Source organism: Ylistrum balloti, unplaced genomic scaffold (genome assembly GCF_031769215.1).
Source record: "Ylistrum balloti isolate Yb309-2 unplaced genomic scaffold, AGI_CSIRO_Ybal_v1 Utg370360, whole genome shotgun sequence".
NCBI classification, from domain to species: Eukaryota; Metazoa; Mollusca; class Bivalvia; order Pectinida; family Pectinidae; genus Ylistrum; species Ylistrum balloti.
In genome coordinates, this window is record NW_026782255.1 from 268,687 (window position 1) to 340,775 (window position 72,089).

At 34.0% G+C, this 72,089-nt stretch overlaps 1 protein-coding gene across 1 annotated transcript; it reads left to right on the forward strand.

The window, feature by feature from the left end:
- The first annotated feature begins 31,588 nt into the window (after nucleotides 1–31,588).
- Nucleotides 31,589–46,031, forward strand: LOC132553855 (histone-lysine N-methyltransferase MECOM-like). The gene is made up of 4 exons (XM_060218138.1): nucleotides 31,589–31,923; nucleotides 39,532–39,685; nucleotides 42,063–42,171; nucleotides 42,434–46,031. Exons 1-4 carry the CDS (start codon nucleotides 31,833–31,835, stop codon nucleotides 44,501–44,503), a joined length of 2,424 nt encoding a protein of 807 aa, XP_060074121.1. The 5' UTR covers nucleotides 31,589–31,832; the 3' UTR covers nucleotides 44,504–46,031.
- Nucleotides 46,032–72,089: the final 26,058 nt, after the last annotated feature.

Below are 72,089 nucleotides of genomic sequence, written 5' to 3' on the forward strand. Positions count from 1 at the left end.
TGGCCTGACAATACGGGTGTTGTTTTTTTTGTGGTAATACAGTGGTTTACCTATCAGTTACCTATCACAACATTGGGTGGGCCAACAGTTTTATCAACTGTCATCACCTGACTAAAGTGCACAAATTGACAACAACCAGACCTTTTTATGAAGAATGACAGAGGGAGAAATAAAGATTGTACAACTTTTATTTGAGGCTTGTTTAAGGGAATATTAAAATCTAAATATGATTTAAAAAACAAAAAAATCAAAAATTTCTAAAAAACTTTGATGTTTAAATTTTCAGTATACTTAAGTATTAGTATAAGTATTAGAATGTTTAAAAAATAATTCTTGGGTTTTCTTTTGATTAGCAGTTCCCCAGATAGAGCCCCAGAAACTAATGATTGACAGGAGGTAAAAGATTGCTTATCTATTTCTACATCATATGAAAAGAAAGATCAATTCTTTAATTCATTTAAAATCATTGAAAATATCTGAAATTAAGTTGAATGACATGATATTGTTTTTGAATAATAGCTATTGCATTTAACAAAAGATTAAATTTCTTTTGTGTACTTTAAATAAAGATGATCTGTGTCGTAAACAAAATACAACCTTTGTCCTGTGACAGTTGACTGTCAGAGACAATTTGGTCCCTCAGTGTTTATATCAGCTTTAAGTGTGTGTCACTTCACCATGTGTATTCACACACTGTCCCATTAATACATGACATTAAAGAAAAAAAACTTTATTGATGGTAAATTTGCAGAAAAACCACCGAATGCATTTATTTTTAAGCCATCAATAAATATAATTAGTGAGTTTAATTTTGAATTACAAATTTAAAAAAAAGTTAACCAAACCCTTTATTGGCGGGCTGTTGTTGCCCGATTATTGTGAGAAGATGCGCAGAGGAGACGTAAGGTCCCCGTGGAATATCACTGACACCTATTATAAAGGCATTATCATACCTTTTTTACCTGTCCTCTCGTCAATTGTCATATTATCACAGGTAGGAAGGCTCGTGTCAACTATAGAAGGGCTCAGTAATTTTTAGGACACCCGCGCTGTTTGTGATCTGTATCAGGCTGTACTATAGAAGTAGTTTTAATCAGCATTGATTGGGTGAATCCTTTTAATTCATAATGGATGTCTTAATTGTTATTGTGGAAATAATCGGTATTTATAATACAAGATGAGTATATGATTAAATGATTGAGGTAACAACAATCAACAAACAATTTAATGCGACTCTATTTTTATCTATTCAGTGTTTAAAGATGTGTTTTTTAGACAAATACAGCAAAAAAACTGCGTGATAATATCAATTATATTGCGTTCCTTAAGAAGGCATCAGAAATTACAGGAAAAATAGATTGATTGAGGGCGATATTTGGGATAGTCATTCAGAAAATATTGAAAAAACCCAATTATACAGATAAAATGAAGGCCACACTTGAATTAAAGTTTTTTTTGACAGCGATATGTTACAGATTACTCCAGGGGAGAGTGTTGGTCACTGTTGGTCAGACTGTCCATTGACTGTTAGATAGGATATAGTTCTAGGGGAAAGAGAAATCATTATAAGTGTTGGTCAGTGATAATTAGTATTGACCAACTGTTAGATATGATAGTTCTGTGGGAGGATGTTGGTCAGTGATAATTAGTATTGACCAACTGTTAGAGATGATAGTTCCGTGGGAGGATGTTGGTCAGTATTAGTCAGTGTTGGTCAGTGATAATTAGTATTGACCAACTGTTAGAGATGATAGTTCTGTGGGAGGATGTTGGTCAGTATTGGTCAGTACTGACCAACTATTAGAGATGATAGTTCCGTGGGAGGATGTTGGTCAGTATTAGTCAGTGTTGGTCAGTGATAATTAGTATTGACCAACTGTTAGAGATGATAGTTCTGTGGGAGGATGTTGGTCAGTATTGGTCAGTACTGACCAACTGTTAGAGATGATAGTTCTGTGGCAGGATGTTGGTCAGTGATACTCAGTATTGACCAACTGTTAGAGATGATAGTTCTGTGGGAGGATGTTGGTCAGTATTGGTCAGTACTGACCAACTGTTAGAGATGATAGTTCTGTGGCAGGATGTACTGGTCAGATATTAGTGGCAGTGTTGGTCAGTGATACTCAGTATTGACCAACTGTTAGAGATGATAGTTCTGTGGTTCTGTGGCAGGATGTTGGTCAGTATTGGTCAGTACTGACCAACTATTAGAGATGATAGTTCTGTGGCAGGATGTTGGTCAGTGATACTCAGTATTGACCAACTGTTAGAGATGATAGTTCTGTGGGAGGATGTTGGTCAGTATTGGTCAGTACTGACCAACTGTTAGAGATGATAGTTCTGTGGCAGGATGTTGGTCAGTATTGGTCAGTACTGACCAACTGTTAGAGATGATAGTTCTGTGGCAGGATGTTGGTCAGTGATACTCAGTATTGACCAACTGTTAGAGATGATAGTTCTGTGGGAGGATGTTGGTCAGTATTGGTCAGTACTGACCAACTGTTAGAGATGATAGTTCTGTGGCAGGATGTTGGTCAGTATTGGTCAGTACTGACCAACTATTAGAGATGATAGTTCTGTGGCAGGATGTTGGTCAGTGATAATTAGTATTGACCAACTGTTAGAGATGATAAATCTGTGGGAGAATTTTGGTCAATGATGGTCTGTACTGAACACTCCCTGTTAAAGAGAATCGTTCAAAGGGAGAGAGAATAATGTTCAGAAGACATTGTTGGTCAGTGATGGTCAGTACTGAACACTCCCTGTTAAAGAGGATCGTTCCAGGGGAAACAGAAAAAGTTTCAGAAGAGATTGCTGGTCAGTGATGGTCAGTACTGACAAATTCTAAGAGATAGCACTGTCCATACAGCTGATAGCTCCATAAAAATGTTGTTGGCTATTTATAGAAAATGATGATGATTAGAGTTCATGACTTTAAAAGTACTTGTCACAGCTGGTAGGAGATCTGTCTCCTGATTAGCACTTTACAATGATATCATAACACTTAAGCTGATAAGCGGATGATTTTTCTTTCTTGTCATTTTGATGCAAATTCAAATAATTGTGACTCGCCACATTGTCGGAGCTTTACCTGTATGTAAGATGTTTTAGGGTTACAGAAATATTGACGACCATCATGTCGTAATATCTAAAACATGTGTGCATCCTTCCTAAGCTAACATGTATACCACTCCTATTGTGTAGTGTGGACAATCAGTTGGTGAATATATCAATTCCTAACTACAAGAACCTTTCATTACAATCAGTGTCCAGACATGGTTTTATAATATCATATATCTTATATATATTTAATTAATTGATAAAAGAGATGAAAAACAAATCGTTTAAATCAGACAAAAAATATCTTCTAATTTTATGATCTTATTTGTACTTTTTAGGCTAAACGTGTCTAAACAACCAATTCCTGTGGTAACTGGGCATGCTTCTGAGCTTAGGTTTCCTTTCTGAACACACATGCTTCGTACAATTTATAAAAATATATAAACAACAGCATCTGGTGGACAATATTATTTAGTCTAGGTTTCTGATAGAAGTGAGCAATTAAATTTTCACTACAAAAATTTGAAAACTACTTTGGTGTCATAAAATACGTACGTGCAATGATCATGTGAGAAAATGAACAAGGGCAATGACATTAACAGTACCTTGACTTTTATGTCGTCATGCACAATATTATCATTAATTATCAGCTTTATAATCTCTTTTTAAGTTTCAACGCTGTAATCTTGTGAATTGTACATTTCATACAAAGTTCGTTGATTTTATGGAAAATATTGAAAAAATCCAATTTGTCTGTTGATAGTCGTCTTCTATAAGATATTTGATTCTTTTTTGCATTTAATGTTACAAATATTTATACATACAATCAACATATTCAACCTTTCAGTAATTTCAGTATATGTACTTAGATTAAAGAAATTATATAGTTTTGAAAATAAAAAGAAAAAATTTCAGGTTTATTATCAAAGAGATTTTACAGTTATATGAGACACATTTGACAGATCAGATCACTGTAATCCGATTTCTTATATAAGTATTTATAAATGCAATTTTGAAGAATTTTGGAATATATTGCATTTTCATTTTTTTATTTTAGATAACCTTCAGTTGTTTATTATTACGATTCATGTATGTTTTTTTGTTTCTGCTTTTATTTCATTTTAAATCTTAAATAGATTTAACAATTAAATACCCCAAAAAATGTTTTGTCATTGTTCTGATATATTACTCCTCGGTTATCTTCCATTCCAGATCAATTTGATTATTTTTTTTGGCTTTTCCTTTATTTTCTTTTTTTTTTTTTTGTGTGGTTTTGTTCCTCCCCCCCCCCTACCCCCACCCTACACAACTAATTCCTAATAAGGCTGAAAAAGAGAAACATGAAACCCTTAAACTTGTGAAATTCTGTAATAAACAAGTGAGTACAATAAATATATATCAAATTGTTAGAACATAACATCATTGTGATTGAAGAGTTGAACTGGTACAAGTTCCTCTATATTATTGTTACATATTCAACATGTGCAAGTCATCGCCATTGAACTTTTAAGTTGACGTCATTTTTGTTTTTGTCCCTGCTAAGCCATATTTCCCATATTATGGTAATTGAGTGTATATAACGCAATACAAACACTTGAAACCGTTTTAATTCCTGGTGCTATTCTCATCTAGGGACTTTACAGATGTGACCCAGATCCCCCTTAGCCTCCCCTTCCCTCCTAGGATGTGTCACTGCCGATGAGAATCACCGGGCATCTGCTAACATAGATGGGTTGCTTACTTTGAAAAACATGTCCTTCTTTCCTCCTCCCAGCTTTCTTATCATCTCCAATCAAAACCAGGATGACCTTTAAGAGAGATGACCTTCAGGGGAGGGGGCATTACAAGACATGCAGAGTTGTCAAGAACACCGGTCCTCAGCATCTTTGGGAAAAGTTATGAAAATATGCTAATACCAAGGAAGGAAAAAGTGTTTTCTAATGGGGCTCCCTAAGGGAGAGATTGGAACAACTGGAGATTTATATTCTGGTATCATATTCTGCTCTTTGGAATTTGACCCATTTTTCAAATGGTTTCATGAAATTAAAGCAAAGTGTTTGGTAAAGGAATCATATCATTTTTCAATTCCTTTCAACACATTCAAATCTATTCAAGAATCACATGTACTCTTCATTTTTTGTGTGAGTTCAGATTTTTCACTTTTTAAAAGATGTTTGAAGTTGTTAATGATTTTAAAAATATTTTGTAGTATGAAGGTTTGTTATGCATTTCTGAAACAGCATCTTTTCAAATCAGAACATTACACATCTTTGTTGTTTTAACAATCATATATGTTGGTACACCATCAGTATAAAATGATAGAATGAAAAACAAAACAAATGTATTTACATTTTCCTTATATTTTTTATATATATGATGGAAATTTTTTTACAACAACATTGATTAATGGAGGGAAAAATATTTCTAAAAGGATTAGAGTAGGCAGACAACCCTGTAGCATGCCCCCGTCTAAAGCCACCAAGACAGTGGATAATATATAAAGAAGGCTAATAACGCTTACTTCTGAAAGATGAGCCAATTTCGCAAATGAAATTCACATTTTTTGTGAATGGGATCCCTTCCACTTGAGGCTGGGACCCCCAACTGTGACAGAATGTCGCAACGACTGTGGGAAAATTGTGCAGATAGGATGAAGCGGTGGAGACACGTCACATGATCTGTCTGCTGCGCTGCTGATCTCATCTCCAACCACCCCTCAGCCACCGAATCCGCTTTCTGTTTGTCTTCAAAGTTCCAAATGTTCATCGTTAGGTTCGCGGCTTTTTCTGGAGTATGTCAGATAGCATTTGTGTTGTTGTCCGACAGATTTAGCGCCTTTTTTGCTGAGGAACACATGTTTTCTTTTGGTTGCTACCAGAGTTTGTAAAAAACTCTTGGTTAGCTTTCTTACAAAAATGCAAATTAAACATTAATCCTTAAAGCAATACTCTACAGAATTATGAAATATTTTGTATATACATTCTAAAATAAAGAGGAAAAATTCAAGTATGGATTCCTTTGTCTGAAAAATTATGTAGATGAAAATGTTCATTTTTATTGTGTGTTAGACTGAAGATGCTAGAAGGACAGATCCATGGGAAAATAGCTCCTTACTACTATCACTGTTAAGATTCCTTTTTTTTTTTTTTGTGTGTGTGATTTTCAGAAAGTGAAATATTTTCTTATAGATATGATCCAAGATTTAGCCAAAGAGATTGTTGGAAAAAATATGTACATGACATCATAAAAAGTAATTAATCAGATTTGAGGATAGAATCTACACTGTTTCAGATACGGTCAAACAATTAGTACTTAGGAAGGTAAAATTACAGTTGTTAAACATATCAAGAGTTTTATCGTGTCTTTTAACTTCCTTTGATTAAAAGAAGAGTTTAAAAATGTAAAATGTTTACTTGGAGATTGTATCAATGAATTAACAACCAAAAATTCATGAAGGATGACAAGAAAAACAAAAATTGTCAAAGATCAGATCTGCCTGATATTACTAGACAATTTGTTATTTCAATTTTAGGTTCAAATTGCTTTCCATTATTCCATCACCAATCCTGCATATATTCTGTCATTTAAAACTTTTAAACTAATCCTAAATATTGGATCAGATTCTAGAATTTTGATTTGAATATCAATAATGACAATTTCATAAATGTTCCAAACTGATGATGTACAGATCATGCTTTGGACTCATTCAATTAATTAAAATTTAACTCTCCTTAAGGTTCAACTCACTCATAATTTCCACAGATTCCATGAAGTTTTGCCAAACTGAATTAATATCAATTAAAAAGTGACAATACTACACTAATGCTGGAAACAACAACTTTTAATTCAAAATGGCTTACTATAGTTTGAAGCAGGAGGACTGGTGGGAGGGGCTGAAAAGTGGTTATACTTATGAGGAAAGGACTTGCTAACAGTGGTGGGATAAGGAAAGGTCAAGGTTATGAGGGATACAGTGGGGTGGAGGGGGTGGGAAATTGAGGGTGGGGGTAGTGATGGCTTCACTTGGTGGTAGTGGTGGAATCTTTAAAAGCTGAGGAGTATGAGGAGGCTGGACATGTGATGGGTACCCGTATATAATGAAGGATCTAGATTATAAGGGTTATGGTGGGGTTGAGGAGTTTGTGGATGTTGATAATGATCTTCAATGGGGTAGACTGGGTTCATTGTCAATGTTTTTATCCACTGTCACTTGTGTTTTCTGATTAAAATCAATCTAATTTGTTAATTGCAATGATATTGTGTTTGAAAATACTATACAGTCTGTTATTCAACACAAACAGAAAGATTTTAATGCTAGCTAAAAAAGGAAAATACTTTCTATAAACAGACTGAGTGGTGATTCCCCAAAGCAGACTCAATGCATGGAGAGACATTGAGGATGGCTTGTGGTTGGAGACAGCCTTACACAGATAAGCCCAGATAGCACTATTTAGTGTCTTGATTGATTCTTAATTGGGCGAGCACAGACTCCTGGTGCTATCTCGTTTATCCCAGGATAACACCTCCCTTAGACTGATAAGAAATAATTGATTTGATTTTTCCATGCATTTTAATCTGTTCATGAATTTTAGAAAATGTCTGCATGTATATTAAATAGCATCAACACCAGATTTTTTCAAAGGATGTTTCAAATTGAATTATCTTCAAGGTTTTTCTATCAAAACATCAACAAATTAAAGCATTATTGATTTATCTTGAAGGATGAGAAATGCGATAGATATGATTTCTTGATCTTTTTTTTAAGATATAATAAATGTCATAAAAAAACAAATGTCCACAGTATGGTTCCATGAATTTTTTTATGTGTCATTTGAAGAGTTTGTCATGTTATCCTTTAATCGTTCTCAGGATTGTGGGAACATATTAAAAATCTCTGCAAAATTAATAAAAATATAATTTAATATGACCTCTAGAAAACGTTACATCATTAATGTTTGTTGACAGACTTATTCTATAAAGACCAGACATCGAATGATTCACAAAATTTAATTATTACCAGATAGACTTCAAAGGGGATGTTTAGAGAACTTGAAATTCTCAAAGACATAAAAGTCGTAAGGCCCATACACCCTTATGTCCTCTGCACATTACGACATGGTTCTCAGGAATGATGTTGAAAACTCGAAACCATGGGAAGATATCTTCACCTAATGTGAAAGTTATTACAAATCCACCAAAAAATCATTCAGTGTGATAACGCAGTCGACAAACAACGTTTCCCCACTTGTTGGTAATCATCTCCAGCAATATCTTATTACTGGTTTCAAAATGGCACACACAGTTTGGCAAGGTTTTAGCGCTGTAGCAGATGCAATAGGGTCTAAGTAAAGGTGGTTTAGATATTACCATATTTTTTTTTTAATTTTCAATTTTTTAAGAATTTTTTTTTTTTTTTTTGAGAATTAAAGTTTTGGTATTAATTCAAGTAAATCCCAGCCAAAACAATTGTGTAGCTCTTTGATTGTAAGATGAGCTTAAAATAAAAAGTAGCACTTTTAAGACCTCTTTTGTAAGTTTTGAGATTTCAATTTTTTATTTTAAGTATCAATTTTCTGTTAAGTGAGGAATTAATTAAAAAAGTAAATTAAAAAATATGTGTGAAATAAATTTTTAATCTTTTCTTTCAAGAAGTGAAATTTTTTTTATAAATTACAAATTTTCCTTTTTTGTATATGATAAAAAAAATTGCAGCTGCGTTCCTTAGTGTTATTCCAACACTTTCTAAAACAGTTGGACACATACAGATAGAATGTTAAATGAGTTTTCATTTTATAAGAAATTTTATGAAAGAAGATTTTAGAGGCTTGTACTTTTACAAGTCATTGTTAGCAAAAATTGAAACTTCAAAACAAGTTCCATAAAAAATGAAATGAAAACAAATGGAAGATACTTTTGACCACATAACTCTGAAAAGTTTTGACAGGTTCTGAAGTAAAATTGTAGAGGACAAAATCAAAAAGTGGCAGCCATTTTGTTGTCCCATTTTCAATACATTGTTGTAAAATCATTGTCCATATTATGACATGACAATGAATATCTGAATGGTGCAGCCAATGAAAAACACTTCAGGGTATATTACACCAGTGACACAAACACAAAAATATTACATGGGAATATTTACTGGATAACAGATGGATTTATATAATATGGTATGTTTCTAAATACATAAGACACAAAAAAAAGTTGTTTCCTATTTTGCTATTTCGTTGGGTCATGAATATTACATCAAATAAATGTTTATTTCAAAAGAACTGCAAATGTTAATTTTGTTTTCTTGACTGATTGGAAATTAATTCTTTATAGTTATAGTTTCTTTAGTTCATAATAATTAGGAAATTTATCTATTTATATTGATAAACATTTTCATCTAATAATTGCTTAATAGATGGTTTTGAACAAATATTTATTTTCCAATGTGAAACTGAAAATATTGAAGAGTTTGTTTGATTAATGACAGGTGGCGCCACCAGATCAAAACCAACAATGTAAGCTTATGTGATGTTATGTGTTTATAACTAAACACCATCAAAGAGGATATAACTTGTAATATAGATCAATTTAACCATCATACCACCTCAATAGAAACTGGAGTGCCCAATTAATTAGCATTAATTATTTGCTCATTGGTGGCAAATTAGGCATCCCCAATAGGTTATTAGTGGAGAGAGATGTGATAGGACTTGTGTGGTCTTATCTCTGTGGCCACAGTCCATGGTGGCTTTACTTTGCTGTCAGATACTCAAGTCAGAAATCCACAGAGACTGATATATAAAGATATCTCCTGTATACCACCACATTGCTTGTATTACATTAGCTCTGTCTAATCAAATAATCTATTATATTCAACAAGTGTTTGACAGTTAAAATCCTGATTTAGCTTTATCTGAGCAGAATTTAAGCTTCATAATTAGTCTGATTTCTTGCTGATAGTTAAGTCACTTAAAAACACACTAAAATACTTGAAAACTTATCAATATATATCTTCTCCCTGATATTATCTATGGAATATTCAAACTTCAAAATATTGATTTTTCAATTAATTCTATTTATGCTTAATCCTTTCTTTTTCATTCGTCCTGGCCTTTTTCTTTGATTTATTGCCTAATTACATAAGTTCATTCGTTCGTGACATAATTTCTCTTCTAGAATGATGATAACATATATCTTTGATTATCATCATTTGCATTTGGTATGTTTCTGACCTTTTGGTAGCTAAAGTAAATGCACAAAATATGAATCATTGCTAATTAACATAAAGCCATTGTTTCTACTGTGTATATGAATGAATCAGCTAACTTGTAGTTACTCACAGTCCAAACTTTCATTCATCATTTCTCTGTTAGATTTTATCTATGGAAGTAACTGAAAAGGAATTTATGTCACTTGAAATTCAGAACAAAAATTAAAAAGAAAGATTGAAAAATTTAAAACTTGATTAAACAATATCAGACAAATTGTCCTGATTCTCTAGGAGCTTGAGAGTCTTTTTAATTGTGCCTGTCATTCCAAACTGAAACATGGCTTTCTTATAATTAAACAAAATTTGTGCTTTTTCAAGACTATATTTAATACCTTTACCTTTACACTGACAACAGGGCATTATGTAAAGGCTCTGAAGTCATATGTAGTATTCACTGCTCATTGTCTAATAAATTACAATTTGGAAAAGTCTACCAGTTCACACTGGTAGTGCATGTAGTTATGTAAAGTAAGATCGTTATCAAAGTTAGTAGGGGGTGGGCTTATCATTGGATATAGGAAAATATCTGAATAAAGTAAGTAAAATCTCCAGCATCTTTTCCTAACTTGTATTCTTCTTAATAATCTTTGTATGATTGTTTTATTTTCAACAAGTTTATTGTATAAACATATTAGATAATGGCCTCCATTTCTGGTTGTGAATATTATGCATTTTACTTTGCACCACTTACATACAACTAATATGCACCTTACACACACACACACACACACACACACACATACAACAGAAGACAATTATACACAAATGCTATTTCCTTACCCTTACATATTTGTTGGATAACTGTTCCATTCATATTCGGTGTTTGTTGTTGTTTATCAATTCTGCCTGATCCTATATCTTTAGATATCTATATAAATGTATGTACTATATACGTGCTGGAAGAAATGGTTGTTTTGATGGTTTTGAATGCTATGAATGTATTTAACAGAAAATTTGTTTGGGTTATATCATAGAAATTGTTATCGTAAATCCACAAAGTAAAATATGTACATTATCTGTAAGAATATGTAAGTGTGTGTGTCCGGTTGACTTTCTACATCACTAGGTTATTGTCATTAAATGAAGTGAAAAAAAAAAAATCTAAAAAATAAAAAAGATATTAAAGACAAAGAAAAGTCTGGCTGTATATTTACCATAAAAGAGTATGTGTTTTTGTTTGTTTTGTTTTTGGGCTTTTACTAGTGAACTTGCTAACAGTGACCTTATGTTATTAGGAAGGTGACAAAAACTTGGATGAATGCGAAAATATTTTCTCCGTGAGACTGAATGAACAAGTCAGTTACTCATTCATTCATATTTGTGATGTAGTTATCAATAATTGTATCAGTTTGTTGTTTATCATTTGTTTTCAGAGTAGTCAACAAGTTGTAACGGGTTCCCACAGTGTTACTATACACCCACAACAATATTTTTATTGTTCCCCCTTAGGTCCATGTAAGTTCACAGCGTACAACTACAGTCCACTACAGGCAGAAGGGTACACCATTGTTTTCATATAATTGAATACTGATCGCCACTCGGAAAGGACCTGGTGCTCAGGCATGCATCGGTGTGAGAGTTAAGGAAGAAAGGTGTAAAAGTTGAATATCGTGTCAAGAGAAATTGTTACCGATCCATCACCGTGATTGCTCATGGCTTCCATGCCATCTGCATGATGGTATGAGCTCTGGTCATGCAGAGGCGATTTTCAATGGCCCTCCACTCACAGCGATAACATCAAGATTTAGCGGAATTTGTTCAATGTGTGACCCATAGGGGGCATCATGTAGAGTGCTTCAGTACCTTTTCATCATTAACGGGATTTTGTTTTCAAAATATTGTAATTATAGGTTATATGTTTTATAAATAGGTCTAAATGATTAGTAAACAAACACCTGTAAATATTGACATCAACTAATTCAAACATATCTCTCTTATTGGATGTAACATTGCTCAATGTATAAAAAAGCTGATATTTTAAAAGATAATGAAAAAATTATTATATCTATAACAAAAAACCTACATTGAAATTTATTTGAATTTTTATTATGCTCAGGATTCCTAAATTTGAATTTTAAGAAATAAAATTAATATTTTTAATTGATGAAAAAATATCATTGAGTACGGTATATATATCACTATTATTGTTTTGGATAATTTCTAATTAGATAATCAGGCCCTTTTATACATTAGGTACAAACTGATACATATTCTAGATATGTCACAAACTGTGACTCAGTACCATGCAAACCAAAATTGTTTTATTTCACATTTAATTTGTTTATATCATGAAAGTATACTTTTTCGAAATTTGCAAATAGATTCGCTAGATGTATCAATTAAGCTGTTACAAGATCTCTCAATAGTAATGTATGTGTTCTTCACATGAAAATATAGGGAACAATTGATTCACTTATCAATGAAAATTTCACTGAAGTAATAGGTGTTCATTAAGTCCAAAATTCATGCGGAGAAATTTCTTTAAAATTACACATTCATTATTCTTGGAACTGAAACACAAAAGTACACTTTTATGTAACATACTGATCAAAATCTTTCAAATGAAACTTTTAATTTCTAATGCAGATAAAATTCTTTTAAATCAATTAAGAATTAATTTGTTTTTCAATTTGAGTGATTAAAATGTTGTATATTTGGAAATTTTGATAAAAATAATAACAAATATTTTACATGGAAAAATGATATTTCAATGCTGAATACTAATTTCGCTAATATTGAATTTCAATAGCGTATATATATGCCTGAAAAAAATTATTATCAATATTCTTTACAGAAAAATATATTATAGATTCATGCCTGTAATGAAGCAGTGGGATTTTCAAAATTTTGTTGTTTTTTTTACCTGAAAATAAGATGTCATTTGATTTCTGCTAAAAAACTGAAAAGAAGCTTACATCAAATCTTTCTTAACAACTTATGAAATGATTTAAAAAGTTAAAATAGAGTTTTTAAAATTTTATAACATATGTATTGAGATATAAGCACAATACAACTGTGTAACAGCCGTGCAATTTGAAAAGTTTAAATAGATTTAAAATTTTTAATGGCGATACAGATATATTTTACAAAGAAGTAGGTAATGACTAAGCCGTTAAGTGGCGGAAAGTGTTTAGAAGCCATCACTGGTTTTCAGTTTTATGGTTATGATACACAAATACAAAGATAGATCATCAGCTATTAGTAATATTTAAATGTACTACTGGATCACTGATGACGATGATGATACGACATTTTAAATATGGCGTTTGAATAAATACCATTAATAGTAGTTCAAGCTTTCAATAAAAAATGAAGGATAATGGACAATTTACAATGAGGGCAAAGTTATGAGCAGTAGGAATGACCAAACTGCCAACAACGTTGGTCGCTGACAGTTTGGGGGTGTTTTCCGCGTTCTTTCAGTGAGTTAAATTGCGTGATGCATGAGTAAGTTTCATAAACAATGGCTGATTCTATCGCTGTATGCGCGATTACCAGAAAACATTGACCAAATAGTGAACATCTATTTCATGCTTATATGAATATACGTGGGCCTCAGTGTGAATTCTTTAACGAAAATGACAAGCCAAATTTCGTCACATCATGTCAAAACAACACAGTGGTCTTCCGTGAGTGTATATGTCTTCTGCCACCACAGGTCATGCCCATATATGGCCTTCTGCACACAGTTTAAATAGAGGCATTACCTAGGCCTTCCTTTGAACTATCTTTATTTCCGAGTTCATCCAGGTACATTTTCCTTTGTAGTAGTGTTTAAAGTTTGGTTTTCCATTCTGTCACACTTTATGGCTTGTTCATTATAAGATAATTGGATGTGTTGGGATGAGCTTAAACTGGTCACTACCGAACCAGATGTTGTGGTTTCCGGATATATCTATTATGAATAATGATACAGTTATTTGAAGAAAATGAAAATAGGATCATGGAATCATTCATTTGTGGATATTGCAGGTTTTTGAGAAAAATACATAAAAAAAAAACTTCTTTATTTTTTTCAAATTTGAAGGAATTTGTTTTTAGTCATAAGTCCATTTTTTTTAATTATGCAGTCAAGTCATTTTACTCAGCTACTGCATATAATTTCTCGACAGTGAAGTCATCAGTCTACATACTATATATACACTGTAATTAGAAATATATGCCTTATGTGCTCTTTCAATATAACATAGATAATTATTTACTGTAATGTGTCCACCAGGATTTGAAACTGGGACCCCTGGCTTACTAGTCATACACTGGTCAAACTAAAGAGAACTTCTCTCTAGCTGTGTGGTATATTATTTAACAGGGTTCCGTCAATATTTTCAAAAGACTCTGTGGCCCATTTCTAAACAGCAAGCAACTCTATAAATATCACTGAATTTTCACCAGTTTAATTTCCATATATTTATGTAATTGATATACAGCTATTAATTTCATGTTGACAAGTGATAATTTTACCTGATATATAGCTGACCTACATGATACACAAAAATATCCATGCGTTTTTAAAGATCATGTTAAGAGATTCATCAAAGTTGATTGGAGGCACAGCTCACCATCAACAAACACCATGCAAAGTATTCAGGTGTTCGGTGCTGGTTCAAATATTGGCAAATGTTTTAAACCTACATGTCGAAAGTTTTATGTAGTTTTTATTTCAATTCACTTTGAAATTTAAATATTTAAGTGAAATGAAATCATTTTAGATAACACTGAAAATCAAAGTTAAGGACACACTTGATAATTTGAGTCTCCCTCATTTAAAAGTAATAAACTAGAGATGTTTACAGTATCGGATGATTTTGTGGTGAGAGCAGAGAAGATAGCAGGCTGATGGGAGAGTGTCTGTATGTAAGTTATTTAAAGCGTATATACTCGCCTAGTAGAGTGTCACCTAATTACTGTGAGTCAACAGGTGCAGTGCTTTTGTGACAGTTGTTGTAATTGTTAAAGACTTCAGATTTAATTATATACAGGTCTCCTTCAGGGGTCAATTTCTTTGATGCGACTGTTGCTTTTTTTGTTATTTTTTTCTCACATCCTTTCTTCTATCACTCATTTTCTTCTTCCTTTGTTCTCATCCCTCACTTCTCTTTTTCATTCTTTCTCTCATTCTCTCTTTCCTCCTCTACTGTAGAGAGTTCTGGTCACAGATAAATAATCAATTTTTCATATTAGATATCTCTGGTGTTACTCTTTTTAATTGATTTTTCCTGAGGAGATGGCACGAGGTTTTAATTCAAATCATTTTAATAATACAAAAGTTGGTTATTCTTACATGTTAAGCAAAAAAAAAGAAGAAAAAAAAGTTAAACAATCTGTATGGAATGCTTAAAGAATGAGGTCTTTAAAACACTTTAAGTTGGAGTGCCTGTTTTATTCACACTTTTGAGTGATAGACATTGTCGCGGAATAGAAACCCATGTACAAAATAAAAATACAACCCGCTGGCATTCAATGGGCCGTGAATAGGTGTCACAGCATTTGTGTAAATACATCTTTCTTTACCGTTCTGAAGAGCGAATGAAGAGGGGAAGATCTGTCTTCAAGAACCATCCTTGTTGTCACAATATGAAGGCTGTTTTGCAAACAAACAAAGAATACATACTATTGGAAAGTATATTATCTAATCAAATAAATTTAGCTAAGGGTCGCTCGGCCCATTGTTAACGACCCAGGTGTAATTTTATTAGCTATGTGATTACACCTCGGGACCTACGATGAGGGAATTGTCATCAGTTTTAGAAAAAAGAGGGGGGCGGAGCATTTGCTATAGATAGAGAAGAGTGCAGGTCGGTGCAATGACATGAGACTTTTGTCTTCCACTCTGCCAATACTTACTGTTACTTCTATTTCATATGGAATATTTACTGTCAGATACATCGCATGGTAATCTTATTCTTTCAGGAAATTTCAATTACGATGAAGTTGGAAAAGAAGATATTAAAAGTACTATTATTGTGATTGAAGACAATTTCAATGAATAGAGTGCCTATTGAAAACTAATACTAAGTGTATTCATAAATTTTTTTTCATTATTTACGTTTCTTTATCTGTGTCTTCCATACAAAATTTTATTAAAGGTATTCATACCTATTTGTAAGAATTGTGTTTCTTTATGTCTTGTCAAGAAAAAAAAGTAATAATCTTCTTTCCCATAAAATTTTCATTATTTTCAAAATCAAAATGATTTTAATTACGAAATCTGTATTTAGAAGTAGGAGGAGATTTTTCTTTCATCATATTTTCTTTTAATTGATATTTGGTTTTGACTCAGTGCCAGAATATTTTAACACAACTCGTTATTTAGTTTTATGGGGGACAGCTTGGTATGTCAGTGCCTGTCTTAATGACAATGTTGAATGTTGAACCATCTTGTCATCCAGTGACACATACATTTCTGTTTAATGTCCTGCCTTCTATCAAAATGATTATGGTAATAAACAAATCCTGAATTATTGGCATTATGATTGGTTTTTCTAAAAATCTACGCAGTTTTGTATAATCAGCTTTATATCTGCTCTGAGCTTTTCATGATGTTAAACTGATAGAATGGTACTCTCTCTACTCTACTTCAGTCTCATGTTAATCTAGAAACTTCGGAATTCTTCATATAGTCCAGAGTTTGTTCAGCAAAAATGGGCCAAAAGCTCCGAAAAATGGAAACTCTCTTGGCGTAATCATTACAGTTCTGGAAAAAATGTCAAATTTATTTGATTATGATTGTAATGATATACAATAATTACAATTTTTACAATATGTTAAGTTCTAGAGTCAGTAGGTAGACCAGGGGACATGATAGCTCAGTTAGAGTGTTGACTAACGTTATCCCAAGTGAAGATCTGAGGTGGTTAGTGGGTTTGATACTCCCTACAAATGTACCTATGATATTTGCTTCTCAGGAAGCTGGGAAATGGGCTGGTGTGTACTGTCATGATTGTGTCCTTGGGCAAGACATTTTAACCAAGTTGCTCTGAATGGCATGTGGTGGGTCTCCTGTATATTGTTCAGTGAGGTAGCCACCATGTAGCTACTTCAGCTGTTCATGGGCGATACACCCTACAAACAAACAAACAAACAAGCACAGTAGTCTAGGTTTACAGCAAAGGAAGGGTTGAACTGCAATAGTGTGGATTGAATGAACCACTACAGCTCTGAAATGTTTTTCCTGGTAAATTCAGGACCCTGAAGTTTTAAACAAGGACAAAAGTTGTTGCACTTGAGTCTTCAAGGGTCTGGATTAGAAGAAAAGGGTTGAATTTCCTAAGTTCAGAAGGGGATAGTCTGGTACCCATAAAGGTGTAGAACATGGACATGAGTTGAATCCTTTTGTGAGTCATGAAGAGGATGACAATATAACATTCAATTAAATATCGGTGACATTTTATATCCAGGTTGTGCGTTTACTTCATGTTTTCAAGAACATCTTGACTCCAGGGTCTAGATCTCCTCATCGGTCAAGCATTTAGGCCACTCTGATTTTATCTGATCACTGGTCATTATGGGGCTCTGTCACTTCTTTTGTTGAGGTCAAGCTCATCTATCTGTGGCCAAGTATGTTTGAGAATCCGTGACCAGTCAGGCTCTATACATTAGGACAATGTTAAGTATTTAGTTTGTCTCTTTACCAGTGATCACTGTAGTTATTTTATTCATCAGAAATAATATACTTAACTAGGAAATTTCAGATTTATGTGAAATTCTATCTCATCACAGGAATTTTTTTCCTATATCAATAAATTCTTGTTGTTATTGCAAAAATTGGGCAGAAGTATAATGAAGTTCCTCAATTATTGGCATATTGAAGTCTATTTTTGTATTGTTGTTAGGTTGTAGTTGACCTTTAACCTCATAATTCAACATGGTTTGTTAATATTGCTTATAATCTGTATATGAAATCTGTCATGGTTTGATAAAAATTCATTTATTGGTTCTGAACATAATGTTTTGTTAGAATTGTTTAAAGATAACTTGAGGAAATAATCAAATGATACATCAGGCATCCATTGGTCATCTAAAATGTCCAGAGATTCAAACCTCACGGTTAAATTTTTATTTACGTGTTTAAACTAATTTGTTTTCATTGATTTGGTATCAATTTCGTTGAACATTCCAACCGCTATAACTAATATCCTTAAATCACAATGAGGCGCTTTTCATATCCTAAATCACAACAGACCGCGGCAGAGCAGTGGTATCAGGAATGGACAAGACTGATACTGGACAATGGTCAAGGAATATAATTCTTTCAGTGAGACAAACACAAACAAAATGTTTTTTGATGAGCAATGTCAGGTATATGTCCAAGTATTGTTGCTGAATTGAACAGCATTGTCCATTCTGTGGTCAGCTCCGTGATTGACTATGTCCCCACTTGACATAGAAGACCCACTGAGTCACTCAGACAGTAGTAGTTCACAGTTGGGATAAGGTGAGGATATGGTCATCTGGTCAGCACAATAGAATGTTTTTAATACCTGTTTGTCCTCTCTCGAACCACTGGTCAAATCACTGACAGTTGAACAAATACACGACATGTTATTGAGCCAAAATATCAACATTATGAAATTGACGCTGCTCTTCAAAAATCTGTTTCTATTAAAGTAATTGACACGTTCCCAACCGAAAAATCAACACTGCGAAAACAAACCTTGTGTTTAAAAACTTAGCTGTAGTAATACACTTGAAGCACTGTGGGTTGCAAGGCTCTTAATCCTACATTCAAGCCAATTGATATGTATATATATGTTAAAAGGTTACACGAAAATGTTGATTTCATGACTTTGTTCTCAAAACTTAAAGGGATTCAAACCGAACTGACTCATCTTCAAATGCCATGTTTAATCAGCTGTCTTAACAACAAAGATGTATAAATTGTCATACATATTGTGTTTAATGGAATGTCAAATATTTGGGGGTTTATGTGAAAGTAAGTGAAAATGACAACTCTTAGCCATCTTGGTGATCAAAGAACCAGGTAGGGATAGCCTAAATTTATAACTGGAACAAAAATCAATGGTTTATAGCTTTACTCAGCCTGTGATGGATTTTAATGACCTGAGTGAATAATGGCGGGCTTATCAAACCATGATATCTCAATTGACGGAAAAAATATATAAATCTGTCTTCAACAATCAAAGACAATTGAGGACAAAGTTGACTTGTTGGTGAGGAGGTTTAAAAGTGCAAAAACAATACAGTCGCAGAGATGAGAAATTCCAGGTTTTTTTCTAGATGAAAGAAAAGAAAAACATTTTACTTTTTTCTTGTTTATCTGGTATTCACTAAATATGTAGTTACATGAGTAATTCTTTCCGCACTAATTCTTAGCAATTTAATGATATGATAAAATGTTTCATGTTTACAGCTTATTGATAAAGGTTTGTTATGTAGATGTTGAGAGTGCATATCCCCTTTTAGCCTTGGCTAGCAGGAAGTTCCCTTTAGTCGAGATATAAACTGTCTGGCTAAAGACCAAAGGAATGCTGGTTCGAAACCCTGGCAGTGGCAAGGTGTTGTACATTACTTGTTCCTATTACTGAATGGATGTTGTTGACAACTCCAAGGGTAGGAGGAGATTGAGATGCTTCCTTGGAGACATCTAATCTGAATTGTTGTCTGTGGCATAGAAGACTTTATGAAGGAGGAAGTAGTGTAGAAGTTGAGAGTACAGCTTACCTTACAAGCCTCAACTAGCGGGAATTCCCTTCAGCTGAGTGGTAGAATGTCTAGCTAGAGACCAAAAGGGTCGTTAGTCTGAACCTTTGGTGGTTGTAGGGTGTTTTTCATTACTCCTTCCTGCTACAGTCATGTTAAATGTTAGATAATGGCTATGAGGCAAAGCCAACCCAACTCTTATATCAACTCACACTTGTCTCATCCGCAAAGTTTATTCCTTTTTTGATGTTTATCTGTTACAATTTTGTGATCTCATATTTGATTTCTGGTGAGGGAAAAAAAGGAAAATTAGAAAAATCTGAGAACAGCAGATGACAAAATAACTGAAAACTCACAGTTCAGAGGCAAATATTGTGGAAATAAATTTTCATAATGTTATTTGTACTCACCAATTAGAAAATTTGAATTCATATCAGGGTCAATGTTAGCTATTGTTTGTGTAACGAGGTCAAGGTTACCTACTCTCTGTGTTACAGGGGCAAGGTTATCTATTGGAAGTATTACAAGGTCAAAGTTACTTACTGTCAGTGTCATGAGGTCAAGGTTACTTGCTTTCTGTGTTACATGGTCAAGTTTACTTATTCTCAGTAATACAAGGTCAAAGTTCAATTTATTGTCAGTGTAACAAGGCCAAGGGTTCTTTCTGTGTTAAAAGATCAAGATATTTACTGTGTTACAGGGTCAATGTTACTTTCTCTCTGTATTGCAGGGACAAGGTTACATGTGTTTTTGTTTTAATCTCATGAATTATTTAGCATCAAGTTATAGAGGTCAAACTTTCTTACCATTGCTTCAAGGTAAAGTTGATTTTAAAGCAACAATATAATATCCTGGGGTAATTCAAGGTCAAGGTTAAATTTCATAGATTGCGTGTAATATTTGACCTTAAAGGAAACAAAAGAATGAACGACAGAATCTTGGTGCCGTCTGATAGATTATAAACTATTCTTCACTTGTCTAATTTTATGACATTCATGCGTGAATAAATCATACGCTTAATCTGGTTTCTGTGTTGATATGTGTTGAAGCTTTAACTAGTGCTTTGTTTGCCATGAACATCTGAGAGATTGGGTTGAAAATAATAAGTAATTAATACAACTGATCACAGCTGTTGACATTCGGTATGTTGATGATGTCACAGGCCATTCTCCGCTAATATCATCACGCATTGGACGATTAACGCAATGACGCACAATAAAAAAAGAAGATGTTATTTGGTGTACAGTATGTTAATATGAATTAGTTGATTGGGACCATAACCATCATAGATTGTAGTTATTAAAATTCCTATACACATGATCACAAATTAAGTAGTCTCTACTCTCATTATACAGGATTTAGATTGTATTTGTACAAGAATATCTTAACTATTTTAGTTCATTGAACAATTATATAAAAAATATTTGCTACATTTTATACCTGAAACAAAGGAAATCAATCAATGGATCAATTAATCAATTGTGTTTAGTACAAAAGGTCCCTCCAGTTAACAAGTCACGATACAGGACATTCCAAGGATATCATACTTAGAAGAAGTAAAAGATTATCATCAATCACAACAAGCTCAGGATGATGAAGTTAATATCTTTATTACTTACATCTACTCGTTTTACCCGACCAAGTGGTCATCTTCAGGACAATTTGTGTTGTGAATCTTACCCCTAAAATACTAAAAATATGATGTGTTTTTCTATTGTGATGTTATACAATACATACCATGTGATTTTATGTATCTAGAAGAGTGTATCAAGGCATCTGTTAATGAAGAATATTGTTTAAGTGATGATAAATATACATATAAATCTGAGAGTTTGTTCGCTCTTCCTATGCCGTTTGTGTTTTATAGATGGTATGGAATACACATACTCAAACAAACTGACATTCTTACTGTAAATGATGATATAAGTGAAGATTAGTAAGTTCCTCGTCCTCCTCAATGTACACACAAGTAGAATTCAATCATATTTATATTATGAGGAGGACAAGATTCTGTCCTAATATGGTATTCACTGCTTCTGTTTGGCCTTTTTCGGGTGTTTTTTTCCCTACAGAATTTCTATCAAATAATGACAGAATCTATATTTATATTAGTATAGAATTAATGATCATTTCAGCTTCCTGTAGTTATAGAATTAATTATGCAAATGAGATAAACACCAATTAAGTGTTTCTATCCAAAAGCTGCATGCATTAATTAACTAAATAAGTGATGATTCATCCAACTTTATTATATACTGTAAAAGTCAACATCTCGTGTCAAAGCCGGCAAACTATCACATACTTCATATACATTTATGAGAAATTAAAAAGACATTTCCTTTTTAATTGAGTCTCTGAAGTGACCTTAAAATGTCATAAGTTTTTGATACATTTTTTTAGAAAAAAGGATATTTTCATAAATAGATTTGTTCCTTAATAACGCAGAGTCTGCAAAAAAGCTATGAGAATCTGTCCACTTGTTGCCCGGATAGTGTTTGAGTCAATGATAAATTAATGCCGTAATGATGATAATCTATTGTCCGAGATCTTTATCTATAATAACACCAATGGTCACACTGACCTTACGACCTCTTGAGTTGTATCAATCCAAAAGCATTGTTAGATTTATAACACACATCCTGTTTGATATTGTAACATTTAAATAATTTTCACGAAGAGCTATCATAGAATATCATGCTCCTTCCAATTGAAGTCTTAATATCAAGGACTATTGAGCTCTTCCCCACTGAAGTCTTAATATCAAGGACTATTGAGCTCTTACCCATTGAAGTCTTAATATCAAAGACTTTTGAACTCTTACCCATTGAAGTCTTAATATCAAGGACTATTGAGTTTCTTACCTATTGAAGTCTTAATATCAAGGACTATTGAGCTCTTACCCATTGAAGTCTTAATATCAAAGACTTTTGAACTCTTACCCATTGAAGTCTTAATATCAAGGACTATTGAGCTCTTACCCATTGAAGTCTTAATATCAAGGACTATTGAGTTTCTTACCCATTCGAAGTCTTAATATAAAGGACTATTGAGTTTCTTACCCATTGAAGCCTTAATCTCAAGGACTATTGAGCTCTTCCCCATTGAAGTCTTAATATCAAGGACTATTGAGCTCTTACCCATTGAAGTCTTAATATCAAGGACTATTGAGTTTCTTACCCATTGAAGTCTTAATATCAAGGACTATTGAGCTCTTCCCCATTGAAGTCTTAATATCAAGGACTATTGAGCTCTTACCCATTGAAGTCTTAATATCAAGGACTATTGAGTTTCTTACCCATTGAAGTCTTAATATCAAGGACTATTGAGCTCTTCCCCATTGAAGTCTTAATATCAAGGACTATTGAGTTTCTTACCCATTGAAGTCTTAATATCAAAGACTTTTGAACTCTTACCCATTGAAGTCTTAATACCAAGGACTATTGAGCTCTTACCCATTGAAGTCTTAATATCAAGGACTATTGAGTTTCTTACCCATTGAAGTCTTAATATCAAGGACTATTGAGTTTCTTACCCATTGAAGTATTAATATCAATGCTTGTTGAGCTCCTTGCCCATTGAAGTCTTAATATCAAGGACTATTGAGTTTCTTACCTATTGAAGTCTTAATATCAAGGACTATTGAGCTCTTACCCATTGAAGTCTTAATATCAAAGACTTTTGAACTCTTACCCATTGAAGTCTTAATATCAAGGACTATTGAGCTCTTACCCATTGAAGTCTTAATATCAAGGACTATTGAGTTTCTTACCCATTGAAGTCTTAATATCAAGGACTATTGAGTTTCTTACCCATTGAAGTCTTAATCTCAAGGACTATTGAGCTCTTCCCCATTGAAGTCTTAATATCAAGGACTATTGAGCTCTTACCCATTGAAGTCTTAATATCAAGGACTATTGAGTTTCTTACCCATTGAAGTCTTAATATCAAAGACTTTTGAACTCTTACCCATTGAAGTCTTAATACCAAGGACTATTGAGCTCTTACCCATTGAAGTCTTAATATCAAGGACTATTGAGCTCTTACCCATTGAAGTCTTAATATCAAGGACTATTGAGTTTCTTACCCATTGAAGTCTTAATATCAAGGACTATTGAGCTCTTCCCCATTGAAGTCTTAATATCAAGGACTATTGAGTTTCTTACCCATTGAAGTATTAATATCAATGCTTGTTGAGCTCCTTGCCCATTGAAGTCTTGATATCATGGATCATATTGCCCTTTCGAGTTAAGTTTCCAATGTATGTAGGGTCCTTTTTATCAACCTAACCCATTGGAATCTAACTCCTCTGTCATAGTCTTCTTTCTATTGAGTTTCAAGATAGGAAGCCATTGTATTTTGATGTCAAACCTGCTTATATCAACCATCATATGCAACCTGAGCTGCTGATAGGGCTTCAGTATCTGACCTTCTTACAATAGAGATTTATAGAGCACTGAAATACATACATTTGAAGACAACTTGCCATAAACAAGCAGACCTACATTTACTCCAGGCTTTTTCATTTTTTTGTGGGTTTTTTTTTTGTTTTTAAGTTTTTCAATTTTTAGGAATGTGCAAATTGTTTCTTTCTGGTGATCAAATAATTGAAACATTTATACATTAAAACAATTTCAGATTAAAGGACTTACATCAGTGTTATATTATACCGCCAAAAATTTAACACGTTTGTCATACCTTGGGTCGTGTGGTATAAAGTCTATGATTTTTGTAAGGAAACAGCTTTATTTTTTCTACAGAATGGGTTGAATTCAACTGGACATAGAGCATATGTCTGTATCAGATCTGACAGTAATCATTTCACTCAAAAATCAGAAAGAAATCACTTGTCAATATTACTATTGCTAAGATGATGAGGACAGGTGAATCTCATTTCGGTTCACGGTTCACCGCACAGGGCATATATAACAGTTTGGCAGGTATCTAGACTGAATGGGAAATAAGCTTAAAAACAGCTGTCATTTCTCTGTAGTAAAGAATAAAAGATGAAAAAAGGCTGGAAAGAAAATCACCCGCGACTTCTAGTTAAAAGCACAGCTCTTAATTCCCACAATCGATAATATGCAGTTGGCTGACTCGCAATCAGATCAGAAGAATGATAGTAAACACTGCTGCAGTCGGCAGATTTTCATTGGTCAACCCTCTGAACGATTGATTCTAAACGATGGGAAGTATCTATGACAATTGTTGCTTTTTCGGGTAATGATGTTAAGTGGGCGTGGCATCAATGACAAGAGAAAGTCTTGTATTGTGTTCGGGTATAATGACAGCCCTTACTGTCATGAATGTGCCTAGTGTTGGTTGTCAGGGTGTTAATGGTGGCAGGGGTATTGTTTATGTCGGTTCCATTTGTGTTAAACACTTAAAATCACTCTTGAAATTAATTTACTTCTTGAATTGATAAAAACTGTACGAACATCAATAACTTCATTATTTTCAATTTTTATGTGAATTTTAAGGTTGTTTTGATATTTCATTTAAATAATTTCACAATTGAAAAATTGTACTTTAAGTTTCCTTTAGAGTGTAATTAATTCACTCCTTCTTTAATTTCATATGTTAGCTAGACCATCACACAAAATGTATAAAATTGGGCTGTTCTCAAAATACCAGAAATAACATCTTTCTTGTTTTGTGACAGTGCTTTTGTGGCATCCAGTCCTGCAATCAGTTCTCAGGAAAGTTCAGTTTTCACTCAAAGAATAAAAGCTTATGATAGATCTTGATTTTGGAAGTAAAAAATTACACATTTTGATGGGGACATGTTTTAAGATAATGAAGTATTCACCAAAAGTTTTAATATTTCAGATTGAAGATGAGGAACACAATGTAAAAGGATGGATTGATGCTAGTGAACCTGGCACAGGAAACTGGATGAAGTACATACGAAGCACTGATGATGATGAATCTCGTAACCTTATGGCCATACAGATCAACAAGCAGGTAGGACTCTCATTGTACCCAGAGTAGGACGTTGTACTACACTATAAACAGAGTTATTGCCCTTTGGATTGGGAAAGAGGAAACATTTTAGGTGCCATTTTGGTTGTGAAGTTAGTTAATAACAAATTTTGCCTTTGGAGCATTTTTGGTAATAAAGAAAAAAAGACAACATCAGCAAACTTCACGGTGATATATATGAATGGTTATTTTTGTAAGTCAAATTTTTGTGATTTCCATTTAGAACAAGAAAATTAAATTCTAATGAATGAAAATGTTACGTTCTAAATATAAGTGGATAGGTAAATTTTGCAATTCCTGTTTCTGATGTTAGGTTTCAAATAAACAATTGTTGCTTTATCAACCTTGCACACATATGATTGAACGATAATTGATAATGATTTATGTGTATGAACACAAATATTCTATAAAACCACATACCACATAATCCAAACAATTTTATCATTGTAAACATATATACCATTGGATAATTAGATCTAAACAGCCGAGTCTGCTACTGATGATGGTACAGATATGACAACAGTTTTCAGAAGCACTTAATATCGCAGATGAAATTTACACCTGTCTTATCTTTTTCACAAATTTTATTTTCGAGATCAAGTTAATGTCATTCAAAATGTGTAATATCATCCCCACTAAAATAATCAGTTTTACAGTACCTTCTTTTAACCTAGGCCATATCAAATGTTGCAATGAAAAATATTTATTCACTTATTCTGTGGTGGAAGGATATGTTAACAAGACTTCTGCGAGCCATCTGTTCAGGGTCCAAGAAGCATTCTTGTAGATCATAATGCTTTACTTTCACAGTCTAGATAGAGAATTAAAAATTATTACCAAAAAATATGGCAGTTACAGTCAAAATTAAAGAGTGTTGGTGTCAGATTTTTGAAAAATGACAAACAAAAAGATATCATCCAAACAAAGAATGCTTCATGGCAATTTGAAAGCAATATGATGGCATTTTCAAGACAAAAAATTGAAGCGTGTGAAAATCTTCTCAAAAGACGGACAACTTGAGTAATCAACAGGCCCTGCTGTTGTAATCGTAAAAACAAACTAAACATGTGGTATAAATTACTAAACAGAAAGTTGGGGATGCTGGAAAAATGTCATCCCTCACTTCATGGGGTAAATTTGAAACATGACAACTGAGGTCTAAGTGACCAGGGCACCTATAGGGATAAGTAAGGATGCTTGGCGATATCACTCGGAATGTCCATGCAGTTAGCTTTATGTAAGACGTTATAGTCAGAAACTAGAAATTTAGACTAGAAACAGGTACTTAGAAATATCCTTATTAATTTGATTTAAAGACGAAAGCATCTGTTTTCTTTATAAACTGTCACTATTTAAGATTTTTTTTTTTCAAAATTATCAGGTTTTAGTAGGTTTTCATTTTTGTTTTGAAATTCTGTGAAAGCTTACCAAGTGGAGATGCTGACTGTGACATGGAGATCCTTATCAGAGTAACAGAAAACTGGGGCTAGGAGGATGATTGTATAAAAGGAAGTTTCAGCATTTCTGTGTTGAATCCACTTGAGATGGACAGCTTTATAAGATTTCAAGAATTTTTTGTGCTTTTCAGAGTTTTGTATTTTCCACTTGGATCCAGTCTTAAGTATCTTACCGTGACATCTGGTATAGACTCACCAAGGTGTTACGTACTAAACATTTCCAAGCTCATTTAAGCCTTATTCAAATTACTTTTATTTTTTTTTTGGTCTTTAAAAACTGTCAGATACTCTAGTAAAACAGCTTAGTTGATGGATTCTCAAATGTTTTAAGTACATCTTTTTGTGTTTTGAAGAACTATGTACTTAATATGCATTTGTGATAGGTTGTATAAGAACGTTTCATCCACATACCAAATCTATAGATTCATTTTTGTCAGAATTTCATTATTTTACAAATTATGGGGCCTGCACGCTTACACACTCCATATGTTATATTTACAAAAAATAAAATTTTAACGCCAAATTTAACATGACTTAGTATTACTTTAACGAAGGACTTTCTCCAAGTAAACAACTTTGTGTTTTGGAGTTTGAACACTCCACTAGGAACTTACTTTATTTGGAATTAAACCTGCATCCAACCTGTCAACTTTTAAAAAATATACATGTGTTTACAATACACATGACTTTCTAAATACCAATCAATCAATTGTTACCAATGTATTCAAAGATTTTCTCAATATAAGAGATGATTTCTGATGATACAGTAGAAAGATCTTCAAGAAAGTTGATATATATTAAAACGAACGAACGATTGAAAAACAAAAATAAATTGGCTTATAGGATTTTCAATACAGACATAACACAGGTAAAATAAAATCTTGAAGTACAATGGATTGTATTGCTTGTCATTTTGCATCTGTCTTCCCCGGATTTCCAGCAAATATTGATAATTCTGAGATTAGACGGCAAATATTTATACAAAAAGCAATCAAGAATTTGAATATGGCCAACAGCAATCTTTTGTCTTAGATCAGTCCATGTTTTCATATTAACAAAGCATATACACTTCATTTCGAGTATTAACTGGTATTTCGGCACTCCTCTCGTCCTTTCATGTCCTACAGTAGCTCTCAAACATGAATTTTATAGGTGACATCAGTAAATTGAAGAGTCAGAGACAGATGGGTCTCTTTGCATTGTTTTATTGGAAGAGGTCATCTCAGAGAATCAAAGCCCAAGACACTTCTCTCACACGTGCACAACGGCCTTCTTCAAGGGTCTTCAAATATTATCCCCTCGGAGATAAACGGCCAGATTTTGTCATGATTTTAATCATTGAACAAATCATGCTTTAGATTAAATTTGATACAAAGAAAAAAGATAGAGTCATTTTTGTTTTAGAGAGTTTGGATGAAGGATAAGATGAAAATAAATTAATTTCCAAGACAGTTAGGGTAAATATTTCATTTGTCATTTCTCTGGACCTATACTGAAATCAAGATTGATTTACAGGCCATTTCCAATAGGGTTCTCTCTTTAAAGTATGTTATATTCCAAAGATATTTGCCTTTATAGACAGGTGTTTTCTCTGTGGAGATGTTACATGCAGCAAACTATTGTCCACTACAGAAAGGTGTTCTCTATAAAGAAGTGTTATATACATTATAAAAAGGTTTTTTCTCTTTAGAGTAGAGGAGTGTTATATACAGTATACAATGTCCATTATAGACAGGTGTTCTCTCTGTATAGGTGTGTTATATACTGTAGATATTTCCCATTATAGACAGGTGTCCTTTCTGTAGAGGTGTTTTATATACAGTATACAATGTCCATTATAGACAGGTGTTCTCTCTGTATAGGTGTGTTATATACTGTAGATATTGCCCATTATAGACAGGTGTTCTCTCTGTATAGGTGTGTTATATACTGTAGATATTGCCCATTATAGACAGGTGTCCTTTCTGTATAGGTGTGTTATATACTGTAGATATTGCCCATTATAGACAGGTGTCCTTTCTGTAGAGGTGTTTTATATACAGTATACAATATACTGTAGATGAGTGTTATATACCATAGATATTGTCTATTATAGACAGGTGTTCTCTCTGTAGATAAGTGTTATATATACTGTAGATTTTGTCCATTATAGACAGGTGTTCTCTCTGTAGATGAGTGTTATATACTGTAGATGTTGTCCATTATAGACAGGTGTTATCTCTGTAGATGAGTGTTATATACTGTAGATTTTGTCCATTATAGACAGGTGTTATCTCTGTAGATGAGTGTTATATACTGTAGATGTTGTCCATTATAGACAGGTGTTATCTCTGTAGAGTTGAGATATATACAGTAGGTATTGTCCTTGACAGACAGGTGTGCTCTGATAAGTGTTTTTCTCTGTAATTGTGTGGTTTAGACTATAGCCATTGTCCATTATGAACAGGTGCTCTGTGAGGAAAAGTGAAACTTTGCGCTGATATTATTATTATTCCTTTTTCTATAGCATCTCAAAATTTAGCAGAAGAATAATGTGTCAATTGATTTTTATCTACTTGAGTACAGTAGTATCTTCCGAGGCAAAATAAATTTTCAGTTTCAAAATTAAAAAGCAAAAATATCTGATTAAGGTTTATGAGATTATTGAACATTGACAAGCAGGTCCTGACTGGCAGAGCGTTGTTTCACTTGTTATAGTGTAAATACTGATGAATGTGCAGTGTTGATCCACTGATTAGTAGAGGTCAGGGGTGAGATGTCAGAGTCTGGATAGGGATCTGACCCCAGCCCCTAATCATGAGGTGGGTGGAGAACAAAAGGGAGTCTTTGACATGACATAATCATGGATTGTGTTCCTCCAATAGAGACCTACCCACTGTAAACAGATGACAGGTTCATGAAAAGTGGCTAGTCACAAGCTTGATAAATAGCTACCTCTCAAACAACTCTACAAAGTCATCAATGTAGATATATTTTATCAAATCTTGATAAATTGGTTTTTATTTTATTTTGCATAAATACTTATGATTGCTCATTATAGGTGGTTTTATTGGATAGATATTATCACAATTTAATTATAATTACAATCAAAATTTTATCTTACAATTTCTGAAGATAGGGTTTTATTGACACTCACTTTAAAACTTTATTAATAAATTAAGAAGGTAAAGTTTACCTGACAATTTAACAAGACTTTATTGACTATTAAGATAAACATTATCATTCCTATAGTATCTTAGATAAATATAATAATTGTAATAAAAACTTTAAGATATAAAACAAACTCTCCACAAAACAGCAGCTATGATATATTTACTTTTTTTGTTCTATGAAGTTTTGATTTCATTTGTTTAAAATAATTTTTAATTTTCAACATTTCTATTTAAGAGGGATAATCTTTTTGTAGTTTATTTGCAAATATGTCTTCGAATTTCTAATCGAATTAATAAGAAGCTCAAGCAGATCTGAAATTTGCATCAAACAGGTGTCATCTCCTGAAAAAAATGTAGACTTAATACTGACATATTTTTAAATGTCTGGATTTTCCTGAGAATCATCTGTGTGATGTGATTTTAAAATCAGTGTCATCCCTGTAACTGTTTTCTGTGGAGATTAATTGGAACTGACATCTCACTAAAGTGTTATTCAGACTGTCAAGCTTGGGTATTCAATCTAACTTTCTCATGAAAACAGTTAGGATATGTGGAGTGGATTATTACTGTTAACTGTTCAGGTTTTTGTCAGTATGACACACTTGTGTAGTCATTAGTAGCAAACAAGTACAATTAGTTGTTTAATTTGTACATGCCAGGGATACAGTCTTAAAAATAAACAAACAGAGGAAACATTGGTGTAATATCCTATTGTAAATAGAAAAAAAGCCGGTAGCCTTGTGTAAACAAAGCAACAGTATTTCTTTGTGTCTATGACATTTTTGTGAAAGCTGTTGGATTACGGTTACATTACTGGTGTGGGCGGGGCTTAGGCAAGTGGTTTGGGTAGCTGCGCATTGATTGGCTAGTGTAATCAATATGAAGGTGGAGTTTAAACGTCAGTGCGTGGGTGATTGACAAGTCGGTTAGAAAAGGAAAATAGATCATAACGAAGTGAAACTGGCAAGGTTCATCATTGATTGGCGAGTTTTAGTTTGGCAGGCATTTTTTAGTTGATAACTATCTTAGCGTTTTTAAAACTGTGTTCATTATTTCTGGATGAACAATTAAACAAGACGATTTTGGAGGTGTAATCTTTCGGGTGGAACTGACTGACAGACAGACGAGGACATATACCTACTGGACACAGGGACAGTGTGATATACAAGGAGTCGGTATTAGAGGGATGATTATCTAGCAAGTACTTCACTTTAAACACAGGTATTTTACCGAACTGTGAGAGGTGTTCACGCCACAGAGGAAATGTTACTCTACACCAATGATGCTTTGTATCCAGAGAAGGAGATCGACAACCATACTTCCTTGGCTGCCTTCCACGCCAAACTTGACCAAGGTAGGAACTTTTTAATCAGTTTCATTATTTCAAAAATATTTTAATAAATGATTCTTCTGTTAATTTTTAGGAATCAACACTATTTGAAAGTCAAAGTTATTTTTAATACAAATAAAAAAGACAAAATCATTTGAGTTTTGTGACAAGATTTCTTAACTTCAAGATAGTTTTTATTATAACTGCAGAAAGTGAAAGACATTTGAAACAAGCAGGCTTCTAGTCAAATGGATTTTCTTAATTTTCAAAAATCTTTTATTGATAATCTTTAAATCAATATTACAATAGATCGTTTTTTAATTAAGAAAGTCATATTATTCTGCATTTTACACAATTTTAATTAACCATTATAATTAACAATGCTTAAATTGTATAAGTTTCATTAAAAAAATCATTCATATTTTTTTGTATGAAATATGAATAGTGATATTTCAATGATTTGGTGACTTTTGATGACACAGATGATAAAAAGGTTAGTTATCAGGATGCCCACACTACAGATGTGCATGATACAGCTGTCAGTTATTCAAGTCATTTTATTATTCAATATTGTGTGTGGGCTTATAGTATCTATTTCTATATCCTATAAATATACAAAGGGATACCTATCATATCCAGGTAATCATATCATTTGCTGACAAAGTTTAGAATTTCAGAAGTGTGAGAAAAAATGTGATAATTGGATTTATATAAGTGCCATGATAAGATTGTTGAGAAGATGTAATATAAAATTGGATTAGGCACCAGGCATAGCCTATATATTATATCAATGCATCAAAATTATTGAAGTATAAATCTAAGATTATTTGGAATCAGTTTGGAACATTTAATTTTCAAAAAGTAGGACATTTTCAAAAAGTAGGACATTGACAAAATGCACTTTCATGATTGCCTGGCATATTTAAGGTGTTGAGCTGTTATAGAATAGATTTAACAGTTTGTCCATACTTGTTTCATTACAAGCAGTAAACTGTGACAGTTGCTTGAGATAGGTGCAAACTGTTAGATCTACAGGTATCTTCATTAGTAAGGTATGACATTTAACCTTAGTCGGGTATCTCAATCAGGTGCTTCTATGTCTTAATTAACTAGAAGACTAGCAGTAATTAACACCTGTTTGCTAGTCTTAATTAAGACATTAATTCATCTCTTAAGTATCAGAACAGTGTTTACATAATGTTTTGTTCTTAATTAACATACACTTGTGAAAAATACAGGTCTAATGGAAATATTCTGGGGATTAAGGTTATGATAGCTTGAATGGTTCTTTTGCTTTCTTCCCAAAATTTGTTAATTGTGTCTGATCATTAAGGATAGATTGAAAAATATTATCATTAGAACAACCCCAGAAAAATGGCACTTGTTTGATTCCAATTAAAGAAATTTTGTCATTTAATCAAATTTAACAAATTCCTAGAAGATTTTACAAAAAATGAAGCAGTTTCTTGTAAAATATTCTGTTTCTTTTGGATAGAAAATGAATTGTTTGATATTTTGTACAATGTAAATTATAAGTGTTGTAATGATAATTTGTATGCTTAACTTATTGTACATAATTTCAAAAGTTACTTATCATCTAAGGTGTCACAGTATCTTTAATCTACTTTCAGTGTCTTACAATATGGTGATAATTTTTATCAAGTTTCAAAAAATGCATTGTGTATGTTTCTTAATTACAAATAGTGAAATTTTGATTGATATATCTATAAATAAATAAATTACCATTTTTAAATTCAACAATTGTGTTTAATGAAATATGTGTTGGCTGATTTGTAACTGGAGCCTTAAATTAAGGTAGGCATAGTGTGGCTATCTCATCATGTTAGTATATAGATAGGGGTGATTTATGGCACAAGAGAGATGGAGCACACTTACTCCATGTCATAACTCTCCAGAAACCTACTACCACTGGACAGTTAAAATTCCTCATTTGTTTTCACAAATTGTTTAAAGGCTTTGAAAATTTTGACAAGTGATGTCAACTGCCTTGAATTGAACTAGGAGTCCTATGCCCCTTATCTGTGTATATGTCAAATTGGGTGACGGGCGATTGCTAAAAGTCACGCTATTCTTCCACACACAAGTTTCTGGTTAAGCTTACAATCGGGTACAATGCAAACGTTCGAACTCACCTGAAGGTACCCGGCTAACCTCAATGTGAATGAGTCAAAATAGGACAAGATAATGATATGAAGTTTGCTTCTTCTTTAATATTCAAGATGCACTGGTTCACCTGCGGAAATAGAGGGTGGAGGCTCGTATAACCAGAAAGATATAAAGAGAAATCGCGGATAATCACAGATACTTCACTAATGACTTTCGATCAAATACAATCCTGCTAGGACATTTGGGTTAGGTTCACCTGTGTGATATCAAGCAAATCCCACCCTGAGACCTTTGATACCAGGAAGGTTTTAAAAATACAATATGTTTTTCCATTCGGTAAAAAATTCTCTTGGTTTAAAGGCAAACCCAGCCCCTCTCTCCTGCCCCATACAAATCATTGCTTGAGTTATAAAATTGATTTTAATTGTTAAACTGTAATTGGATATCAATTCAATTGAAGAATTGTATCTTATTAAGACCTTATGAGTGAGGGACTTTTTTTTCAATTGACCTGACTTTGTTTGTAAAATCTTACTATTGGCTAAAATATTCATGTATAATATCTAAAAGCTTTTATTGAAAGTAGACACTTTTTTCACATTAGATATATTGTCAAGTTTTTTTTCAAGATTTATCTTGATTTACATAAAAGAAATCAAAAATTGTTTTTGAATAAGAAATTAAGAAAAAAGGCATCAATTTAAAGTCAGATGTTGTGTAATAATAAACATGAGAGTAATATTTTACAACTGTAATGCCATGGGCAGCTTTAAAAGTCAATTCCATCTTTTTAACAAATGAAAACATTTATTTATTTTTAATTTTCAATGACAACCTAACAAAGAATTTGTTAATTCATTTTCCCCATCATAAGCATAAAAAAGCACATTAAAGACTTTTTGTTCTGCTCATCTCCTCACTGACCAGTGGTCAATTTGGCCGAAGAATAAATTGTGTGGCAGCTGCAGCTTGAAGCGCAGTGTCATACCCTTGTCAACTATTTCCTTGCAAAAAGACTTTTGCAAAGAATTAGTTCTAAGCTACCATTAATTTTGTATGCAGAAAAATGACCAGTAGTGGACATTGCTGGACAAAGGGACTCAGGACCTGACTAGGATTCTTAACTAGACAAAAGCTGTTTTTAGAAAATTTATGAATTATTATAATATAAAATGTCAGTTGGAAATAGCAGCTCACATCATTTGATTATTCTTTCACACCGAACAATAGCCTTAAAAAATTTGTTTGAACCAGTGGTCAGTGGCTGAAGTTTTTAATCTTGACCTGGCGAAAGACCTATCTTAGGGTCATGGGAAGGGTCGGTTTATGTCAGTCTAAAGGAACTGGACACTTGGCATTGTAGTGACCACTGAGTGACCACCAGCTATTGAGAGATCCAGTATAATTAAATAGAAGATGGTGAAGGACCAGGCTCTTCAATGGTATAGGTCTTCATTTTTTCATGTGAAATATTTCATTTGAATTTTTAATGTGTATAATCAATTGATGTCCATGGGAAATGGCTTGACCACTGATGACACCGAAGTGACCACAACTGACCGGTCATCTCTTGTCATGGAAGTGACCATCACACTGAAGGAAAATAAGATATAAAGGAACAGATTAAAAAAATGAATGATAAAACTGATTTAGAACCACCTGCTTTTGAACAAAAGCTGATGGCTATTGTGCAGGTACTGAGCTAAACAGCATCACACATCTGCACCAAAATTCCCAAGATGAATCATAAAAACAATTTTAACAAAATGGTTAAAAAAAAAAATCTCACATCATTTTTCATTTAAACAATTTTTCAAGGAAAAAAATTGTATTCTGAAAAAGAATCAAGAAATTCAAGTATGCATCATTTCAAGTTGTAAGGAAATTATATTTCTTTTTTTCTGAAAAGAAAAATTTTACTTTTTGAAAGTTAACAAAAGCTTATAATAATGATTAAGTGGGATATATATTTAAATAATGTTGGTTTATAAGAGATTCTGAGAAAAAGGTGAAAGATTTGTGCCCAACAGGATAAAACAGTAGCCATATCATTTTGACACACACTCAATTACTCGTTCGCAAAACAATTAAAACATTAGCCTCTGCAGTTATCTCCTGCTAAGCATCCGGAACACTGCAACAGTTAATAACAAGATCTGGACTTTTGACTTGGTCCTCCTTGACTGAGTTCATTGTCATCTACAACCAACAGTAATACTTTGTCATCTTACGAATTCTAATTATTTAAAGTTTGAAGTACTGACCTATCAGGATGTCTAGATTTATCTGTCGCATCATTGTGTGGAGCGACACTTAAGGTTGCTCTTACCACAGTTTGGCCAACCGTGTGATACAAGGACACAAATACTGTTAATTTGTCAGTTTTTGTGAAAAAATATGTCCTTCATCTCGCATATTGTAGGCTACTAGAGCCTGCAGCTTCATGACAAAGGATATTTATTATAAACCTTATATATATATATTAATATAAATCAGGTTTACAATATTATAGTAGTCAATTATTATTATATATTAAATGTTATATAAATCAATTCTATACAACAATTAAACCTTCTGAAATAAATTAAACAAGCAGTTTTTCTGGAAAAATAACTACTGAAATATTTGAGATTTTTCAAACTGAATTTGTTGAACAAAAATTACTACCACAGAACTAATATTTCAAATTCTATTTATTTATTTTTTTTTCAAATATAACTACTTTTCCCAAAGTAAAAATATGGTTAGTGAGCTAGGTTCCTTAATGAGGCATCACGGCTTCAGCAGCGTCTTTCATGATGTGGACACTTGATGACATTACCAGAGGACAGGGATAGATGATTGGTGTTTAATTGCTGGGATGGGCCATGATTATAGCCCCTCTTATCAGCACTTGGTGGAAGGTCTCTCATTAAAATCAGGCACTTGTCTCAACAGACGATCAACTTCCCAATAAACTACTCGCCAAGCTATATTGATCTTAATGAATAACAGATATGGTATATAATGTATATCTAGCACTGACACACTTCATACCCTGTCAACATCTCCCATCCCAAAGTACTGTCTGTAAAGTGGTCCCACCATGTAGCCAGAGTTACCCGCCCCTGTCACCATGAGTAATTAGTATCATTAATAGTGGGAGGGTGTCACACTAACGCTATAGCAACCCTGTGGTGACTGAAGGTTGATGAAAAGTGGATAAATCACCCTTACTGTGCAAGTTTTCCAAAAAAAGGGGAGGGGGAATGTTTTTAATATATTTTGATTTACTTTATTTAATTCTTTTTTTTTTAATGTTTTATTTGAAAGGAAGATGGAAACTATTTTATTTTATAAAAGCTTTCATTAGATTGTTTAAAGATCATCCAACGACTTTTAATTTTTTTTTTTTTCATTTAATTATGTTATGATGTAATTAAATGTGAGGTGACTTTGTGTCTAAAACTCGTGGCTTGAAGGCTGTCACTTCCTATCAATCTCACTTGTAATAATATCTGGACAATGTCTTATTTTAATAGCACTACCCGTTATTGACAAACCCAAAAGGCAATGATTACATCCAAAAATCTCATTTTTGCGTCATTTAGTGAACTATTTTAACTGTTGGTCACATCTCTAATTCAATATGTCAGAGCTATTGTATGTTTTTAAATTTACACAACTAGGGGCTGATATCAAGATGTTTGGGAAAATTGTTTGTCATACTGGGGCACACTCCATATCTAATGGATAGCCCGGGCAGTAGTACGGCCCTCCCTCATATATTCTAATAAAACCGCACTCAGTCTGTCGTTCATACAAATAGTCGTGTGCCATACCTGATTTTTGCCATTGTTAATTTTTTCACTAGTCCACACTCTTCGCAGCAGATGCCTGCCATCTTGTCTTTTGTGATCTCTACAGACAAAAGAATTCTGCATTGAGGACCTTATCCTGCGAAACGAAACTTTACAAACAAAATGGTTCCTGATACATATAAGGTCGCGCTGACACCTGCTTTAACTAAAACCCGTTACACCAGCATTTTCCGTTTCGCTATTATTTATTATTGCAGCCTCTATTCATAAAATCGGAGTTCATCTGCTTTAGCTTTCTCTATCAAAACTCTTATCTCTATGAAATCATGAAGATGGCTCACGCAGACAATGAGAAAATATAATCTGTTCTACTGGTGTCTATTGTTGATCAGCTGACTGTGAACGTGAACAAAAGTCTCACTCCACGCTTCAACCTGGGCAGCTGCAATCCCGATATTGTAATGGAAAGATGACGTAAACTGAGTTGCATCTGAAATTCTTAATATAAATTTTGTATCTCCTCCATTCAATCGCTGATGTGACCTGAATTATTATCAAATAAATCTGTACCTCAAATAGTAATATATTTTCTTTTCCTGTTTTGTTTTATTTTTTTATTATTTATTGAGAATTAATTTTCTCATCACTTGAATTAATTATAAGGGAAATAAAAGTTTCAGAAAACTAAATAAGATTTAATTGATAAAATAAACCTCTCATTCAATAAGCAGATCTAAACTGAATGGTAGATTAGACATTTCATTTCACAACGGACACCACTGATAAGGGATTCACATATAGTATAAGAGGATCACAAAAGAAAACTGCCTCAAGCATGACCCTTATCGTAAAGAAAAACCAGTAAATCTCCCCTTTTTTAGAAGTATGACAAAGCCATTTCACAGTACACTTCAAATATTATATCTTACTTAGAGAGATATAAAAAAGTGCATCAGTGTGTCGTGAAGTTTGTTGTCGGACAGATATATGGTTTTATTACTATACTAAGTGTCCCCATGTGTTCATCCAGGAAGGGAGCTGGGCTGTAAAATAGTCAGTTCTGTTGACTTAGATCTAAAATTTGTCCCAAGAAGAAGTTGAAAGGATAGTTTTATTGTGAGCCATCCGGACTCTCAGCTATCTTTATTGCTCATCCAGACTGAACTGTCCAACTGCTCCAGAGGTATAGTTGACACGATCATAGGTCAATTTTCACCTGAACAATTGACAACAACTTCTAAACCACTTAAGATGGAGGTTTTACAGATAATAGCTAAAATGGACATGAGACAATGTGTGCTAGGATCACTTTGGATGTTTGGGAGAATATTTTACTTGTGAGATCAGTCCAAAGAGTTTGGATGTTTATTGGACTATAATGATGCCTTAAGGCTTAGTTATAGCCAATAGATTGCCAATAATTAGGGCAATTATCACAAAGCAGCAACCATCTTTATCTCACCGAAATGGATTTGATTTTTATTGGACAATTTCTCTCGGGTTAGGAAAGGAGTACATGTTCATCATGTCAAGTGGCAGATTAACATGTAGAATGCTTCTTACTAAAATGGCTTCCTTCAAGTCATCATTAGTATGATTTTTAGTAATACAGGTGGGCAATGGACAAAAATCAAATCCATTTTTTTATTTTTGATATCTGATTTTTTCTTGTTTCTAATGTTTGATAACTTTTGTATATTCACAGGAGACTTAAGCTACAAATGTTCCGAGTGTGAGGAGGTTTTCAGCAACATGGTGACATTGAAACGCCATCAGGCAATGGCATGCACAAAGCAAGCACAGCAGTTACATGATGTCCATTCTGACCAGTACAGTCGATCTGATGAGGATAGCACAAGGTAATTAACACATCTTAATTTCCACCGACAGCATGAAATCAGGAGCGCAAAAAATTAACATAAAAAAAGGAAAATATTTCTGAATATTCTAAACACAAAATATCTTTTTTAGTTTTGTTTCTGCATCAAAAGTTTAAAATTCTCAATTACATTAGAAGATAACATTATATCTGTTATTTCGATAAACACTTTTTTCTGAGAACAGGAAAAAAAAATGTGTACTTTCCCTTAAACAGGTCGTAACATAGAGACATTGAAGGACTGATTTTTTTTTTGTTCCAAGTAGCTCTTCAGTTAGAAAAACCAGTACATGTTAAGAATTACGATTTAAATGTTAAGGAATAAGCCTTATCTCGGACAAAGTGCTTGTCTATATATTTAGTGCTTTTTTCGACTGGTAACAGTATGTACATGTCATTACTATGGATGTGTGACATTGGTATGCTAACAGTTACTTTATATCTATTGCAAATATTCACAGAGTACGTACGAGAAACGAGATGCAAAATTTATCTGATTCATGGTAATAAAGATCTTTCGAAGAGATCATTTAATCTGTTATACAAATAAGGAAAAATCTGTGTTGTTTGATTTAGCTTTATGCTAACAGGACATATCTGTCCATGTTGAGTGGTTTTTATTTCTGATAACATTTGACGGAATCCTTTGAAACAAATGCTATAATTCGTGATGTACTCATTTATGTCTTAAATCAATATTATAAAATTCATTTCAAGTATCCGCCACCTGCATATCGACATAAATCAAGAATCATTCGTGTCATCCTGATCAGATAAAAGCTTGGGATTTAAATCAATTTTCAATAATGTCGTTCGGTGTATAATGATTGTATGTCTTTTTGTCTAGGGCGTTGGTTTTTATTTCGTCATAAAAAATCACTCAGAATAGCAAATCTGAAAAATTCTTCCTACAAGTAAGGAGGAAGATAAACTTATCGACCTTAAATCTTGGTCTTTATAATGTTTGTTTCTGATATAAATGTTTCAGGTGATTTATATTAATATTTTTTAAAAAAATTGAAAAACTCACTAAATTGTATCTGATATTTTAACACTGGAAAAGTACTTTGATTTCCTGGTTTTAGTACAGGATAAAGATAGATATGTGATATTGAGATATGTGATGTCGAGACAAAGCCAGCCTATTATTAAAGATGATGGCACTAGACACAAACAGGATATGCTCTTGCACTAATGGTAGTGATCTAGTTAATATATTGTTATGACAACGATTGCCATGAATTAGTTTTAGTGTTAACAATAATTAGTCCATAAAAACATATTTTATCAACAGAACAATTAGCCTTTTGGAATAAAATTTGTTACGCATTCATTGATGAAAATATCTATAAAAAAATAATTGATTTTTACCACATGGCATTCATAACAGCATCATGTCTGCAACGTTGTAAAGAATTAATTGATTTCTAGAGATTAATTACAACCATGGCATGATGCAGCCAATTAGGACAAGAATAAATTGATTTAAAAGAAAAGATATAAAAACAATCTTATATAAAATATTTGCAACTTTTCTTAAAAGTTCAAAGGTTATAACATTCTTATTTAAATAAAGAAAGGTAAATTTTTTTATCATGTTGGAAATCGATCACACCTAGGTATCATTGTGACACTTCTGACATTTTTCGTTATCAGGAACTATTTTCAACTTGACCTATTACACTCATTATCTGTAATATTAGAGTAAACAACAATGTCACAAGTTGAGTAAAATATACTAATATTTGTACAGAATGTCTCTCAGAAGTAAAACAATCTTTGTGTAAGTGTTGTAAAGGTAATAGAAGAAGACTCAATTACAGCTAAACATTTAAAAGAGAAGAGAATTAGCCAGGTCGGTGTCATATTCAAAATTAGTTATGTCAGTAAAGATGAAAATGAATTGGCTGTGGTTTTGACTATTTCCTGGTTCACCAAAACCTTATTAAAGATGCCTTGTGCAAAATAATGATAAAATTCTTTGTAACGTTAGAACATGGCCCCAGGTGACCTTAGCCTCTGTGAGTAGGAAACTCCCTACCACGGGGAGATATGTGGTGAAACTGTTACGATCCTTGTGTCTTTGTCTGAGTCGCATGTTCGTGTGTAATCACTAGTTCTGACTCGCAGTTTAAGTAGTTACAATCCATTGATGGTACGTTATGTGCTTGTCTGTGATACAAGTGGAGGGGTTTTAATTTCTATATATGGGTTGTGTCATGCTACAAGAGATGGTCATTAAACATCTCTGACAGTGTTGAGGTTCTGTTAATTTATATCTTTGTATATAAAGTATTTTATATTTTCTCTTGTTATCTGATGAAAAATATAAGTTTGATTGCTATTGTATTTTTCAGTCTTCATGAAGGAGATGATCATGTTGAGCAAGACTCAATGGAAGGAGAATTTAAATGTGATGAATGTCCCAGAAGCTTTCAGTGGAGATCAAACCTTATTCGTCACCAGGTGAGCATCTCATTGTTTCTGTTAATGTCATGCTTCTCTTAATATCACATATAAACCATTACATTGAAAGAAATTTATTGTATCAGATTGTAAATATTGTCTGATATAGCATTCGTAGAGCAAGTTTTATAGAGCTGTTTAGAAGCATTGTAGTAAGAATTTTACCAATCTGAAGTTGTATTTTACTTTAAATTCTTATTAAACATTCCTATATTGATATTTCATCTGTCTTATCTAAATTTTTAAAATTGATGTTTTCCAGATATCCCATGATTCAGGGAAACGTTACAACTGCGAAAATTGCGATAAAATTTTCACAGACCCAAGCAACCTTCAGCGCCACATCCGGGCCCAGCATGTGGGAGCACGCTGTCACGCATGCACAGAATGTGGGAAAACATTTGCGACCTCGAGTGGTCTGAAACAGCACCAACATATCCACAGTAGTGTGAAGCCATTTCAGTGCGAAGTTTGTCTCAAGGCGTACACACAGTTCTCCAACCTCTGTCGCCACAAGAGGATGCATGCTGACTGCCGTCAACAGATCAAGTGTAAAGATTGTGGTCAAGCATTCTCGACAGTCACCTCACTCAGCAAGCACAAGCGATTCTGTGAGGGAGCTCTCCGCAACGGCATGCACATGCCTTTCTCAGCTGACAAGATCTCACCAATGAGTTTGCACAGTGCTGGAAATCCTGCTAGTACATTAAACCCGGCCTTACTGATGGGAATGTACCGTCCTCCCTATCCATTTTATCCTCCACTTGGAGCCTCCTATCCAGTGTTTCCAGGATCTCATCTCCCATTCGGATCACTCAACTCACCGATGTCTCCATCAAACCCATCCAAACTTGGCCATGCCACAAGTCCTGAGGGCAAAGCTTTTATCCCAAGAGTCTCACCAAGGCCTGTTTCATCTGAGCCGGAGATGGTAAAAGAAGAAAGATTCCGAAAGAACTCTGTTGGGTCAGAACCAAGCGACTCTCCCTTGAGTTCATCAAGTGAGCATGACGGCAGTTCAGCTTCAGATGCTGAAAGTGAAAGTAGTGTGCGTCGTCATCAGAAACCCATCTTAATGGAATCCCCAAGACCCGCTGGCTATCTTCCAGCTAAATTTCCATCAGAACCTGTCTCCCAAGTAATGTCTCCACGGTCGCCACCAACCAGAAGTCCGGTATTGGAGAAGTCCCCTGAGGAACAGGACACCCCATTTGATTTGTCAAAATCAAGCAGATCAGCAATGTCCTCACCAGATTTGCCACTGAAAGAGAAATCTTCAGAAACACCTGGCGAACAGCCACTAGACCTCACTCAGAAGGTACCAAAAGAGGTCAGTCCAATTGACACCAGGAAAACACATGTATTTGGAGAAATGAGGTCAGCATTGGTGAATCCTGAGTCATCAAAACTTCACTATGCATACCCACAATTCCCTAATCAGCTGCTCTTTGAGCAGACGCTGCGAATGGACAAGGAAAAGCTCAGTCAGTGCCTGCAGGAAAATGCCAGGTATATGCCATATACAAGATTTCCTATTACAAGCTCTCCATTCGTAAATTCTCCCATCAGTCCATATGGAATGAAGTCTGAAAGCTTAGACAAAACAATGTCTCCTATTCTGAAAATGGACAAATTCCCAGAGCAATTTTCATATCCTGCCAACAAACTTAAGGAGCGGTATTCCTGTAAATTTTGCGGAAAAGTTTTTCCACGTTCGGCTAACTTGACCCGCCATTTGAGAACACACACTGGCGAACAGCCCTACAAATGCAAATACTGCGAACGCTCGTTCAGTATTTCTTCTAATCTTCAGCGACATGTAAGGAACATTCACAATAAGGAAAAGCCATTCAAATGTCCACTGTGTGATCGCTGCTTCGGCCAACAGACCAACCTTGATCGCCACCTGAAGAAGCATGAATCTGAAGGTCCAAATGTGATAGACTCCCCTATCAATGAACCAGATCTTGATGAGAAAGACGAGTCTTACTTCTCAGAGATTCGTAACTTCATTGGAAAGGCAACCGATTCTGGTCTGTCCCATGGAATTCTGAATGGTAACATGCAACAGCATCCACTTCTTGACCATCAAGTAGATCGTACAGACAAACTTGACATGGCTGAAGAGGATTCCGACTTGGATGAAGAAATGGAAGAAAATGATGAACCCGTCATGAAGAAAATCTGTCTCAATCAACAAATCCTATCTAATAACAATCAGGAAGGGAAGACAACTCCGCTCCACAATGGTTTCTACAACAACGTTGTTGTACCAGAACGGGAGTTTGTAAACCGTTCTCCTACCCCAACTCAACTGGCTTGTTCGTCATGAGGGAGGGTTTAAATGGACAATATAAAAAAACATCTTCATCTATTTATAGACCAAATAATCTGTCATGTGTCAATATGCCGTAATTGCATTTATACATAAATGTATATCATCTTAATTTATTTTTAAAATTGGCAGTTTAAAACTATTGCACTAGTCATGATAATTTTTGAGATTTCTCTGGCTGAACTGACTTTTATAGAATCAGAAAATGTTTGTTATGATTTTGGAATTCAGAACTGATTGAGTACTTATCAATTGAATGTGATGCAAATCTTATTCAAATAATGGACCAATTCGAAGTAATTTCATTCCATCAGAATCTATTTTGTAAGGTTAAAATTCCAGCTTTTGAATCTGTTATTGTTATGAAATTGTCTGTAGGGCAGTTTGATTAGTTAAATCTTTGTTTGAACAACATACATACATTCCTGTATTTTGTTAAATTTGGCTGAATTTAAAATACTTTTTTTTTTGAAGTTAAAAGATAAACACTTGTTAAGACTATATTGTTATTTTTCAGATATCAATTTCATTCCTGGGTATTGTGAGTCTCAACTTAAACAAATTTGTTTAGAAAAATTGTGTAGAATTTATTTTCTTGAGAATATTTTTTCTTATCGTTTTTGACCAGGATTTTGGAGAGTAAAATTTACATAAATTGTGTTACCTCCCTTTGTTGCTCTCCGTTGTGAATAGTTTGAATGAAATATCATATTTTACCTGTAAGAAGTCCAGAAGAATTTATTTTAAAACCACAAAAAGTTGAAATACAGAAAATTTTTATTCAGTATGGTTTATTTCTCACCTGTTAAATATCGTTATATGGAAATGTTTTCGTTAATTATAACAGAACATGGGCTTATTACAGGTAAAGTAGGATTCCAGGATGTTCATCTTGAGATATGATACCAAAATTAGATACTATTTGTAAATATATTCTGAAAGCTGCCATATATTTCCGCGAACAGCTGTGATTGACTCCTCCTGCCATGTGTACAAACGTATGTTAATTTATATGTATATAAGTGAACTGATGTTTCTATTGCCTCAAGTGAAGGACCAAATTTCAAATGTAAATTTGTCGTATATTTGTGTATATATATTATCACCGTTTCACTGTATCATGAGTGTACCCACAAGCTGTTCCACATGCAGCTAGCTTTGTTTGCTCCACATCATTTTTTTCAGTAAATTTTTTTTAGATATATTTTGTGTTTTTTGAAAATGGATCCATCAGGAATTCCTTTGGGTCTCTAATATCATGTTGGTTACATTTTTTTTTGTGTCCTTTGATCAAAAGGATATACTATTAAGTGCTGTTGTCAGAGTGTATATATATATATAGAGAGATTTTTTTTATTATAGTTTAAATTTGCTATGGTGCTTTTTTTTCAGAAATGACTTTTTTTTGCATGTCTGATTTTGGCTTATATAGTAAAATTATTTTGTGAATAAGTCTCATTTCAACAGAATTGAAAAGAAGAAAATTAACATATAACTTCAACGTAAAATTAAAGAATCACTATTTTTTTTCCTTTTTTTCCCCCCAAAAATTAAATTAGACTTTTGATGAAATTATCATTGTATATCAGTTATCATTTATATGTTATGGATGGTTTTGTTATGTAGAATAACCTCAAATTTCATATTGAATTGACAATCACATTTTGTTTGAATCTCAACCATAATGCATTTTTTGCATTCCTTTTTATGAAATGCATACATAATAAAATCATAGCAAAATATTTAATTTGCTTTCTACAAAATGAATTCCAAAATATGAAAGGAAAATACTCATGATGTACTAAAAATGATTCGAAATTGCTAGCCTGAAGCAATGACAAGCATTTAAAGAATGTGCATGTATGATTGACAACAGATTCCCATATAATTGATGAATCTGTTCTTATTTGCTTATAGGGCACATCTACCACCAGTTGGACACTGTCTCAGTACAAGTCGCGTTTTTGAAATGTCAGTTTGCGCTTAAAGTCTATGTCAGACATATTTCATTGTTTTCTTCATTTGTAAATTAAAAATTAATTCAAAAACCTTTTTTCATCAGATTAATATCTCCATTCAATCTTCTTGAACACTGCCTGATGTTGCCATTGTACAATCATAAACACTTTAAATCATATTTTTTTTTGTAATTGTTTACAATGTTTATTTTTAACTTTTATCTCCTACAAGTAAATGTATTAAGATGAACAAACCTGTCATAATGAATTTTCTTCAAAATTAGATAACCTAAATTGACTAGTTTCTGATTGGACAGGTTTTGTCATGGCAACAGCCAATCATTTAGCTGGTATATTTTTTTTTGCACGACTGTACCTTTTTACATGTGTGTAGTGACTGGACACATAGAATTCCAAAGCACATTAGAATCTTTCATTACTGACTGCATTTGAACAATTATCTGATACCTATTTTGTGACAAATGTTGGTGTATGAATAGAGTGAATTCTTTCTTTCTGGTGTAGTTACAGAAATGTAGTCAGTAAGGACAGCTTCTCCTGTGCATAGTATGAGTGTTTTGTTTAAAGTGTGCCTATAAAGTTATATTATTATTGTAAAAATGGAAGAGAAATTCTGTCTCAAAAAAGTTGTACACCCAAATTTGACAAAAAATAAACTTTAAAAATATACTATATGTGTTGAATGATCTTTTAGTGATTTGTCTGACCTAAAGATTTGGTCAGAGCGTCACTCAACATGGTTATCTGTCTGTCGTCTTGTCATTGGTCAAGTCCAAATTTCAGGTCAAAGGTCAAAATGGACTTTTGGTATATGTTTTCATATAATGACCAGCTGCCTTATGATCTTATCTATTCTGAAATAAGCCAAGAAGGCCAACAGTCACCGGACTCAATGACGGGTGAGGTTTTTATAGATTATGATATAGCAGTTTTTGGTAATGCTACTGAACAATATATACAGATCAGGTTGTCATGAAACAAGGGCTGATTGCCTGACATATAGGATGGTTGTTGAGAGGTTGTTGTAAGCTTTTGATTTGCACTCTGAACAAACAGAATCTTCAAAAACAGATTGTCACAAATCTCCATATACTAACAGGTATTTTACTAATTTGTAATGCTGTGCAGTGTTTCAGCATCTTTTCTCAAAGTATCATAGTATATAACATGAGATTCAGATGATATGGTGGAAAGGATCTTCATAAAGTCATGGATGTTGTCAGCATCTTGACACAAACTACAAGGTTAACAACGTCATAGGCAGGGTTTGAAAAAGAAAAAATGTCTTTTCATTGCCTCTGTTTCAAGTTTGTCATCACTATATCAGAGCAGCTATAGTTGATACATCAGAAATCAGGACTTTCTAACATACTTCATGGAGGTTTCAATCGATCAAATAAAATTATCATCTTTAATTTTACAAACTAAAGATGGACTGACACTTAGTCCTGGAAATTCAGAGCAAAATCTAACATGGCTATACTCCACGAAAAAAAAAAAAAAAAAACGGATAAAAAGAATAAAACTGGAAAAAGTCTGGTTGCTAAGGAAGTTAGATATAAAACCAGTTGCTGATGTAGTTAAATGTAAGACGGCTTCATTGTGCAAGTATATTTAAGACTGCTTGTTGACATAGAAGGAAGTACGACTGCTTGTTGACATAAGTGGATGTAAGACTGTTTGTTGACATAGAAGGATGTAAGACTGCTTGTTGACATCAATGGATGTAAGAGTGCTTGTTCACATAAATAGATGTAAGATTGTTTGTTGACATAAGAGGATGTAAGATAGGAGGATGTAAGACTGCTTGTTGACATAGGAGGATGTAAGACTGCTTGTTGACATAAGTTGATGTAAGACTGTTTGTTGACATAAGAGGATGTAAGACTTTTTGTTGACATAAGTGGATGTAAGACTGCTTGTTGACATCAATGGATGTAAGACTGCTTGTTGACATCAATGGATGTAAGACTGCTTGTTGACATTAGAGGATGTAAGACTGCTTGTTGACATAAGAGGATGTAAGGCTGTTTGTTGACATAAGTTGATGTAAGACTGCTTGTTGACATAGGAGGATGTAAGACTGTTTGTTGACATAAGAGGATGTAAGACTGCTTGTTGACATAGATGGATGTAAGACTGTTTATTGACATAGGAGGAAGTAAGACTACTTGTTGACATCAATGGATGTAAGAGTGCTTGTTGACGTAGATAGATGTAAGACTGTTTGTTGACATAAGAGGATGTAAGACTGTTTGTTGACATCAATGGATCTAAGACTGATTGTTGACATAAGAGGATGTAGGACTGCTTGTTGACATCAATGGATGTAAGACTGCTTGTTGACATAGATGGATGTAAGAGTGCTTGTTCACATAAATAGATGTAAGATTGCTTGTTGACATAAGAGGATGTAAGACTGTTTGTTGACATAAATAGATGTAAGACTGCTTGTTGACATAAGTGGATGTAAGACTGCTTGTTGACATCAATGGATGTAAGAGTGCTTGTTGACATAGATAGATGTAAGACTGCTTGTTGACATAAGAAGATGTAAGACTGCTTGTTGACATTATTGGATGTAAGACTGCTTGTTGACATCAATGGATGTAAGAGTGCTTGTTGACATAAATATATGTAAGACTGTTTATTGACATTATTGGATGTAAGACTGCTTGTTGACATCAATGGATGTAAGACTGCTTGTTGACATAAGTAGATGTAAGACTGTTTGTTGACATCAATGGATGTAAGACTGCTTGTTGACATAAGAGGATGTGAGACTGCTTGTTGACATCAATGGATGTAAGACTGCTTGTTGACATAAGAGGATGTAAGACTGTTTGTTGACATAAATTGATGTAAGACTGCTTGTTGACATCAATGGAAGTAAGAGTGCTTGTTGACATAAGAGGATGTAAGAGACTGCTTGTTGACATCAATGGATGTAAGATGCTTGTTGACATAGAGGATGTAAGAGTGCTGCTTGTTGACATATCAATGGATGTAAGACTGCTTGTTGACATAAGAGGATGTAGGACTGCTTGTTGACATCAATGGATGTAAGACTGCTTGTTGACATAGAAGGATGTAAGACTGCTTGTTGACATCAATGGATGTAAGAGTGCTTGTTGACGAAGATAGATGTAAGACTGATTGTTGACATAAGAGGATGTAGGACTGCTTGTTGACATCAATGGATGTAAGACTGCTTGTTGACATAGATGGATGTAAGAGTGCTTGTTGACATAGATAGATGTAAGACTGCTTGTTGACATAGATGGATGTAAGACTGTTTATTGACATAAGAGGATGTAAGACTGCTTGTTGATATCAATGGATGTAAGACTGCTTGTTGACATAAGAGGATGTAAGACTGCTTGTTGACATAAATAGATGTAAGACTGCTTGTTGACATAAGTGGATGTGAGACTGCTTGTTGACATAGGAGGATGTGAGACTGCTTGTTGACATAAGTGGATGTAAGACTGTTTGTTGACATAAGAGGATGTAAGACTGCTTGTTGACATCAATAGATGTAAGACTTGTTGACTTGTTGACATAAGGATGGATGTAAATGGACTGTTTGTTGACATGACAATGGATGTAAGACTGCTTGTTGACACATAAGTAGGATGTAAGACTGTTGACATTGTTGACATAGTTGATGGATGTAAGACTGCTTGTTGACATAAGTTGACATAGATGGATGTAAGACTGTTTGTTGACATATGGATGTAAGACTGCTTGTTGAGGATGTAAGACATAAGATGGATGCTTGTTGACATAAGTGGATGTAAGACTGTTTGTTGACATAAGAGGATGTAAGAGTGCTTGTTGACATAAGAGGATGTAAGACTGTTTGTTGACATAAGAGGATGTAAGACTGCTTGTTGACTGCTTGTTGACATAGACTGCTTGTTGACATGGATGTAAGACTGCTTGTTGACATTGTTGACATGACATAAGTGGATGTAAGACTGCTTGTTGACATCAATGGATGTAGGAGTGCTTGTTGACATAGGAGGATGTAAGACTGTTTGTTAACATAAGAGGATGTAAGACTACTTGTTGACATAGGAGGATGTAAGACTGTTTGTTGACATAAGAGGATGTAAGACTACTTGTTGACATCAATGGATGTAAGAGTGCTTGTTGACGTAGATAGATGTAAGACTGATTCTAGACATAAGTGGATGTAAGACTGCATGTTGACATCAATGGATGTAAGAGTGCTTGTTGACATAAATGGATGTAAGAGTGCTTGTTGACATAGGAGGATGTAGGACTGCTTGTTGATATCAATGGATGTAAGACTGCTTGTTGACATAAGAGGATGTAGGACTGCTTGTTGACATCAATGGATGTAAGACTGCTTGTTGACATAGGAGGATGTAAGACTGCTTGTTGACATCAATGGATGTAAGAGTGCTTGTTGACGTAGATAGATGTAAGACTGATTGTTGACATAAGTGGATGTAAGACTGCTTGTTGACATCAATGGATGTAAGACTGCTTGTTGACATAGATGGATTTAAGAGTGCTTGTTGACATAGGAGGATGTAAGAGTGCTTGTTGACATAGATGGATGTAAGACTGTTTAGATGGATGTAAGACTGTTTATTGACATAAGAGGATGTAAGACTGCTTGTTGATATCAATGGATGTAAGACTGCTTGTTGACATAAAGGATGTAAGACTGCTTGTTGACATAGGAGGATGTGAGACTGCTTGTTGACATAGGAGGATGTAGGACTGCTTGTTGAAATCAATGGATGTAAGACTGATTGTTGACATAAGAGGATGTAGGACTGCTTGTTGATATCAATGGATGTAAGACTGCTTGTTGACATAAGAGGATGTAAGACTGCTTGTTGACATAAATAGATGTAAGACTGCTTGTTGACATAAGTGGATGTAAGACTGCTTGTTGACATCAATGGATGTAAGATGTGACATAGAGAGGATGTGTGCTTGTTGACATAGATGGATGTAAGACTGTTTGTTGACATAAGAGGATGTAAGACTGCTTGTTGACATAGGAGGATGTAAGACTGTTTGTTAACATAGATGGATGTAAGACTGCTTGTTTACATAGATGGATGTAAGACTGCTTGTTGACATAGGAGGATGTAAGACTGCTTGTTGACATAAGTGGATGTAAGACTGTTTGTTGACATAAGAGGATGTAAGACTGTTTGTTGACATCAATGGATCTAAGACTGCTTGTTGACATAAGTGGATGTAAGACTTTTTGTTGACATAGATGGATCTAAGACTGCTTGTTGACATAAGTAGATGTAAGACTGTTTGTTGACATCAATGGATGTAAGACTGCTTGTTGACATAAGAGGATGTGAGACTGCTTGTTGACATAGGAGGATGTAAGACTGCTTGTTGACATAAGTTGATGTAAGACTGTTTGTTGACATAAGAGGATGTAAGACTGTTTGTTGACATCAATGGATCTAAGACTGCTTGTTGACATAAGTGGATGTAAGACTGTTTGTTGACATAGATGGATGTAAGACTGCTTGTTGACATAAGTAGATGTAAGACTGTTTGTTGACATCAATGGATGTAAGACTGCTTGTTGACATAGATGGATGTAAGACTGCTTGTTGACATAAGAGGATGTAAGACTGCTTGTTGACATAGGAGGATGTAAGACTGTTTGTTGACATAGAAGGATGTAAGACTGCTTGTTGACATCAATGGATGTAAGAGTGCTTGTTGACGTTAGAGGATTTAAGACTGCTTGTTGACATAATGGATGTAAGACTGCTTGTTGACATAGATGGATGTAAGACTGCTTGTTGACTGGATGTAAGACTGTTGACATAATGGATGTAAGACTGCTTGTTGACATAGATGAGGATGTAAGACATAATGGATGTAAGAGTGCTTGTTGACATAGATAGATGTAAGACTGCTTGTTGACATAGATGGATGTAAGACTGCTTGTTGACATAAGTAGATGTAAGACTGTTTGTTGACATCAATGGATGTAAGACTGCTTGTTGACATAGATGGATGTAAGACTGCTTGTTGACATAGGAGGATGTAAGACTGCTTGTTGACATAAGTGGATGTAAGACTGCTTGTTGACATAGATAGATGTAACACTGATTGTTGACATAAGAGGATGTAAGTCTGCTTGTTGACATAAGTGGATGTAAGACTGCTTGTTGACATAAGTTTATGTAAGATTGCTTGTTGACATGAGAGGAAGTACGACTGCTTGTTGACATATATGATAGAATTTTGATATAACCATTGCTATGAGATCAGATAAAATTATTTAAATTTTATTATATGCACGGAGACAATCGTAATAGTTATCTATCATAGACAGAAAATATTGTACAATATATTTAGTAAAGGAATCAACTGAGTACATTTTACAAGATATCTATTACAAATAGATGTTATTATACTACCAGGAACATTGTACGACATATCTGATAGGGTAGAACATTGTAGTAGATATCTGATAGAGGTAAACATTGTCCTAGATATCTGACAGGGGAGATGTTGCATTAGATATCTGACAGGTTAGAACATTGTACTAGATATCTGAAAGGGGAGAACAATGTACTAGATATTGGAGAACATAGTACTAGATATCTGATAGGGGAGAACATTGTACTAGATATCTGACAGGTGAGAACATTGTACTAGATATCTGATAGGGCAGAACATTGCAATAGATATCTGATAGGGGAGAACATTGAGAGAACATTTTGCTAGATATCTGATAGGGGAGAACATTGTACTGGATAGGGGAGAACATTGTTCTAGATATCTGATAGAGGAGAGCATTGTACTAGAAATTGGATAGGGGAGAACATTGTACTTAATATCAGATAAAAAAGAACATTGTGATAGATATCTGATAGGGGAGAACATTGTACTAGATATCTGATAGGGTAGAAAATTGTACTATATATCTGATAAGGGAGAACATTGTACTAGATATCTGTTAAGAAAGAACATTGTACTAGATATCTAATAAGGGAGAACATTGTACTAGATATCTAATAAGGGAGAACATTGTACTAGATAGGAGAAAACATTGTACTAGATAGGGGAGAACATTGTACTAGATATCTGATAAGAGAGAATAATGTTCTAGATATCTGACAAATGAGATATCTGATAGGGGAGAACATTGAATAAGATATCTGATAGGGGAAAACATTGTACTAAATATCTGTTAAGAAAGAACATTGTACTAGATATCTAATCAGGGAGAACATTGTACTAGATATCTGATAGGGGAGAACATTGTACTAGATATCTGATGGGGGAGAACATTGTACTAGATAGGGGAGAACATTGCATTAGATATCTGATAGGGGAGAACATTGTACTAGACATCTGATAGGAGAGAATATTGTTCTAGATATGACAGGTGAGAACATTGTACTAGATATCTGATAGGGCAGAACATTGCAATAGATATCTGATAGGGGAAAACATTGCACTAGATAGTTGAGAACATTGTACTAGATATAATGTAGGGGAGAACATTGTAATAGATATCTGATAGGGGAGAATAATTGTACTTGATATCTGATAGGTGAGAACATTGTACCAGATATCTGATAGGTGAGAACATTGTACTAGATATCTGATAGGTGAGAACATTGTACTAGATATCTGACAAATGAGAAAATTGTACTAGATATTGCATTAGATATCTGATAGTGGAGAATATTGTAATAGATAAATGCAAACATTGTACTAGATATCTGATAGAGGAGAGCATTGTACTAGAAATCAGATAGGGGAGAACATTGTACTTAATATCTGATAAAAAAGAACATTGTACTAGATATCTGATAGGGTAGAAAATTGTACTATATATCTGATAAGGGAGAACAATGTACTAGATATTGCAGAACATTGTACTAGATATCTGATAGGGCAGAACATTGCAATAGTTATCTGATAGGGGAGAACATTGAGAGAACATTTTGCTAGATATCTGATAGGGGAGAACATTCTTCTAGATATCTGATAGGGGAGAGCATTGTACTAGAAATCTGATAGGGGAGAACATTGTACTTAATATCTGATAAAAAAGAACATTGTACTAGATATCTGATAGGGTAGAAAATTGTACTATATATCTGATAGTGGATAACATTGCATTAGATATCTGATAGGGGAGAACATTGTCCTAGATATCTGATAGAGGAGAGCATTGTACTAGAAATCTGATAGGGGAGAACATTGTACTTAATATCTGATAAAAAAGAACTTTGTACTAGATATCTGATAGGGTAGAAAATTGTACTATATATCTGATAAGAGAGAACATTGTACTAGATATCTGTTAAGAAAGAACATTGTACTGGATATCTAATCAGGGAGAACATTGTACTAGATATCTAATAGGAGAGAATATTGTACTAGATATCTGATAGGGGAGAACATTGTACTAGATATCTGATAGGGGAGAACATTGTACTAGATAGGAGAAAACATTGTACTAGATAGGGGAGAACATTGTACTAGATATCTGATAAGAGAGAACAATGTTCTAGATATCTGACAAATGAGAAAATTGCACTAGATATCTGATAGTGGAGAACATTGAATAAGATATCTGATAGGGGGGGAACATTGTTCTAGATAGGGAAAAACATTGTACTAGATATCTGATGGGGGAGAACATTGTACTAGATAGGGGAGAACATTGCATTAGATATCTGATAGGGGAGAACATTGTACTAGACGTCTGATAGGAGAGAATATTGTTTTAGATATGACAGGTGAGAACATTGTACTAGATAGGGAAAAACATTGTACTAGATATCTGATGGGGGAGAACATTGTACTAGATAGGGCAGAACATTGCAATAGATATCTGATAGGGGAAAACAATGTACTTGATATCTGATAGGTGGAAACATTGTACTAGATATCTGATAGGAGAGAACATTGTACTAGATAGGGGAAAACATTGTAATAGATATCTGATGAAGAGAACATTGTACTAGATATCTGATAGGGGAGAATATTGCATTAGATATCTGATAGGGGAGAACATTGCATTAGATATCTGATAGATGAGTACATTGTACTAAATATCTGATAGGAGAGAACATTGTACTAGATAGGAGAAAACATTGTACTAGATAGGGGAGAACATTGTAATATATATCTGATGAAGAGAACATTGTACTAGATATCTGATAGGGGAAAACATTGCATTAGATATCTGATAGATGAGAACATTGTACTAGATATCTGATAGGAGAGAACATTGTACTAGATATCTGATAGGGGAGAATATTGTACTAGATAGGGGAGAACATTGTACTATATAGTGGAGAAAATTGTACTAGATATCTGATAGGGGAGAACATTGTACTAGATATCTGATGGAGGAGAACATTATAATAGATATCTGATAGGGGAGAACATTGTACTAGATATCTGATAGGAGAGAACAATTTACTAGATATCTGATGGGGAGAACATTGTACTAGATAGGGGAGAACATTGTACTATATAGTGGAGAAAATTGTACTAGATATCTGATAGGGGAGAACATTGTATTAGATATCTGATGGAGGAGAACATTATAATAGATATCTAATAGGGGAGAACATTGCATTAGATATCTGACAGAGGAGAACATTGCATTAGATATCTGATGAAGAGAACATTGTACTAGATATCTGATAGGGGAAAACATTGCATTAGATATCTGATAGATGAGAACATTGTACTAGATAGAGGTGAACATTGTACTAGATATCTGATAGGGGAGACGATTGTACTAGATATCTGATAGGGGAGAACATTGTACTAGATATCTGATAGGAGAGAACATTGTACTAGATATCTGATAGGGGAGAACATTGTACTAGATATCTGATAGGGGAAATATTGTACTAGATATCTGATGGAGGAGAACATTATAACAGATATCTGATAGGGGAGAACATTGCATTAGATATCTGATAGGGGAAAACATTGCATTAGATATCTGTTAGATGAGAACATTGTACTAGATATCTGATAGGAGAGAACATTGTACTAGATATCTGATAGGTGAAAACATTGTTATAGATATCTGATAGGGGAGACGATTGTTCTAGTTATCTGATAGGGGAGAAAATTGTACTAAATAAATGATAGGGGAGAGAACATTGTACTAGATATCTGATAGGGGAGAACATTGTACTAGATATTAGATAGGGGAGAACATTGTACTAGATATCTGATAGGGGAAAACATTGTCCTAGATATCTGATAGGGGAGAATATTGTACAAGATAGGGGAGAACATTGTCCTAGATATCTGAAAGGAGAAAACATTGTACTAGATATCTGATAGGAGAGAACATTGTACTAGATAGGAGAGAACATTGTACTAGATAGGTGAGAACATTGTACTAGATATCTGATAGGAGAGAACATTGTACTAGATATCTGATAGTGGAGAACATTGTACTAGATAGGGGAGAACATTGTCCTAGATATCTGATAGGGTTGAACTTTGTACTAGATAGGGGAGAACATTGTACTAGATATCTGATAAGGGAGAATATTGTACTAGATAGGGGACAACATTGTCCTAGATATCTGATAGGGGAGAACATTGTACTAGATATCTGATAGGGGAGAATATTGTACTAGATAGGGGACAACATTGTCCTAGATATCTGATAGGGGAGAACATTGTACTAGATATCTGATAGGAGAGAACAATTTACTAGATATCTGATAGGGGAGAACATTGTACTAGATATCTGACAGGGAAGAACATTGCACTAGATAGGGGAGAACATTGTACTAGATATCTGATAGGGAAGAACATTGTACTAGATATCTGATAGGGGAGAATATTGTACTAGATAGGGGAGAACATTGTACTAGATAGGGGAGAACATTGTAATAGATATCTGATAAGGGAGAATATTGTACTAGATAGGGGAAAACATTGTATTAGATAGGGGAGAACATTGTACTAGATATCTGATAGGGGAGAACATTGTACTAGATATCTGATAGGGGAGAACATTGTACTAGATAGGTGAGAACATTGTATTAGATAGGGGAGAACATTGTATTAGATAGGGGAGAACATTGTATTAGATATCTGATAGGGGAGAACAATGTACTAGATAGGGGAAAACATTGTATTAGATATGGGAGAACATTTTATTAGAAGATATCTTATGGTTGAGAACATTGCCCTAGATTGTTGTAGAGAAATGTTCCCGCCCTGATGTTGAAGTATTCAGTGGGTGTATATGTCCTTGATTCGTGAGTGCATGTTGCTATGTTTTTCAATAAGTAGTAGTAAGATGAAATGACAACAGATCTGTGCTCATATACCCGTGTTTAGATGTCTCTGTATTTCTGCGTAAAGTATTTCTATTCAAAGTGTCACCCAGTTATCTGTTCCGTACAGTTGACATTTATAAATACCTGTCACGCAGAGCCAAATTCTGATAGTTATACAGACTGTGTCCTTGTCATTTCAACATTTCGATATTGTTTTGAAAAATTGTTGGGTCGACTTTTGAACAATGTCATTTAAAAAAGGCAAAAAAGAAAAAGAAAAAAAACATAAGAGGAACAGTGAAGAATTTCTACATGCTCTTTAAACTAAAACACGTGTCAGAAATTTGATGAATCAATATCTTGATCAGTCGTCAATCATAGGTCGTGGATCGATAATTAATTGGTTACAATTAGATGATTCACGAAATTTAATGTCTTATTTATCTTCGACATACTTCGTCATACAGGTATACCAGCCGACCCTCGTTAAACTGTCAGCTGTCTTTGTTAAATACAACTTAATCTCCAGTCCATGTACTGTATGGTATGACACAAATTTCAGTCCAATTTTCTTTTTGTTTATTTTAAAAGTGTTTCGTCTATGTAAATACACCTCGTAGTAATTGATAAAAAGCCACCCTGTTAGATATTTTGAAATATAAACGTCATCTTAAGGCGTCATAAAATCTGTTTGAAAGAGATCTAAATAAAAGAGTTGAAATTAATACATGTATATTGCAAACCAAAAATTAAAAAAGTTAAAAAAAATAAAAAAATAAGAAATAAAATAAAAAGAAGAATGAAAAAACAAACGAACAAAAAAACATCAAAAAGTAATACATTGTTTATCTTAAAACATGTTTGAATATAATCAATATTTTGATCGAATGATGAAGGTGCTTTGTGAGATCGCCATTGGTATTAAAACATAATACAACCGATCTCCACTATATATTTACTGTTGTTTTCATATTGTAAATATACTCTTCCATAAAATTGGAAGCATTATCGATTCCTTGCAATGTTTCAAAGAAACAGCAAATATTTAAAACAAAACAAAAAAGCTCCCTCGTGTGATAGATAGTCCAAACAGAACTTTTTAGATTCATTTACTAATATCTTATTTTGCTGTTATAAGACTTCGACACTCGCCAATCAACATGTCGACAAATACCTGCGCTGCTGTATAACAACGAAAGCTGCAGCATTATTTCTGAGGAAATTTCAACAACAAGTGGGGACAATTTGTGCCCCGCAAACTTTATCCAAACAACTATCTCAGGGGGAAACTGAAGTTCGTAACGGAATTTTGACGTCATGTTGCCAAAACCAACATTAAAATGTTATAAACTTATGATTTTGAAACAATTTTTGAGCTTAAAAAATCCTTTTATTGCTGGTTGCAAATGTTACAGGTATCTATGACAACGAACCGCATCAATCCGCACACGCAAAACGGGAAGTCGCCTTAAAATCAACCTGACAGTTTGAATAATCGAAAAAAAATCTAATTCCGTGTAGACATTTTGAAAATGGACAAAAAGGTTTAATCTAAGCATAAATATGTCTTCTTTACTTAGTTTCCTTGTTGATATGTCTGCTACAATGCATGCGCGTGATAGGATGGTACGAGATGCATCTTCATATTTCGTCGTGCTCGTCCGTATCATCACCAATGACCAATACGACATAACTCTTTCTACAATGATAATAAACAAGCCAATGACAAAAACGCGTTGCAATATTTACAAATTTTATTTTCAAATGCATGTGCAGGAGAAGTTCACCAAGGCAATATTTCTTTCGTCTTACGATACGAGCGATATTATGAAATTTACAATTAAAAAAAAACAAACAAAAACAAACAATTTCGAAACAAGCTATCAGGTTAAATTAATCTTATTTGCACGATTATTTTGGGGAAACACCACGCCGCGCATGAACTTATGAAGTTTCCTTATTTGTGAGAAAAGCAAGAAAGTTAATGTATCGCTACCTTTCATTCCACAATAGGTATGCTAAGAATAATCTACTAAGCATAACGCTATATTTTCTATAAATATTTACATTATGATTCTTGTTACTTATATCGATGTAACTGATTGGTGGCCTATCTACTATAGACTATAGTAGTATCTGTGGTTAGCACAAATACATGCAAAGATGTCACGTCTACTCGGCATAAAATAACCTTATCGGAATTCAGAGAAAAATCATGTTAGTCAGAGGCTGCTTCAGAATATAGTACATGTATATCTAAGATGAATATTACATATATTTATCATTGTATGACATTGATACGATGTGAACTTTCCGAGGTCACTTTTTATGTATTATCAGTTCATGAACTGTCGTCTGAATACTAATTTTTCAAGCTACATGTATGTCATAACAAATTGGATTTACCTGCCCATATAACCAAGATGCAAATTGAAAATGACAGATTTAAATATTAAACTGCTTTCACTTGGCATTCATAGAGATATAAATGTCATCTGAATAAAGGCAACTAAAAAGAATTTGCCCTAAGTGTATTGGCAATCATATCCCCATGAAAGCCAACTGAAAACAGTTCCATGTGTTAGTGAAAAGTATAACTTTCAAATTTGGTATATTTGAGTTTCCACATAAAGAACAGGTCTTTCATAGGATTTAATATCGAAGGTTTTTTTTACATACATAGAAATCAATATTTCGAAATCTTTTGAGCACGACTCTTTAAATATGAAAGCGACACGTGTTGTTTACTGACGCGCGCCAACTGTCAGTTACGTGGAAATAGATTATCGACCAATTATCGTTCTGACCTCAGTAAAGTATTTAAAACTGACGTGATTTATCATTGTTAATTTTAAAGTGAAAAAGGTGACATTGATTTCAATAAACTACGATTTCAATGCTTAGTCCGAAATAGAAAATAGGTAGCTCTGCTTTTATTGATAAGTTAATTTCTAGATTTAGCGAGATGCAAACAATTTCAGTTGTTTTTTGATAATTAAAAAAAACTGTTCAACTCAAAGAGGGATAAACTTGTATAGTTTAAACCTCATTGTTTGTAACTGTTTATTTTATCAGTTTAACAGATAAACAATACAATTTTATTGACAAATTCTGTATTGTCTTTGCTATCTTCTGCTAGACAATACTTTATATTTTTGACGTCAAAGATTACTTAGATAGAGTAATTAGTTGCTGTCCGTATTCTATATATATATATTTGAACAACACCTAAAATATTTTCCCATAAATATCGTATGTACCTTACTGACAGTGGATGACATCCGGGCATTATCTGTATATCTTAAAACAAAATAATTATGATTCATCACCGAGGCTATGATTATAAAGTTTGTGTTTATTAAAATGTGTGTGGGATTTACATGTACAGATGATCACCCAGATTACAGACGTATAAGATGGCTGGACATTCCTGAATATCAAACAGAAAAAACACACGAGACGACATAGTTTAGTAAAGCCTTAGAAGCGTTATATGTCAAAACAAACCTATCTCCCTCTTTCAAGGATGCACCTTCAGGTGTCACTCGTGTCTGAGCTTGAAAGGATCCTGAAGGTATTCCACACCTTAGATAGGACCAACACAATTGCCAATGGTTCATATTCACGAACTATTTTAATCCAAAATTTTATTTTAAAATGTGAAATTTCTAAACATAAGTGATCTAATATCACCTCTAAAGATTATTTCATTAAAAATATGCATTGCCCTTGTGAGCCTCAATCACGTCGCTTATCGGAGAATCGTACCGCGTGCCCCGGTAGCTGTCATACCACAGCTCCATTTGGGTGGGCCACCCTGATTATACAACGTTAATGAACCATGTTTAACTAGATAAGTATATATATTTATAAGTAAAACGTTATACACTATTAAAATAATCCTATTGATTAATAAACAATAATATCGATGTATGGAAACACGCTGGCTGTTAATTTTGGTGTTTGCAAGATAACTAACGCGAAAAAACGGATTCCGTACCGGATATGTGGACCGGAGTATTTTTTTGATGAGGAAGTGAGAGTGAGGTTGTTTGTCAATGTAATGTGACATTGCCTGACCTATGTGACAGTTACTGACAGTTGTATTGTTATTATGACAGTCTGTCGGGTGGTGCGTTAACTTGTTATCTAAGTTCTGTGTCACTGAACCTCAATACACTGACAAAAATGATTGGTATAGTTTTTTTCTGAAGCGCAAATTTAAAATTCCCAGGCTGTCATTCATAAACACGTCAGGTAGAACGTCCGATGTGTGGTGTAGGTTTCAGGTAAATAATGGACAGGTATTCAATAAAAAACAATTAGCGAAAAAATTGTCGTTAATGTCATTACTGATATAATGACGTCAGTTCGACAATGACACGGCAATAAGAATCTCTCCTCCTCTTTCCCCTCCTCCTCCTCCCTCCTCATCGAAATCCTCTTTGATAAGGCAAAAGGAATATAAACATTTCGCTCTCTTTGTAATCTTCTTTACATCAAACTTTGCAATGTGTCTCACTATTTGATAATTAGATATATTCTCACTAAATAAGGTATTGTAATATATTGATTGTGGTGTCGTTTTTAAAGGCGGGATTAAAAAAGAAAAAGAGCTGAACTTTTACTTAACGATCCTGAATATATGTGTTCTGAATCTTTCATTCTATAGCTGACATAACATTTACGTTCTTTTCTAATCGTTTAGGCTATTTTTCTCAATTCTCGCTTTGTACATTCTACTTTACCAATCTCCCTGTTTCGTACATAATTGTCCTGTCTTGCTTATGAATAAAAAGGAACCAAGTTTGATCGATCTTCCAAGGTTTTCTTAATATTTCTAGGTGAGAAATTCTCTGGATAGAGATGTTATGTGCAGTAGTAGCCTCTGGCGATACTGGGGTCAGTCGGCGCCATTTTAAATCCACTTTTCTTTTCGTCAGTTTTTTTCTCCAGCCCAATATCATCCATATTTTTTTCCCAAGCACCTTACCATCTCGTCAGTCTTTTCCTGGTACCAGTTATTTCATCTCATCAATGTATTTGTTATGAATGTTTTTTGTTCTGGTTCTATGTAATCGTGTCATTGTTTCCAGGCTATGACCTACATTATAATCTTTCTTGTTCTTTTCATTCCTCTCAATACGAGAGATAAGAAAAGAGACGAAACACCCAACGGCTCATCACGTTCAATTTATCCCCGCTTCCTGATCATTTCGTCACTTCGATATTCCGCTCTCACCGCTCCATACCAAAATAGAAATAAACTGCGTCATACAGCTGTTCCGTCCTTCTAGGACTTGCCGGACACACAAAAATAGCACCTCTCCATACCAAAACAGAAATAAACTGCGTCATACAGCTGTTCCGTCCTTCTAGGACTTGCCGGACACACAAAAATAGCACCTCTCCATACAAAAAATGAAATAAACTATATCATACAGTTGTTTCGTTCTTTTATGACTCGTCAGTGATGTCAAGGGTCTATAATGTTGAAATCTAGGTGTTAACTCGTAAGAAGAGATTCCAATTGGTCCAAATAAAATAGAAAACAGATTAGTGGAAGATTCACAAACCCCAAAATTTGATAAATTTCATAATTTCAAATTTCAGATTTTAAAAGTGCTCAATTGGTACATTGGCCATTGCCAGCTTCGGGAGCTAAAAAGATAACTTATAAAGAATATTCATGTTGTTATTGACTACAGAAGAATCAATGACATAAAGATTAAATTAACTTGAAATGTACAAAATTATATAACAAAAAAAAATCGACAAAAACCTTGGTGGGATTTTTTTACACACTGCATCAACTTAACCCGATTACGAAGACAATTTCCCTCGAACCACGTTATAAAGTCGTATTGTTAGCGACATCCGTGTATTTAAAGAGCACACTTTTCTGGTTAGGGTGTAATATCGAATAGATATCCGGACAATACGTATTCATATAACAGCAGCAGCCTATGACAAGATAGAATTTAATCCAGAACTACGAACAATGGGGAAGTACTTTAAGCTTAAGTGTACGGACGGATACGATTCCATAGCAATACTTTCTACATGTATAGTGCTTTCTTTGTATGTAATCTCCTGATGGGACCTAGCTTTATTTTCCCGGGTGACAAAGACATCAATGTTAATCTATCTATGAGCCGATTCTTCCTAGTACGATTCATGGCTACATATACTAATTTATATTTAAGAAACTTTAATCCTTTTATTTCCGTCAAGTCAATTAAAAACATCTTAAGACGAGGTTACTAATTTGACACCATATTACGCATCAGCCCTGAGAAATCGACAGTCGTCTGTCATTTGACGGGCAGATCGGTTATGCTTCCTTAGAATAGAAAATGCGTTCCTGCCGACTAATCAAGGAGCCAGAGAACAGGATAGTGGAATCAAGCTTGGGCCCCGAGACGGAAATTGAAACGGGGGATATTATAACGACAGTTTGACGGGTCCTAGTGTCAATTTCTCTTGTCAATTTCGCTTCGTTATTTCTAGGAATGCTGAGGGAATTACAACTTGTGGTTGCCCGATGCTAGAAAGCTGATGACAGATCCAAGATAATGATCACAAGGATTTCTTCAGATTTAATATGTCAGTGAAATAAAGCTAACCCGTTTATTTTCAAATTGCATCAATTCTAATTGTCCTGCCATCCATCAGGAACTCTGACTCGGCGCGCAGTGGAATAAATCTGTATTTCCTGGGTTTCAACCTTTCTTTATCGTATCGGTCTTAAATATTTGCAAGGCCAGTAATGTGCTTTTTTTGATCCTATCAAAGTTCATTTGGCAACCACGGATCAGAAATCGAGACTAGATATATCCGAACCAATAGTATTCAAGGTTTCATTATGGAGAGTGAATTCTCCACAAACTTTATTAATGAAAATGAAAACAATTAAAAGTTTTCAAACGTTTACTGCAACGTCATATTCAATTAAACTAGAAGTCACAAAGTAAAGGTAGAATTGAGATTTCTTCCCTGATAGTGAGGGTACATGTACATGTATATGAAAATGCTTTCCTTTTAGGACAAAAACAGGGATTACACCACGTGAAGGTTGTAACACACATCCGTCTGAACATGTCTTATCTCGCTTCAATATTTCGACATCAGAATTTATTTCTCGAGGTCACCGGGAAAAGAGAAGATATTAATGATTAAAGCCTATTTCTACATCTGACTAAGGTTACGGTCAACGTGATTTCTGCTCTAGTTTTGTGTCGTTGGCCATAAGAAATTAATAAGTGTAAAGAGGTTCAAAAGACTTAAAGATACTTGGGATTGATTTATTTTGGCAAATGTCTGAAAAAAATATCAGCAAACGAGAACTCTGCCTACCATATATAGGTCTTAAAAGTTACTTTATTTGCTGTTGCTTTTTTTGACAGGTTTGTATTTTGTTTTTAACTTACAGTCTTGAATACGGAGTGTTATACTAATCCAGCGGATATGAGTTGCCACGCTATTTCTTTAACGTTTCAGATGTAAAAACAAGAGCATCATTGGGATACCTCCATGGCTAAGAATTCACCAGGAAACTTTGTACGAAGGAAACTGGATATTTATAGATCTTATTTCCATTGTAGTGGTGATCTCGATGACTTTGATTATTAATAAATGTTTACACAAGTTCGTAAACAATATTAGGCTTAAGTTTATGCAGACAGTGGTTGATAAGGCAATAACAAGACATTTTAAAAACATTAATATTATAGGAAAAACTATTCATATTTAGGATAAATACTTGTAAAGTTACATGCATCATTTACAGACTGATATAAAATAGTTAAAATTAACCTCAATTATAAAAGAAAATGGAAATACTGAATTAGAAGTAGTTTCTATATCTATAAAATTATCCAGAGCACAATTTTGACTAATTTGGAAGGACGTGTCTCGTGAAATCTTCTCCTCTTTAATGACTGACTGAATTTCAAAAAAGTTTCTATACGGTACATTGTGAGCAGAAAAAAAACATCAAGTTGATTTGACGGATGGATACTGGTCATCTGCCCAGGCACAGAAAGAAGACTGAACTAGGGTAGGATACAAAAAGTAAGAGAACGATAGGGTTTTAACTATGAAGATTAATGTATGAAGGTTCCAGTACTCGCGGAATATTACTGTGGCGGGAAGCAGGAGTACCCGGGAAAAACCCATGTGGCCTGACAGGTGACCCCCAATTCATTTTCGTGCTGCTCGAGGAATCGAACTCTGGACGACCATGCGAAAGGCGGGTGTAGTAACACAAGCCCGTGCTGTTACACTGTCGTTTTCAAAGATGTGTATCTCATAGTACAGGAATAATTTGGTTGCAAAGTATTCATTAATGTATGGAATTTTCTTCGAAATTGGATGGACTATCCTTATTTCTAAATACTGGACTCCCAACAAATCTTATTTAAGGCTTTATGGTGGATGTCATGAAAGCAAGAAGTAATGAAAATTGAAACTTGATTTGAAAATAACTCACCTTTATGATGTTTTCTCCTGCCTGAAAGAAATAAAAACTTCAATTATATATCTGTTTATCTGCACATTTTCTGATTTGTCGACATATTTGATTTGGCATAGATTATAAAATTCCAATAAATGTTTCATAAAGAATTATCAATACAAATACTATATAATGAGTTAAGACGTATTTTCATTTAAAATGTGTTGAGTATGCTTTCGTTACGTACTTCAGTACTGGATGAAAAACCGACTGTGTGTTGCCAGTTGAAATTACAGTTACAGTTGAAATGTGATAATTTGTTGCTAGAAAAACATGCATTTGGACGTCATTTTAAATGAGGAAAGCACATTTCATATTAAAACCTTGTCGTTTTTTTAATGTGTCACTGTATCACATGGTAGATCAACTGTCAAGGCGAGCACACCGTGAGATTTTAAAGTGGTAATAGACCCGAACAAAACCAATAAACTGCATATGTGCTCAACCTTGGAAAGCTGTCGCAAGAACTTCCAGCATCTGCAGCAAGGACATTGAACTTCCGACCTTTCAATTGGTTAAACAAGACATTCCAGAAGGATCTCCGTGCCCACCATTGTTTTAGCTTTTCATGTTCTTTAAATGTTGGGTCCTTTCTCTTCTTTCCTCCTCACAAGAATTAGCGGTAATAGGCTTAAACTTACACATCCGAGATTGCTGCCTTACACTCATTTTGTTTTCCCGAACCAAAATCAAAAGGAGACAACAAGGAAGCCAGGTAAACCCACATATGGCATTTGAGAAAATTCTATCCGATATATAACAAGCATTGACAATTTGTTATCCTGATCACACTCGGAAATAAATGTATATAGCAAGGGATAAAAAAATGTATATCTAATTTCAAAAACATCCTTCAAGTGTTTTTTTTTTTCAGAAATAGTGATAACTAACTTCAACTGTCAAAACCCAATATGGCCGCCTGTCGGCCGTTTTGTTTCACTGATCAGACTCAAAACAGGGATGGATACAGCTAGGGACAGAGGGGATCCTTTATATTACGTCTGAGAAATATCGTTCAGTGCTGTTTAAGAAATAGCGATAACAAACTTCAACTGTCAAAATCCAAGATGGCCGCCTGTCGTCCGTTTTGTTTCACTGATCAGACTACAAACAGGAATGGACACAGCTAGGGACACAAGAGATCCTTTATATTAGGTTTGACGTTCAGAGAGGATGTTTATAAGCTACAAAATTATGATATGATATAGAATAAATCTTTGAACGACAAAAATATTTCATCGTTTAATAAAAATATGTAACTTATTCCATACATACTAATTTTGTTGCGGTGAAAATCTTTCTACAGGACAAAAGGCTTTCTCTCAATGTAACTTTCATATTAAAAACTAGTCATTCTGTTAACCTTACTAGTATGAATGATTGATAGTTAATAAATCAAAGAAAGACAACGATACAGATAGTGAAAATATGCACAGCATTCCACAATGAAGGTATCTGTCAGCTATATAAATAGAAGCAGTATTGTTGTGACATTCTGCCATATATCTACTGTAATGCTGAAACTGTTCAAGGATTAAATTGAAAAGAGAATACCTAGAGACATATTTTCTTTAGCAACCAAATTGACACTATTTGAATTGGTCGAGTGCAAAATTAGCTTTTTGATGCCGATACACCATAGAGAAACACTACTCAGCCGCACGGGTGTCGAGATTCATGTATACAATCTATTCAGGTTCGTTGTCGGGGGGACCGAGAGTCATCCCTCACAAACATGAAGTCCATTTTAAGAGCCCGGTGTCTTCTATTTTTCAAAACTGACAACCGCGAAGTCTAAACCAAAGGAAATCTCTATCAAACCGACTCATCGCCAACCAATTAAGTTCGAAAACAGTGAACACGTTGAATCACTTTCATTAAAAGGACATAGCTAATCCATCAGCGGCTCCGCGACAACAAAAATATTGCTTGTCAGCTGTTGGATCTGAGGACGTGTCAGCCGAGATCAATGCTACCATTTGATATTGGTTATAATGAACAGGAAGATCAACCCATTTCACAAAGTGTTAGAATTCCGGACGGTACAGCGCTCCTTGTCAGACATCACCAATACTTTCCGATACTGTCCTCGTCTCACTTAACATACACAAAATTGTATCTAATCTCAGGAGCTAAACCCTTCCTAATGGCCCTTAATTAATCGTTTTTTTATCATGCATATGTTGTCCAAGATCAATATATTTCTATGTCGGAATCTACGACCTTTACTAGGATGGGAAAGGCAGTGTTTGGTGTGATGTCTTGCATACGGCTTTTTAATGGTGTTTTAAGGTCATATCATATTTCTTTTGTATTTTTAAAATATCATTTCAGTTATTAACGATATTTGTGGGAGCGTGTAGGTTCCTTACCGATCCATCATGTCTGGCATTAAATCCATATTTTTAAAAATTTAAATTAAAGAAATATTTTACAGCTTAAATTACGCTTTAAAATTGAAGAAGTTGCAGACAAATACATGTAATAGAAACGGGAGCAATTTTAACAAAAAGTTATTTTTGAAACATTTAACAGCATTTCAATGTTATACAGGGCTAAGATATTTCTTAATGCATGTCTACAGTAAAATTTCTATTTTTTATTTGTATCCAGGGTAACTTAAGGACACAATAGGGCACAAGCCTTATATATTTGGTACATAGTTTGGTCGAGATCAAATGAACGGTTTTCAAGATGTTACCAGTAAATGTCCCTCGAACAGACGGACGGACAAATGGACGGAGTGAGCCCAGTCTGATGTTATCCCACAACGCGTTTTGTGGGAGTTAAATATATATATATATACGTGTGTGTATGTGTGTGTGTGTGTGTGTGTGTGTGTGTGTGTGAGGGTGTGTGTGTGTGTGTGTGTGTGTGTGTGAGGGTGTGTGTGTGTGTAAACATACATACTGAGAAATCTTAAGGAAGCAGTGACCAAAAGAATAGTTACATCAAACACTGGATAGTTATGTTCGCGCCGAGGCCCTTCAATCGTGGCGTCAAATAACATCACTAACACCTCTACAACGCCTATGACATATTTCCTAAAATCAAACACATCAAAACCTGACAACGAATTTTTTTGATATATTGACCTATACTAACGAATAGTGATCACTGACGATGTTTACTGTATTGATGACTGACGATGAATGATGTTTACTGTATTGATGACTGACGATGTTTACTGTATTGATGACAGACGATGATTGATGTTTACTGTATTGATGACTGACGATGTTTATTGTATTGATCACTGACGATGTTTACTGTATTGATCACTGACGATGTTTACTGTATTGATGACTGACGATGAATGATGTTTACTGTATTGATCACTGACGATGAATGATGTTTACTGTATTGATCACTGACGATGTTTACTGTATTGATGACTGACGATGAATGATGTTTACTGTATTGATCACTGACGATGTTTACTGTATTGATCACTGACGATGTTTACTGTATTGATAACTGACGATGTTTACTGTGTTGATCACTGACGATGAATGACGTTTACTGTATTGATCACTGACGATGAATGCTGTTTACTGTATTGATCACTGACGATGTTTACTGTATTGATCACTGACGATGTTTACTGTATTGACCCCTGACGATGTTTACTGTATTGATCACTGACGATGTTAACTGTATTGATCACTGACAATGAATGATGTTTACTGTATTGATCACTGACGATGAATGCTGTTTACTGTATTGATCACTGACGATGAATGATGTTTACTGTATTGATCACTGACGATGAAGGATGTTTACTGTATTGATGACTGACGAGGAATGATGTTTACTGTATTGATCACTGAGGATGTTTACTGTATTGATCACTGATGATGAATGATGTTTACTGTATTGATCACTGAGGATGTTTACTGTATTGATCACTGATGATGAATGATGTTTACTGTATTGATCACTGACGATGAATGACGTTTACTGTATTGATCACTGACGATGTTTGCTGTATTGATGACTGACGATGTTTACTGTGTTGATCACTGACGATGAATGATGTTTACTGTATTGATCACTGACGATGTTTACTGTATTGATCACTGACGATGTTTACTGTATTGATAACTGACGATGTTTACTGTGTTGATCACTGACGATGAATGATGTTTACTGTATTGATCACTGACGATGTTTACTGTATTGATCACTGACGATGAATGGTGTTTACTGTATTGATCACTGACGATGTTTACTGTATTGATCACTGACGATGAATGATGTTTACTGTATTGATCACTGACGATGTTTACTGTATTGATCACTGACGATGTTTACTGTATTGATGACTGACGATGTTTACTGTGTTGATCACTGACGATGAATGATGTTTACTGTATTGATGACTGACGATGTTTACTGTATTGATGATTGACGATGATTACTGTATTGATCACTGACGATGTTTACTGTATTGATGACTGACGATGTTTACTGTATTGATGACTGACGATGTTTACTGTATTGATGACTGACGATGTTTACTGTATTGATGACTGACGATGAATGATGTTTACTGTATTGATCACTGACGATGTTTACTGTATTGATCACTGACGATGTTTACTGTATTGATGACTGACGATGAATGATGTTTACTGTATTGATCACTGACGATGAATGGTGTTTACTGTATTGACCCCTGACGATGTTTACTGTATTGATCACTGACGATGTTTACTGTATTGATCACCGACGATGTTTACTGTATTGATCAATTATTGGTTAGGAATACGTTTGACATATTGACAATTAACGACGGATGTTTTTTGTTAAATTAAAAATTGCGCTTAGTAATATCGTTTGTCCTGTAATTAATTAGCGGCAAATACCGCTGGCTATTTAAACCAACAATACCGATTGTTGGTGACCTCATTGACCGGTGTTTTTTTTATATCGAATAAATGTACAAAGAAATGAAAGAAAAGTTAAAGCATGCTGGGGAAAGGGCCTCTTAAAACAGAAAACAGTCAGTATTTGTTTTAAATGTAGATATTGTAAATATGAGAAAGAAAACTGATTCAGTCTCATAATTTATAACAAGATATCGCAGAATCTTCGATTTTGATAACATTCGATCGTGCTATATTTGATTCTGGAAATGTTAACATACAATTTACTTGATCAAAATAACTGTATCTCGGAACCTCGAAGACAAATATATAAAAATGAGAATTTATCATCTCGACCTTTGTTTCACGTGACTCCAATAGCTTGCTTAATTATTTCAATACAAAATATGAACTTTTCAAAATTTAAATTTAATCTTGGGCTTTCTGATAAACTAGTTTTTTAATGATTAATCAATGTTCAATTGATAACCGCTTACCACAACGTTAGCGTATAAAGGGAGGTAACTCGTATTACTTTTTGGGCTTAAACCGCCGTCTGTGTAACACCAAGTCAATTACCACTTAGCAGAGACTACTCGTAGACAACGATTAAACATCGTTAAGTGTGTTTTTTAAAATACGAAACCAAAGACTGAAATAAATTCTTAAGAAAGGCATTTTGGTATCCTTTTTTTCAATAAAATGCTTAATTCCGCCCCCTGTTTCAATCTCAATATAGATATGAACAGACGGAAATGACAACTTTTTTCCGTACATATTAATAAATTGCCGCTTAACAGGAACTACTACTTGAGAAAAAATGGAGGTCATTTCCCCTACCCCCACCCTTTTTTTGTTCAATACGAAACTAAAGGATAAAAATACATTTTTAAGGCAGTTATATTTGTTTCCTCT

Bases quoted from the DNA above. Each gene is read 5' to 3' on its own strand.
- LOC132553855 (XM_060218138.1), top strand. From the start codon at position 31,833: ATGTTACTCTACACCAATGATGCTTTGTATCCAGAGAAGGAGATCGAC. The intron at 39,686-42,062 runs GTAATTAACACA...TGTATTTTTCAG, and splicing joins TCTGATGAGGATAGCACAAG to TCTTCATGAAGGAGATGATC. The intron at 42,172-42,433 runs GTGAGCATCTCA...GATGTTTTCCAG, and splicing joins CAAACCTTATTCGTCACCAG to ATATCCCATGATTCAGGGAA.